Source organism: Schistocerca gregaria, chromosome 2 (genome assembly GCF_023897955.1).
Source record: "Schistocerca gregaria isolate iqSchGreg1 chromosome 2, iqSchGreg1.2, whole genome shotgun sequence".
In the NCBI taxonomy this organism is placed as follows: domain Eukaryota; kingdom Metazoa; phylum Arthropoda; class Insecta; order Orthoptera; family Acrididae; genus Schistocerca; species Schistocerca gregaria.
The window spans coordinates 470,489,901-470,561,989 of record NC_064921.1 but is presented as its reverse complement, the minus strand read 5'-3'; positions in this window follow the sequence as shown (position 1 = coordinate 470,561,989).

Genomic DNA, 72,089 nt, shown 5'->3' with positions numbered 1-72,089 from the left:
AAACAGTTGCGCAGTAATGCAAGGTTAACTAACCCCAGACAGCTCCCAGCTTTTAACCCGCTTTTATTGTCTATCAGCACCGCTTTCACATCAAATTAATGCAACAAGGTTACACTACCACGGATGAACAACGCAGAAAGTTTGCCGGCCGGATTGGCCGAGCGGTTCCAGGTGCTTCAGTCTGAAACCGCGCGACCGCTACGGTCGCAGGTTCGAATACTGCCTAGGATATGGATGTGTGTGATGTCCTTAGATTAGTTATGTTTTTGTAGTTCTAAGTTCTAGAGGACTGGTGACCTCAGATGTTAAGTCCCATAGTGCTCAGAGCCAACACAGCAAGTTTATCAATAACAATATCCTAAGATCAGTACACTGCATCGTTCGACGTTTACTGCTGTGTACCAACGTCTGCCTGAGATCGGGTCATTTAGCAGATTACCTGGAGAGGGATGAAGTCGCACAGGACAAACTCTGCAATTTGAGGAAGCAGTCTTGCTGCATATCTAGCAAGATCCTTCCATCAGCAGTAGTGTTTCTCACGAAAAATTGTTACATCAATTTCAGCTACAGCGCGTATAAAGCATGGAGACAGATGATCATCCTTCTGAGCATAGTTTTCACAATGGTACCTGGAACAGTATCAAATGTAACCTACATTTCCATCTTCTGTCCTATTTACGGGAGAAGCAAAGTTCAGGCGTGATGGGGTCTTCAATACGCTCAATTTGCTTGTTTGGAGTGAATATCCATGTGTCTCATTTACTCGCGCTCATCAAGTGCAGTTCTACTTGAATGTGTGGGCAGGTGTTATTGGTGGCTGTTTGATTGGGCCATATTTCTTATCTAGGCTATTAAATGGCAGGTATTAATACAATTCCCTCCCCTTAGCTATCAGAATTTCTGTATAACGCGCCTCTCGTTACATGACAGCCCATATCTGTCCAGCATGACGGCGCACCGGGACATTTCAGTCCTTCTATGGGTCGATTCTTGAATCGATTCTAGAAAAGTGGATTGGCAGAAGTGGTCCTGCACCATGGCCAACTCGACCCCGGATATGGCTGCTCTGGAGCGTTTCATGTGGAGAGAAACGCGCAATCTTGATTAAAAGGCCGCTCTTGAATCAGAAGAGGATGTGGCCGCACGCATAGCCGCAGCAGCAGGAGAAATTAATGACACTAAAGCAGTCTTTGACCGTATCATACTGAAAAAGATATGCCGGTGTAAGATTTTTTGTATAAGTGCAAATTTCACTAGGAGTGTTTTCATATATGTACCCATGGATAGCGATAGCTGAGAATAGTTTGTGTACAAGTACTACCGCTGTTAACGTCGATTAATCTTTTGACGACCAAAAGGACATAACATTTTCACGAGAATATGAATCACAAGAATGAAAACGACCAGTGGTTTCGTTGTACTAAACATGGAACCTACACATTGCATAACTACCACACTGCAATAGAAACACGGTTGAATGTTACCAATTGTTACTGTAAAAACGTAACAGCCGTTACCTCACACTCGTATTCGGGAGGACGACGGTTCAATCCCGAGTCCGGCCATCCTCATTTAGATTTTCCGTGATTTCCCTAAATCGCTCTAGGAAAATGCCGGGATGGTTCCCTTGAAAGGGCACTGCCGACTTCCTTCCCGTCCTTCCCTAATCCGATGAGACCGATGACCTCGCTGTCTGGTCTCCTACCACAAACAACCCAACCCCGTTACCTCACATCCTAAGTGGATAACATTAAACTGTAAAAATGTGTTGATAAAGTAACAGTGAACGGAGTGTACTATGAAACAAATCTCTCAATGTTTGATTTTTCCGCATGCGTGGAATTTGTTCCAGATTCACTTCTCGTTTTGAATCAAAAGTCAGAACTTCGGGCTATCATTTAGAAATAGACAATGAAGTTAAAAAATTAACATATAGAGACTCGGTATATTCCAGGATTACCTGCTGGAACTGCAGCCGTTTTGGATAACGCTTCATATCAAAACAAGCAATAAGTGGTTTCCGTAACTCTGACAATAGCCAGGTCGACAGTGCGCAAGGTACTGACGTATAGACCTCTAATAGTCGGACAGCACGTGACTTAAAGGAATATTCAGTTGCATGTCGCGAGCGACCGCTACGGTCGCAGGTTCGAATCCTGCCTCGAGCATTGAGTGTGTGATGTCCTTAGGTTAGTTAGGTTTAATTAGTTCTAAGTTCTAGGTGACTAATGACCTCAGAAGTTAAGTCGCATAGTGCTCAGAGCCATGAGTTGTATGCCATAACTACCTCCCTCTCTGCTTCTTGGAGGTGAACACAACGATGCTGTTAACGAGGCCAGGTCTTCAGTACACTTTTCCATGTCATAGTTCCTTTACTGTCGATTCATGGTTGACGCAATGTAACATTCGCCAGTGCACTTCAAATGATGGCCTTCACACAAACCGCCATCAGAGTGTAACACGAGTCAGTCTTAACATTTCTTTAGAACCACGTGTTCACGGTGAGTAGCTAGAAAGGTAGTGGCGTCGTTTACTAACATCGGGAGTTATTACCGCCGCGCTCAGTCATGTTATGCGAGTAGATTCTGGGTTTGTGTCTGTTCGTAGTATTTCTTTTATTGTTTGCTTTGTTTTCATGGCACACTGCGAAGGTTCCTCGAGAGCTTGAATATCTTTTCTATGCTTATTCTTCCACAAAAGAGGACAGATATGTGAAAAAATGCTTACACTATGCGTAAATAAGATAGTAAAGTGACGAAAATTTTCCTTTAACTAACCATTCTCAACAAGAGAAGTCCGCTCTGTAGAAGAAGAAAAGTTCGCTTGGTTTGACATTATTTGGTATTTAGAAAGAAAGGCAAAAAAAAAAAAAAAAAAAAATACAGCACATAAGGTATAAAGACCCTATGTCCGAAGTCCTAAATATTTTTTGATGTTTTTGTCTGTGAATACAGGTTGTTAGAGGCATACGTGCAATTATTTCTGTTGCTGACTGAAGACTGTGTACTGAACAACATTACGTCAGTATTAACTTCAGTTTCATACTAATAATTATAGATTACATGTAGTATGTTTTTAGGTTGCTTAGTACCTCCAACTACATTTCGCACAAGCAAGCCATTAATGTTTATTTTCCTCTAGGCAGCACGTCAGATATTGAAGTGTGGACAAATGGACACAAAGCGGGTGACCTATACTGATAGACGTAATCCACTTCGCGGCACAGTTACGACCGAGCAGGAAACATCATGGAGTAAATTATGTTCTGTGTTTGTGGGAAAGCCGGTCGGTGTGGCCGAGCGGTTCTAGGCGCTTCAGTCTGGAACCGCGGGACCAGTACGGTCGCAGGTTCGAATCCTGCCTCGGGCATGGATGTGTGTGATGCGCTTAGGTTAGTTAGGTTTAAGTAGTTCTAAGTTCTAGGGGACTGATGACTTCAGTTGTTAAGTCCCATAGTGCTCAGAGCCATTTCAACCATTTTGTTTGTGGGAAGACGTAGATGCAGAGAAAAAACAACGAACATTGGATGGGTACATATTAAGGTACCAATGACCACAGTATCTGTACCCATTTGAGTATACGTACTGCATATGGAACTGAAGACCTAGAAACAACGGAAATGCTTCATCTCCCCTGTTGTCCTCAGTGGAGCACACCCCACAATAGGCTACAGCAGTCCACTCGCCCCACCGCCGCCCCACACCGAACCCAGGGTTATTATGCAGTTCGGCCCCCAGTAGACCTCCCCCCTGGGAACGTCTCATACCAGACGAGTGTAACCCCAAATGTTTGTGTGATAGAGTAATTATTTAATTACGGTATACGCGTATGTGGAGACAGTGTTCACACAGCAATCGCCGACATAGTGTACTGAGGCGGAATAAGGGGAACCAGCCTGCATTCGCCGAGACAGATGGAAAACCGCCTTAAAAACCATCCACAACCTGGCAGGCATAGCGGACCTTTCGCCAATCGGCCGGGCGGATTAGTGTAGGGGACCGCCATGCCTTCCCACTCGGGAAGCAGCGCGTTAGACCGCCATCTGGACCCATACTGCTAACACTCTGTAATTCCTTCAAAACCAAATGTAGATGTCTTGAAATATATGGACGACACTTTTCCTATCAAAAAAATTTGCCATGGTGATAAGTCACAATACCACCCTCCTCCAATTCTCTCTTCCCCCTTCGCCTCTGCCATTATAACTATACTAATCCAATTCAATGGATTACTCTCCTCTCTCCCCTTGCATATCATTGTGTCTGTTGTTGTTTTTTGTCACCCACCCCTCCCAAGTTTCTTGTTTACCATTCTGCCTGTAGTGGTTTCTCGACTCCGCCCCCGTCCTAAGTCTTCTCCCACCACCTCACTCCCCTTCGGATCCACTCAGTTTCAACACACAATTAAAGCTTCACTCATATTTAGTTCGCTGCTTCCTCTCCTTCAAACCTCTCCTCCCCACATATACCCCGCTTCTAGCACTGCGTTTCCTACTCATCCATCTCACAATCTGACCTTTAGAGTTGGGAACCACCTCCCCCCTTGAATCACATCCCTCTCTCACAGTCACATTCTTCGCTTTCTTCTTTTTCATAATTTGATACGACTCTCACAAAGTAATATCGTTTCCTATTTCTTCTCCACTCCTCCGCACCCCCCCTCCCCTCCGCTGCTTCCCTCCCCCCAACCCATTTTTTCACTCCTGTTAATATATTTGTACTTTTTTATTAGTTCTGTCGTTTACTATGTCGTCAAATTCGTTTCATCAGATCTGTATTTTATTTGGTCTATTCCTTACAGATTTTGATTGCTTGTTAACTTCATGTTATTAATAACCTGACGTTTACATGTAAATTCAAAGATGACGATTCATAATGGCACTTTCATTATTAACTCTTTTTTGCGACAGTGTGGTCCCATGATTCACCAAGCTATATTACTTCTAACCCTCACACACATTAACTTTGTGCCCAATGCCACTACCTACCAAGAAGACAGTTTTTGATTTTGTGTTTCATCATTCTCTGCATCACGAGACACAAGGAAAATGAGCTCAGGGCATATTAGTTAAAATACACTACTCGCCATTAAAATTGCTACACCAAGAAGAACTGCAGATGAGAAACAGGTATTCATTGGGCAAATATATTATAGTAGAACTGACATATGATTACATTTTCACGCGATTTGGGTGCATAGATCCTGAGAAATCAGTACCCAGAACAACCACATATGACCTAATAACGGCCTTGATACACCTGGGCATGGGTCAAACAGAGCTTGGATGGTGTGTACAGGTACAGCTGTCCATGCAGCTTCAACACGATGTTGCTCGGCCACCATTGACCAGACGTTTTCAGTTAGTAAGAGATCTGGGGCATGTGCAGTCCAGGGCAGCAGTCGAACATTTTCTGTATTCAGGAAAGCCCATACAGGACATGCAACATGCGGTCGTGCATTATCATGCTGAAATGTAGGGTTTCGGAGGGACCGAATGAAGGGTAGAGCCTCGGGTCGTAACACATCTGAAATGTAACGTCCACTGTTCAAAGTGCCGTCACTGCGAAGAAGAGGTGACCGAGACGTGGAACCAATGGCACCCCATACCATCATGCCTGGTGATACGCCAGTATGGCGATGACTAATATACGCTTCCAATGCGCGTTCACGGCGTTGTCTCCAAACATGGATGCGACCATCATGATGCTGTAAACAGAACCTGGATTCATCCGAAAAAATGACGCTATGCCATTCGTGCACCCAGGTTCTTCGTTGAGTACACCATCGCAGGCGCTCCTGTATGTGATGCGGCGTCAAAGGTAGCCGCAGATATGGTCTCCGAGCTGATAGTCCATGCTGCTGCAAACGTCGAACTGTTCGTGCAGATGGTTGTTGTCTTGCAAACGCTCACATCTGTTGACTCAGGGATCGAGACGTGGCTGCACGATCCGTTACAGCCACGAGGATAAGATGCCTGTCATCTCGACTGCTAGTGATACGAGGCCGCTGGGATCCAGCACGGCGTTCCGTATTACCCGCCTGAACCAACCGATTCCATATTCTGCTACCAGTCATTGGATCTCGACCAACGCGAGCAGCAATGTCCCGATACGATAAACCGCAATCGCGATAGGCTGCAATCCGATATTTATCAATTTCAGTTTATCATTTAATTAACTTTTCATTAATGTATCCTTTATGAAATGTGTAGCTGACTTAAGTTATGCGTATCTGTAACGGAATTTTTTGTTGTCATGATCTATCTAATCTCAGACTGCTGGTGTCATGATGAACGAAGTCCGTCGATGCACTCCTGGAAATTGTTTTGGTCCTCCTTTCTTCTAGAGTTATTCCAGTTCTTCAAATTAAAATGGCTGAGCACTATGGGACTTGACTTCTTTGGTCATCAGTCCCCTAGAACTTAGAACTACTCGAACCTAACTAGCCTAAGGACCGTAGCAGCCGCGTGGTTCCGGACTGAAGCGCCTAGAACCGCTCGGCCAGCGAGCTCGGCTGTTCCGGATCTTTCTTTGATGTCCTCTATCCTACTTTTCCTTCGTTTTCCTCTACGACTTTGACATTCTGTTCTTCCAAACATTGCAGTTTTCTCTAGTTATATGCCCAACGTACCTCTGTTTCATCTGGAATATTTTGACTCCCTAAGTAGTTCAGGTTTTTTCCCAAGAGTGTTTTATTATTTTACGTTTTCGCTCCAAATACTCCGCAGGAGCCTTATCCAAGGTTAAACAGAATTGATTTTCTTTTGATCCACATTTTTCTTTGTCCACTGCTGACATCCCTACAGAACTGTGGGAAAGATCGAAGTGTGACTCATTTATATGTTGGTCAATAGTGACAGATTCCTTTAGCAACGTACGTAGCCACATTAGTTTCATTCCTGTTGCCAACTTATTGTTTTCCTTAAATTTAGTCTTTGCCCAGTTTGACACTTGCTTTTATTTTCTCCAGCGTCATTTAATGTCTTCTTCACTGCCTACTACAAGCGTTGTATCATCTTCACATATCAAGTTGTTGATCTAACTCCCCCCAAAGTTTATTCCAGTTTCTATAACTCTCATAAAAAAGAAACGGAGGCAGTATACTTCCATGTCTAAATCCTTTCCATATCCCGAAACATTCAGTGTATTTTTGCTGTAATTTTACTGTCGATTCATGGCTTTTGTACATGTTTCTGATTAGTTGTATAAGATGATCTGGTGGTCCCATTAAACTTAGAACTTTCCAAACTTTTAAGTTATTTACACAACGAAATACTTTGCAGAAGTGTCTAAAGTCTTGCTGATATTCTCTGTCTTTTCCACGTTTCGTATTACGGTTGTTGTTTGGTCCTTGTTGCTTCTATCTTTACGAACCCTACTTGTTCCCTTGGCAGTTTTCTGTCCATTTACGATTTTGGTTGGTTGGTTGGTTGTTTGGGGAAGGAGACCAGACAGCATGGTCATCGGTCTCATCGGTGTACGGAATAATGGGGAAGGGAGTCGGCCGTGCTCTTTCAGAGGAACCATCCCGGCATTTGCCTGCAGTGATTTAGGGAATTCACTTTACGATTTTGGTCATTTTTGGATGGCTTTTTACAGAATTTTGCTAGCGTGTAGTATCAAAGTTACGGTTCTGTAATTTTAGCTTTTCTTTGTTCCCTTTCTTCATGACAGCTATGCGAATATTATTTTCATCCTACAGGCCAGATGTAGAAAAATACCATTATTAATTCAGCTGTTATCTTTCCCACATTTTAACAGCTCTGTGCGGGAGGCCATCAAATCCTGTAGCTCTTTATCGATCAATTTCTTTTAGCGTCCTTCTAACTCAAGTCGCCAGGAAGAGTCCCACATCTGTCGCTGAAAGAACATGCGTGGGAACAACTCGGACCTCAAACAGACCCATTTACAGTATCTAGGATATCAAATAACATTTACAAAAGTTGGCGCCCAGTTTGCTGAGAACAGGATACAACGGCATTGTGACACCCTTCCGAAGCGAATATGTGCATGCATCCAGGCCAAAAGGGTTCAAAATTGTAGCGCTAATTACGCTCATCAGGGCAGATTTTCGTGAGGCAGTGATTTAAATAAAAAAGTGAGACGTACGTAATTGTATTAAGACTGTTTGCTGATTACCATTTCGTTCAGCTGTTCATTTGTGTTCTGATATATACACTGTCCATTCGCATTACTGTCAGCACCCTTCAACAACTTGAAGAAGGACATTTTGCAGAGCGGTCCAATGGGAGACGAGCAGGAAGAGAGTCAATGAGGTCTGGGAGTTACCGGCTGGGATGTGGAGCCAAGCCGATTCCTGTACCGTGTTTCTGGGATCCTTGCCAGGTGGGATTGACGGAGGACATCGAAAGGGTGCAAAAAAAGCGCAGCTCGTTTTGTATTATCACGTAATAGGGAAGAGAGTGTGGCAGATATGATACGCGAGTTGGGATGGAAGGCATTAAAGCAAAGATGTTTTTCGTCGCGTCGAGATCTATTTACGAAATTTCAGTCACCAACTTTCTCTTCCGGATGCGAAAATATTTTGTTGAGCCCAACCTACATAGGTAGGAATGATCATCAAAACAAAATAAGAGAAATCAGAGCTCAAACAGAAAGGTTTAGGTGTTCGTTTTTCCCGCTGCCTTGCCGCAGTGGATACACCGGTTCCCGTGAGATCACCGAAGTTAAGCACTGTTGGGTGTGGCCGGCACTTGGCTGAGTGACCATCCAGCCGCCATGCGCTGTTGCCATTTTTCGGGGTGCACTCAGCCTCGTGATGCCAATTGAGGAGCTACTCGACCGAATAGTAGCAGCTTCGGTCAAGAATACCATCATAACGACCGGGAGAGCGGTGTGCTGACCCCACGCCCCTCGTAGGATGACACGGCGGTCGGATGGTCCCGGTAGGCCACTCGTGGCCTGAAGCCGGAGTGCTGCTATACTTTTCCCGCGCGCTTTTCGGGAGTGGAATGGTAGAGAGATAGTATGATTGTGGTTCGATGAACCCTCTGCCAAGCACTTAAATGTGAATTGCAGAGTAATCATGTAGATGTAGATTTAGAGGAACCACAGCGCGAACAGCCCACCTGAGGTAGTCCCACAGATTCTCGATTGGGTTTAAATCCGGGAAGTTTTCCGGATATGGGAGTACAGTAAACTCATCGTGGAGCTCCTCGGACCACCACTTACACTGCGACCTTTGTGAAACGTTTCGCTGTCCTGGTTGCAAATGCCATCGTGCCGACGATAACATACTGCATACCTGTGTCTGCACACATGTGTTGATCCAGTGTGTCTTCCAGAATGACGATATCACCCAGGGAATACCACGACAACGTGCTCCAGACCCCAATGCTCCCTCCTCCAGCCTGGACCTTCCCGGTGATTGTTGTAACGTGTTTGTTTTGAGACGTTTCACGCAATACACGCCAACGGCATCTGTCCGACGGCTCATCAAACCCGATTTGTCTTAAAAGGTCATCTGTCGCCATCACTCAGTGGTCGTCCAGCTGCGGCACTGGTGGGCAAATTCCAGCCTTCGTCTCCGATGAACGGCAGTCTGCATGTATATATGAACCAGGCGCCTACTGCGAGGCCCATACGCAGTTACGCTCGCTGAACGATCGTTGAGGAGACACGATTGGCAACCTCTTGGTTCTTCTGGACGGTCAGTTTTTCAACATTTGCTCGTCTATTCGCCCGTACACATCTCCGCAGCCGTCGTTCACCCGTGTCATTTATGACCCCTTGTGCACCACAGTTGCCTCGATGTCAATTTCGGATAGGGCCAGGTTGCCGTGCACGGTATGCTTTAGCCACACCGGTAGGCCAGTCGTTCACAACTAAGACGTTTCGAAACTGCTTCCACTCTTGGCCTGAAAGCCAACGATCATGCCCTTGTGGACGTCACATATATCGCTCCGTTTCTATTTTACGACGACTACACTACCCCGTCCCACTTACCGACACGCCTTATACAGGGTGTTACAAAAAGGTACGGCCAAACTTTCAGGAAACATTCCTCACACACAAATAAAGAAAAAATGTTATGCGGACGTGTGCCCGGAAACGCTTAGATTCCATGTTAGAGCTCATTTTAGTTTCGTCAGTATGTACTGTACTTCCTCGATTCACCGCCATGATTTCATACGGGATACTCTACCTGTGCTGCAAGAACATGTGCCGTTACAAGTACGACACAACATGTGGTTCATGCGCGATGGAGCTCCTGCACATTTCAGTCGAAGTGTTCGTACGCTTCTCAACAACAGATTCGGTAGAGGCGGACCAACGCCATGGGCCTCCACGCTCTCCTGACCTCAACCCTCTTGACTTTCATTTATGGGCGCATTTGAAAGCTCTTGTCTACGAAACCCCGGTACCAAGTGTAGAGACTCTTCGTGCTCGTATTGTGGACGGCTGTGATACAATACGCCATTCTCCAGGGCTGCATCAACGCATCAGGGATTCCAAGCGACGGAGGGTGGATGCATGTATCCTCGCTAACGGAGGACATTTTGAACATTTCCTGTAACAAAGTGAAGTCACGCTGGTACGTTCTGTTGCTGTGTGCTTCCATTCCATGATTAATGTGATTTGAAGAGAAGTAATAAAATGAGCTCTAACATGGAAACTAAGCGTTTCAGGACACATGTCCTCATAACATATTTTCTTTCTTTGTGTGTGAGGAATGTTTCCTGAAAGTTTGGCCGTACCTTTTTGTAACACCCTGTATATCCTCCACTGCTTGTGCTACACCTGCCGTATGGTTATTGCACGTTGGCGTCGAACAAAGGCGATGGTTGTATTAATGTGACTGGAGCGTGTGGGTCTATATGAAACAATATGAATTTTACAATGTAGATACTAAAAGGTATCAGATAGATTATATAAAGGTAAGACAGAGATTTAGGAATCAGGTTTTAAATTGTAGGACATTTCCAGAGGCAGATGTGGACTCTGACCACAATCTATTGGTTATGACCTGTAGGTTAAAACTGAAGAAACTGCAAAAAGGTGGGAATTTAAGGACATGGGATCTGTATAAGCTGAAAGAACCAGAGGTTGTACAGAGTTTCAAGGAGAGCATAAGGGAACAATTGACAGGAATGGGGGAAAGAAACACAGTAGAAAAAGAATGGGTAGCTCTGAGGGATGAAGTAGTGAAGGCAGCAGAGGTTCAAGTAGGTAAAAAGACGAGGGCTAGTAGAAATCCTTGGGTAACAGAAGAAATATTGAATTTAATTTATGAAAGGAGAATATATAAAAATGCAGTAAATGAAGCAGGCAAAAAGGAATACAAACGTCTCAAAAATGAGACGGACAGGAAGTGCAAAATGGCTGAGCACGGATGGCTAGAGGACAAATGTAAGGATGTAGAAGCTTATCTCACTAGGGGTAAGATACATACTGCCTACAGGAAAATTAAAGAGACCTTTGGAGAGAAGAGAACCATGTGTATGAATATCAAGAGCTCAGATGGCAACCCAGTTCTAAGCAAAGTAGGGAAGGAGTATATAGAGGGTCTATACAAGGGCGATGTACTTGAGGACAATATTATTGAAAAGGAAGAGAATGTAGATGAAGATGAAATAGGAGATGTGATACTGCGTGAAGTTTGACAGAGCACTGAAAGACCTGAGTCGAAACAAGGCCCCCGAAGTGGACAACATTCCATTAGAACTAATGACGGCCTTGGGAGAGCCAGTCCTGACAAAACTCTACCATCTGGTGGGCAAGATGTATGAGACAGGCGAAATACCCTCAGACTTCAAGAAGAATATAATAATTCCAATCCCAAAGAAATCAAGTGTTGACAGATGTGAAAATTACCGAACTATCAGTTTAATAAGTCACAGCTGCAAAATACTAACACGAATTCTTTACAGGCGAATGGAAAAACTAGTAGAAGCCGACCTCGGGGAAGATCAGTTTGGATTCCGTAGAAATGTTGGAACACATGAGGCAATACAGACCCTACAACTTATCTTAGAAGCTAGATTGAGGAAGGGTAAACTTACGTTTCTAGCATTTGTAGACATAGAGAAAGCTTTTGACAATGTTGACTGGAATACTCTCTTTCAAATTCTAAAGGTGGCAGGGGTAAAATACAGGGAGAGAAAGGCTATTTACAATTTGTACAGAAACCAGATGGCAGTTATAAGAGGCGAGGGACATAAAAGGGAAGCAGTGGTTGGGAAGGGAATGAGACAGGGTGTAGTTGATCGGAATGGACAGTGTCTTGAAAGGAGGATATAAGATCAACATCAACAAAAGCAAAACGAGTATAATGGAATGTAGTCAAATTAAATCGGGTGATGCTGAGGGAATTAGATTAGGAAATGAGACACTTAAAGTAGTAAAGGAGTTTTGCTATTTGGGATGTAAATAACGGATGAATGGTCGAAGTAGAGAAGATATAAAATGTAGACTGGCAATGGCAAGGAAAGCGTTTCTGAAGAAGAGAAATTTGTTAACATAGAGTATAGATTTAAGTGTCAGGAAGTGATTTCTGAAAGTATTTGTATGGGGTGTAGCCATGTATGGAAGTGAAACATGGACGATAACTAGTTTGGACAAGAAGAGAATAGAAGCTTTCGAAATGTGGTGCTACAGAAGAATGCGCTGAAGATAAGGTGGATAGATCACATAACTAATGAGGAGGTATTGAATAGGATTGGGGAGAAGAGAAGTTTGTGGCACAACTTGACTAGAAGAAGGGATCGGTTGGTAGGACATGTTTTGAGGCATCAAGGGATCACAAATTTAGCATTGGAGGGCAGCGTGGAGGGTAAAAATCGTAGAGGGAGACCAATAGATGAATACACTAAGCAGATTCAGAAGGATGTAGGTTGCAGTAGGTACTGGGAAATGAAGAAGCTTGCACAGGATAGAGTAGCATGGAGAGCTGCATCAAACCAGTCTCAGGACTGAGGACAACAACAACAATAATAAACAATAATTAATGAAATAGTTCGTATAACAGTTGAACTAGGAGATGATTAATATAGGCTTCTATGTTACTTAAAGATATTGGAAATAATTTTTGATGTTTCTGCCCGTCACTCAAGTTGTAATAATACAGACACTACATATATACGGGACGAGACAGCTATGGGGGAAGGGGTTCCAAAATGCATCGATAAGGAGTAAATGCATCCACGTGCGGTGTATGCTGAGTTGTAGAGCCCACTGCGACGAATTTTCCGCAGAAGTAGCTTGTGATGACCTCGCCCCACAGGAAAAATAATTATCGAAATCTCAACTGTGAAGTCATTCTAGTTAGAAAACCACACTCTTAGTTATACTTCTCAATTGGTCACGATCCCACTTTGTCTATGAACTGAAAACTCCAATGTTCACGAGAAACTGCTCTGAAATTAACCTGAACCGACAAAATTGTGTATATATTCTCTGAAACTTCAAAGACATCTAAGACAATATCTGAAAGGGATCAGAAAAAGTGACAAAATTTCGTGAATCACACACAATACTGTTAACAATCGCATGAACACTGGGGGGGTTTCACCATACATCTACTTACTTTTCAGTATAACCAGTGTCTCTTAATACTACGACTCGTAGCAATACAATATCAAAAACTTTTATTACTGGGTAAACAGTCACTACGTGATTTGAGAGCTGACATTTATAATTTCCGCTCACGTCAAGAAAAGCACCAGTACGGGAATAGCAGCTTTTACGTTTTTGGTCAGAACGCAAGCAATTATGGCGGTCGCCGTAATTTTCGGGCGAAGCCATATTTCGTGTCAAAATACTCTTATTTGTCACTGTCATACATCTAGTCTGATAACAATACATAAAACTACATTAAATAACTACAATAATTTTGACATGCAAGGAGACTTAGTCCTAATGAGAGGAAGAAGTTTATATTTACTGGTGTTTCAACAATGACTAACAGGCAACTTTTAATTCACTGATTGTAATTTTATTTTCGTTAGCAGAAAGCAAACAAACTAAACAAAGAATTTAATTAAATAGAGTCTGTAATTCTTATACTTTTAATAGAGAAGGAATGTTTCTAGGTCAGGGGATAACGTTCGGCGAAATCCCTTAACTTTTTGTTGCATACTAAGCGTTGCGTTAGGCAGCACTATGGCGGCGGGTTACGACGATGAGAGCAGGATACAGACAGTTCCGCTGGTTAATCTTCTCCGGCGAAACGCAAATAAAGTTCCGGCACAGCTGTAACATTAACCCCGTGGTGATTAACAAACCACAAGACGTCAGTATACGAACGTTGTTGACATGCCCTCCCTTTCAAAGTACATGACGTAGACATCGCTCGTTTTTACACTTTATGCACTGTCGGTGACGCTATCGTCCATAATTACACGGTTCGTCACATTCATGTAGTCTTAGCCACAAGTACACAGTTCATAGAACTGTTCTTGTGTGTGAAGCACACCGTAAACAATGTCCACTCTGTTCTCGCTTTTCAAACTTCGACAAGGTCACTGAAAGCCATTTGTATTGCACAGTTAATTTGTCTTCACTTTCACGGCTTGATAGAATGTGATACACGACAGTTCCAGCACCCAAAATAAATACCAGCAAAGTTCATTCGCATAAAAGCACAGTTCGTGTCGGCCACAACAAAGTAATGTTAACGGCACTTTCACAGTCCGTTTTATTTGCTCTTAAAGTTCGCTGGCGATGGCATTACATACCGCAGTGGTAAAGAGAATTAACAATCTGTTAGTTCGGTATCACTGTCCATACAATTACGTATGCTTTTCATGGAACACGGTACTATTTTTCCCACGCACGCTTCACGGACACGCCATCCACCATCCCCTCTACTACGCATAACCTTTCGATTCTCGATATCACTATCGCTGTCCCCTGTCTATAGATGTTTTATCGTTATCGTAAATTACATAAACCTTTAGAAATGTTATTGATTGCATTTTTCACAATTAATAATATTCCAAAAGAGAACTTTACAAACTTTACCACAGGTACAAAGCAAGAAACATATTCATCCATTGGCAAACGAAATAATCACAATTATGTCTTTACATTTAAAAACAACAGTAGAATGTTACATAATCACAATTAGAAATGCCCATATGAACAAAAGAAAAAGAATAGAAATCTAAAGAAAATCACGAAAAAAATGTTATATGCTTAATTAGCAATGCCTTCACAAGCTGCATACATTCTTGAGAGAATTTTTGCATGTGGTGGAACTGGTCGTTCAGGAAAGGCAGAACGGTTTCTGTGGTTGCTAGGGGTAATACCTGTGGACCATGATCTCTACGGAAAATTGAAAGAGGAATTCTATAAGGAAACAGCAAAGACTCCAGAAAACACGAAATGCTGTTCAACATGGACTTGGGTTGTGACAAGTGCAGGTGAATTTCAACGTTCAGTTTTGTCTCCTCGCAATGTTCTATGGACTGCGTCAAACGCTCAACGTCAACACTTGATCTGACTATCATAAAAAAAAATAAACACGCGAACCGTACCTGAGTTAAGTGGTTGGTCTTAGCGCAAAAGTTTAAGAGACCTCTGTTGACGTTGTTATCTTGCTACTATCTTAGCAATTTCCACAAGTGTTTTATCGTGAGGCTCTTTTCGAACGTTCTTTACAATGCCACAGGAAAATATAAAGCTGCATTTAAAAAGAAAGTTCATAGTCCAGAAGTTACAAACGTTAAAAATTACTTGCATACATCAAATAAGTCACCACTTCGTCTACAATAAATTAGCGAAACCCGCACCTGGATGTATTTACTCGTTTTGGATACATTTAGGTGGCCTATCCTATCTTTGTCCTCCTGTGACATTAGTGTAGGCTATGAACAAGGTATTGAATATAAATGACGTAACAAAGTAACTCGTTTAGCCAGAGAGAGAGAGATTTCTAAGAGAAAATGTGCAAGTTTATACGCTAACAGGCTGATGTGGGAGAAAATATCATATTTATATCACCACGGCATATACAAAATTTACATGGGTTGGTGTCAAGTCAAGTGATGTGGAGGACTGAATCCTCCGGTCGCCCTATGGTTGAACATTCTGCGCAATCTGCATATCTTCGAACGAAAGTGGGGTAAGATTCAAAGGGGAAGGAGAGCTTCTGTAAAGTTTGGAAAGTAAGAGTCGAGGTACTGGCAGAAGTAAAGCTGTGAGGACGAGGCATGATCCGTGATTGGGTGTGTGTGTGTGTGTGTGTTTGAGGTTTACGGGCGCTAAACAGCGTGGTCATCAGCGCCCAAACGCATAGAAACAGGAACACAAGCGGCGAAGGGACGAAGACGGACGCCGAACAAGGAGAACGGCTAAAAGACACAGGCCTGACGCAGTTCCAAATGCGCACATACAGAGGCAAATCAAGAGGAGAAGAAACACACTAAAAAAGGAAAGGAAACACAAGGAAAAGAGAACAGATACCGAAGGGAAACAAGGAGGTAATCGTGACTGGCGGACCTCTTACCTAAAACCTGGGTGAGCCAGTCACCCAGCAGCACATTAAAACCTTCTCCCTAAAATCCGAGGCAACAGATTGGACAGGACACAAAACCGTAAGACCTTAACCACAGTCGCTGCGTCGTCTTGCAAAATAGAGGGCAAATCCGGTGGCAAGGAAACCACCGCCCTCTGGTCAGAGAATAAAAGACAGTCAAGTAAAATGTGGCGGACAGTAATCTGGACGCCACAAGCACTGCAGATTGGGGGGTCCTCCCGCCGGAGTAAAAAACCATGCGTGAAGGGACTGTGTCCAATGCGGAGTAGCTCAGTTGGTAGAGCACTTGCCCGCGAAAGACAAAAGTCCCTTGTTCGAGTCTCGGTCCGACACACAGTTTTAATCTGCCCGGAAGTTTCATATCAGCGCACACTCCGCTGCAGAGTGAAAATCTCATTCTGAAGTGGAAAGCTTAGAAAATTAAGAAATAGAATGAAACCAGTCTATTCGAAAGTGCACTTCCTTGCTCGTTTTTTAAATCAACATTCAGTACCGTTTTCTTCCACCCTGTGCATTGTAACATCCCTCGTTCCTCCTCGGATGCTGTCCACAAGGTGTTGGAGATGTTGCTGTTCAAGACTGTCCCGTTATGGGATCTTGACCACGCTGTGATCAGCCACCCCTCGAGGAAAATTCCTAGGAAGATGCACTTCAAGATACAAGTGGTCCCAAGAATGGGATATCGGATTAATTTCAACAGCTACTGCATGAAATTTCTTTCATTTCATCTGGAACGTTCTCCCTCGTCCTTTGCCTCGAAGGTACTGTAGCCAGGTTTCACGAGCTCTTAGCGCCAGGCGGTTCGCGAGACAAATCACGCGAAGTATTTTTCCGTTGGCTTCCTTCCGAACGATCGTTGGCGGATCTGGATAATGACTATGCTCTGCTATACGTATGCTACACAACTAAATAAGGGTCGCCAGCTTCGCTTAAACCGGCGAGACTAGGTTACATTAACAACCACTATATTTATGTCCTGAAGCCATCTAACTTCCTTCAAAAGTTCTCTAGTTCTATCGCTGGATTTGACGACAAACGCCGCAATCAGTCACTAAACCGTCACCAACCGGTCTCTCCCATCACTTCTGTAAACAACACAGGAACACAGTCTTAAGTCAGAGGGCATATGGACGTACAGGATAGCTTCGCACTTTAGATTTCTGTTGGAGCAAAACTCAATTTATTCTTCTAATAACTCTCGTCAAGCCCGCTTCATTCGTTACACAACGCCTCCAGCTGTCTAGTTGTTCCACACTCTGTTAGGAGGTCTCATCCTTAAAAGTCTATATACGGTCGCTAACATCAACACCCATCTCTAAAACCAACAATAGTTCAAGACGTTATCCAAACGCGCGAAAGGGAACGCACTTCCGAACATTTCTGAACTTCCCTTATCTGGAGAACAGCCTTATTGGTCCGAGTGTACGAATTCCCGTAATCCGCCTGCATACCATCGCCACACTAAAAAGGGTCCAAAATCGCCACCTGCGCTCTACTACTGCAACCGACCGACTCCTCGATTTCGAAGCTTCTCGTGGCCCTGCGACATTCTTTTCACATGCACTCGTTTCGGCCAAGTAGCGTCCAGAGCAGAGAGCAGGTACTGCGATTGGCCATTGTGTGCTAACGCTAGGTTAGTTCGAGATAACATGTTCGTTTGAGCAATTGCCTGACAGCGGCAGAAAACAGGCCGTACTGCGCATACGAAGTTACAATGACTTACGATGACGAAGATAGCCCCTTTCATGAGGGGTGGGGCATCACGTGGCCATGTGCAGCCCTGCGGCTTGTTGTTGAGAGGACATAGGAAGTTGTATGGCAAAATGGTTCAAATGGCTCTGAGCACTATGGGACTTAACATCGATGATCATCAGTCTCCTAGAACTTAGAACTAGTTAAACCTAACTAACGTAAGTACATCACACAACACCCAGTCATCACGAGACAGAGAAAATCCCAGACCCCGCTGGGAATCGAACCCGGGAACCCCGGCGCGGGAAGCGAGAACGCTACCGCACGACCAAGAGCTGCGGACTAGATGGTCTTACCTGGACCAATTGTTTTATCCTATCCTACCCAGATAATGAAGGCAAATAAGAAAGCGGTTCTAGGTGTAATATTCATTTCAAAGCTGGACTCTACAGCTCAATGTACCACAACATTTTGTAATGTGGTGACTTAAATACGGATTTCTTTTGCATTCGTTGTCTGGAATATTGTTATGTAGCATTTTCAATTAGGTTTACATCTACGCGGCACTGCTAAAAACAAGTAAGAACGAACACAAATTTCTTGGATAATAAAAGAAACAGTTCCTTGGTAACTTACACAAGAATAAAGGACAATAAATTATTTAATAACTACAATTAAGCATAGAATGGCATTCCATAAACTTAAGATGTAAGCAAGACAAATTAAGAAATAACGTGAAGCCTAGAGGAAGTACTGGACAAGTTTTTTGTGATAGAAATATATTATGTTTCACGGAAGGCAGATTTTTGAAATTCTGATAAAGCTGTCAATACTACTGAAACAAAATATTTGATTCAAAATTACTGGCCACATTTGCCTGTTTAGTCAGCTTCAAGTGAATATTTACGTATGTTCGTACGTATATAGTATTAAGAGATTAATGATTGATTTCTAATGACGCGGAAATAATATAAAATCAGAGAATTGATACTACTAACTTTCCATGATTATGGAAACGTATATTAATTCACTTGACGGTTCCCGGCCACAGAAATCTGTTTTGTTTTCATTTGACGTGGGAACTGTGAACGAAGACAGAACAGCAATATCACGAAACATATACACGAGTCACGTGGAGAATGACCTCCCGGTATAACTCAAGCTTGCTCTGCACAGTCGCGTATCTAGCAGCACCAGAAAATCTTTTCCGAGCGCCGTGTGGCCACATGCTGCTACTGCTCATACGGCAGCCAGCCATAGTTACGTAGCCAGAAGCTGGAGAAGTCACTGCTTATACGCAAATTCAGCTCTGCGCATGCGTACGTGGCCGCAGGTAACTGCTCAAACCAACCTACCGAATGCGTTCGACGCAGGCACCCTCTCAGTCCCCGTCGCTTGTGACTGGGTATCAGCTGTTGGAGTGGAGGCCAATGGACGGTTGCAACTAGTCGTTACTGATCAAAGGAAAGTCTTCTGACTGGCTCCATATTGTTTGACAATCCTGCTCCAAACAGATCAGCGCATTCATGCGCATAGCTTTTTGTGTGTTCAGTCTCGTAGCATTCTCGTTGAAGAAGATGAGTGCTAGGTTCTTGCTAGCATTTTGAAGGAACGGCACATCTCAATCTTGTGAACATTTAATACATCCTATTGTAATTTAATTCCATTGAAGGATTTTTCTACGAAAATGTGTTGCATATATAAAGCTTGGGATATGAAAGTCAAAAGGATCTCACTATCCTCTGTTAATCTCATTTTAAAAAATGAGTAATTATTCTCTTTCCCATACAAGGATTTTATCTCAGTTGCATTCATCATAATCGATGTTTTGGAAGCCGGCCGCGGTAGCCGAGCGGTTCTAGGCGCTTCAGTTCGGAACCGCGCGACTGCTCCGGTCGCAGGTTCGAATCATACCTCGGGCATGGATGTGTGTGATGTTCTTAGGTTAAGGTTTTCAGAAATTACTGCAACCAGTCGCCTTTTATGTAGATGTATTTTATTTAACCATGACCGGTTTCTAGCTGCCTAGCAACTCATCATCAGATGGTATATACATTCAGTGCTTTTTTGTACCCATTGTGTGGGTGGTTGAGTATCTGTGGCTAGACAGAAACGAGAACAAATAATCGCTACATGTGGTACAGTAACACGAAATATTTACAGCATAATTTATGTTTAACGTATAAGAGCAAATAATCACTACATGTGGTACAGTTACACGAAATATTTACAGTTTAATTTACGTTTTGAGGTGTTACAGATAAATCTTTCTGCGGGTTCTTAGGTTAGTTAGGTTTAAGTAGTTCTAAGTTTTAGGGGACTGATGACCTCAGATGTTAAGTCCAATAGTGCTCAGAGCCATTTGAACCATTTTTGATATTTTGGAAAGCCTGTGTAACTGTAACTCATTCTTTAAGCAATGAAACGCGGCATCACTTATGTATTTATTCACGCTTAGCACAACGCATTTCAAGAATTTCTCATTGTCAAGATTAAATATTTACATTAGTATTTTGAGTGTAGTGCGTTGCTACCTGTATTGTATTGTAGTCGCCTTTTTGAGGTTATAAGATAATGTGTCTCTTCCATTACGAAGAAAACCACACACATTCAAGCCATCAGTCATGCCGTTTGCGAAATTTCACATTATGTGTATATTTCTCTGCACAATGTAGAAGGCACAGTACGGTACCTTACAACCTAGAAAAGACGACACTGTGCAGTGCAAGAGACACAACTCATATACAGACAGCAGACAAAGCACATATATAAGTATTTGCACTTGTCAATGAGAATAACTACTCGAAACGTGTAGTGCTAAGCATGTACATACCGGGTGCACCCTTTCACTGCTTAAATCAGGAACATTTGAGCAACGCGAAGAGAGAAAGGTGGCAGCTAGCGCTACATGTGGTCGAACAACGAAACACGTGAAATATGCGTTCAATTAAACCAAAAAAGTTATGACAGTCAAAACTGTCTCGAAGCTCTGCATGTGCAGTAGAGACAGTTCGTAAACGGTTTCAGTTGGTAGTGATTTCTTTACAAGAACAAATTTGCTCATCTTACTACCGTGAAGTGTTGCTGTCTGTCGAAACTTTCTGGATTTGTTCCCCAGAGGATACGAGGAAACGTCAACCATTCTGTGGGAAACACACTCTCCTTTGAAGACCACCCAGTCGGGCATGGCCACCACACGGTAGCCGGATTAGCAGAACCCAGCCAGCCCTTCATCTTCCGGGCGGAGAACATCGCAATCCCACGGTTTCTGGCAAACTGACGCTGTCACTCACAGTAGCGACCGGCACTAGTGATAGGCTAAACTGCGAGTTTCCGGTATCAGTGAGTTCTGTGAATGCTACTTTCCAGTATCTAACTGTGATTTGTCGCAGTTAAGAATCACAGTTAAGGAATCCACGTTTTGTATACCTCCGCACTCTGCCACTACTATTCCTGCGATTTCTGCAACTTTTGCGATTTCTGCGATTTCTGTGAATCCTCAGGTTTTTGCGATTTATCATCATATGAAAAAGTTGCACTTGTTCACACAGAAAATTGCATCTCAACATAACAGTCACTAGTAAGTATGTTTTAGCATTTGTTCTTCCGTTGGCTTTACTTTTGTATTGTGAAAATATTAATTGTGTAATTGATGTGTAAGTAGCCATACAGTACCATAATAGTTCGTATTTAGGAAACGAATTCTAACGTATTGTTATGTTCACAGGTACTCGACCTACATTTTGGCACTTAGTAAAGCGATAATTCAAAAAATCATTGTCAACAAATCTGGAGAAACTGCCACTGAGTCTTTAAACGGTCTTCGTCATACGAGAGGTTAGTTTCTAAGTGTTTCGACGAACTTAATTACTTCAATGAGATCGTTCTTGCAAATGTGAAACATCCCCCGTTGACCCATTGAATGGCTTTCGTTACAGCAAATATTAATAATTCTACTCTGTCAGTTACATTGCTTGTAATTAGTGATAGCAAAAATATTTAATAAATCTTGTGTTTTGCAGACGCAGTTCCGATTACGATTACTGGTTGATGTACGTATCTATCCACACCAAGGCTCTGGAGAGAGAATTGTGAAGATTCAAGACAGCTCTTAGAGGATTTGCAGTTTAAAATTGCCATAATTATGAAATAAGTGTGCAGAATGAGTGACTGAATTGTGTTTAGTTGACGTTGTTATGCGATTTTAAAGGAATGATAAATTTTAAATACAGTGAGTGAATAATGAAAATCTCATTTTCCACATGTTAAGCCGTCCTATAGCCGTAAATTTTCCAGCATTTAATTACTGGACCAGTGACCTAGCCCGATGTCTAGAGTATGCATTTTGAGGCTGTTGGTATGAAAGAAGTACAGATCTTCCGGTTAAATCAGGAAAAGTTTAAGTCCATTACTTGAAGGTAATCCAGAAAGCAGGTGGTTGTAGTGTTGGCAAAAAGTTCTTGTGTGTGCAGTTGCCATATAGAACACCATGTGTATAATTTTTCTCCAGAGTTTTGAACTGTGTCGGGACAAAAGTGAGGTATTTATATGACTCAATAATAATGCTTTCATTTCATTACACTTATAAAGATGTCTGAGTTACGCTGTGTTAACATTGCAAATTCGTGTAGGCATGTGGAGAATTAACCACAACTGTCATATTGGAAACAGAATCAAACACATTTTTTAGTTTATTGCCTCTAAATGATATTTTCTGGAGAAAAAGGCCAAATTTGCTTCTTATCGATATAACACATTCAGAGCCACAGCTGTGTTTGACCAACCATAACTGGTGCTGAATGTGCATGTCGTCATATAATATGCACTTGCAGACACAGTACATCGATCTCGTGAGACACAAGGTTATTATAACAAAGTACGAACGTCGGTCAACAGATGACACTAGGGAAAGAATGTTAACTGCGGTTTTTAGTTGCTACTTGCGACTTGTAGTTGCGATTTGTCACAGAAATCGCAGGTGGACTCGATAGTGAATCGCAGAGAAAGAGCGCACTACGAACTTAAACCAACAAATGGCACTGTTAACTGCGCATTTTAGTCGCTACTTGCAGCTTCTCGCCTCGACTTGTCTTGTCACTGTAATCACAACAAGCAGTACGAAATTCGCAGAACAGATGGCTCACGGCGTTGAATGTGAAATGCTACTTGCGACTGCTAATTGTGACTGAAATCGCAGTTAGATTCTGTAAAGTTGTTATTGTCATATCTGAGACTTCTCAGTCACTGTGATTTCTGGCGGATACGCGATTTCCTGCCCACCACTAACCGGAACTCGCCGACAGACGTGGCGCGGGAATGATCTGTTACAGATTCCTGCCTCCTGGTGAGAAAGGTATTCACCACGTGGAATATCGTCTTGGAAGCTGAATCCATCGCCGAAACGTTGACTGAAGAGCTGGATATCGCAAGAGTCTTCAAATTACCGTCTACATGATGAGAAGGCGCCCGATTTCTGTACAAGAGCCGGTGTGCCTGACCCCCGGCGATCTTCGTGTTTCGTGTCTCACCTTGGCGCTAGACGTTCGAATGACACGGCTACAATGTACGCCAATTCGGCTATCAGATTACGCCGCCAACAGCGGTTCTCGGTCTAAAATGGTAAACTTGCAATGACACTTTGGGCACATTAGACCGAACAGTATACACAAACCACATGCTCCCCTTCACGATTAGACACACTGCGCTCTGTTCATCTGCGATGAGAATGCAGGTTTACTTTCGGCTCTGTCACACACTTGGCTTTCTGTAGCGAAGAAAAAAAAATGAAATGAGATTATGGCTTCGTAGGCCGGGGAAGTTCCGCAGCCAACTGCGAGTCCACAAGCGGAGAAAATCTCCAACCCGGCCGGGAATCGAACCCGGTGCATGGGAGGCAACCACGTTACCACGCACGTATGTGTAGTGATTTCTTGCTGACAGAAGAGTACTGAGAGAGAGGTCTCGAATAAAACAGAAGGAAAGAGGAACTATGCAAATCAGTAGGGTTGAGCAAAACTTTTTAGGACGTGTTATGTAACGATGCGCTGCACATCTCTTTTTACTTTCAAAAGAGCTCAACAAATCACTGTAAGATTGTGTACTATCTAATTGTTAAACAAGAGATTATGTCCGGCGTGGGCAAAGACCGCAAGCGGAATTGTTCGCAGACGAAAGACTAACTCATTCGTACATCTCTTGTATGAGATGAATGCAAGATACATTAAAATTACCGGCCTTTAATGACCACTGATCGCTGTGAGCAAAGACAAATTAACAACCAAACGCAATGCTCAATACGTTCTCCTCTTGTGAGTCTTGAACAGAGTATTCACTTTTACTAGCTGAACTTTATTACAGAATATATTTGACTTTCTTCTCTCTCATTCCTTGTCCCAAGCCCATTTTCTCCTGTAACCTTTTTCACGAAGTCAATGAAGTTAAGGAATTCTGCTACCTAGGCAGTAAAATAACCAATGACGGACGGAGCAAGGAAGACATCAAAAGCAGACTCGCTATGGCAAAAAAGACATTTCTGGCCAAGAGAAGTCTACTAATATCAAATACCGGCCTTAATTTGAGGAAGAAATTTCTGAGGATGTACGTCTGGAGTACAGCATTGTATGGTAATGAAACATGGACTGTGGTGAAACCGGAACAGAAGCATTTGAGATGTGGTGCTATAGACGAATGTTGAAAATTAGGTGGACTGATAAGGTAAGGAATGAGGAGGCTCTACGCAGAATGGGAGAGGAAAGGAATATGTGGGAAACACTGATAAGGAGAAGGGACAGGATGATAGGACATCTGCTAAGACATGAGGGAATGACTTCCATGGTACTAGAGGGAGCTGTAGAGGGCAAAAACTGTAGAGGAAGACAGAGATTGGAATACGTCAAGCAAACAATTGAGGACGTAGGTTGCAAGTGCTACTCTGAGATGAAGAGGTTAGCACAGGAAAGGAATTCGTGGCGGGCAGCATCAAACCAGTCAGTAGACTGATGACAAAAAAAAAAAAAAAAAAAAAAAATCTTTTCTTCCATCTTTTACTCCTCCCCCTACAACTGCATTCCAGTCCCAACATGAGTAACAGGGGCATTAATGCCCGAAGAGAGCATATTCCTTATTGAAATTCCGATATCGAACTTCATGCTGGGAGTCTCAGCTGTGTCAATCATGAATGTTATTCGTATATGCAACCCGGCTTTCAGTCTGTATCATCTTTCGTTATAAATATACCAACTCCGGGAAAGATCAGTCTGGATTCCGTAGAAATATTGGAACACGTGAGGCAATACTGACCCTACGACTTATCTTAGAAAATAGATTAAGGAATGGCAAACCGACGTTTCTAGCATTTGTAGACTTACAGAAAGCTTTTGACAGTGTTGACTGGAATACCCTCTTTCAAAATATGAAGGTGGCAGGGGTAAAATACAGGCAGCGAAAGGCTATTTACAATATGTACAGAAAACAGATGGCAGTTATAAGAGTTGATGGGCATGCAAGGAAAGTAGCGGTAGTAAAGGGAGTGAGGCAGGGTTGTAACCTCTCCCCAATGTTATTCAATCTTTATATTGAGCAAGCACTAAAGGAAACAAAAGAAAAATTTGGAGTAGGTATTAAAATTCATGGAGAAAAAATAATAACTTTGAGGTTTGCCGATGACATTGTAATTCTATCACAGACAGCAAAGGACTTGGAAGAGCAGTTGAAAGGAATAGACAGAGTCTTGAAAGGAGGATATAAGATGAGCATCAACAAAAGCAAAACGATGTTAATGGAACGTAGTCGAATTAAGTCGGGTTATGCTGAGGCGATTAGATTAGGAAATGAGACACTTAAAGTAGCAAAGGAGTTTTGCTATTTGGGGAGCAAAATAACTGATGATGGTCGAAGTAGAGAGGACATAGAATGTAAACTGGCAAAGGAAAGGAAAGCGTTTCTGAAAAAGGGAAATTTGTTAACATCGAGTGTAGATTTAAGTGTCAGGAAGCCGTTTCTGAAAGTATTTGTATGGAGTGTAGCCATGTAAAGAAGTGAAATATGGACGATAAGTAATTTGGACAAGAAGAGAATAGAAGCTTTCGAAATGTGGTGCTACAGAAGAATGTTGAAGATTAGATGGGTAGATCACATAACTAATGAGGAGGTATTGAATAGAACTGGGGAGAAGGGATCGGTTGGTAGGACACGTTCTGAGGCATCAAGGGATCACCAATTTAGTATTGGAGGGCAGCGTGGAGGGTAAAAATCGTAGAGGGAGACCAAGAGATAAATACACTAAACACATTCAGAAGGATGTAGGTTGCAGTAGGTACCTGGAGATAAAGAGGCTTGCACAGGATAGAATAGCATGGAGAGCTGCGTCAAACCAGTCTCAGGACTGAAGCCTACAACAACAACAACATACTACTCCACCTCTATTATGTACTTTGCTTCATGTCGCCCATCATTATCTGTGATTATCCCTGTCCTGTTGAACATTGTCTCTTTTCCTTGACAACTGTCAAGCGGTGTATGTGACTAATGTTTTGTTCACTGTGTTTACGTATCGTAACGTCATCGGTGATATAGACTTCTCGGGAGTGCATACACAGTTTGCTAGACACTTTAAGTGAATTGAACAAAAGGCACAGAAATAACTGCGATTACAGGCGGTCTTAGCTATCAATCCATTCAAGATAAGGAAAATAAACCGAACGATAAATGTAAACCTAACTACAATGTTTTTCTCCGTTCGAATGCAATAAAGCCCAGTTTTTAGGAAAATGGCCTCCGAAACGACTGTGTGAAGGACGAGCGAGGCTTTTTGGATGCTGTGTTATCAGGTAGGAGGCAAGTAGCAGGTGCCGGGGCTTCCAATTAGCGCGGCCGGCGTGTTTATGGGTGCCTCCAATTTGTAGCGGCTCCTTTACAGCGGCCTGTGAACTTTACGGCCGAGGCGAGTCCCGGCTCCCGCCGACGCGTCACAGCCGGTCGCAGCTCCCGCCGTGCACGTCCTCTGCCGTACAGGCTGGCACAGGAGTTACCTGAGATTTACACTATTTCTCTGGAAAGAATGGTACAAAATTCCCTTTACTACCTTACAGTACCTGTATTTATCCGTTCCGAGACAGCTGGAAGCTGTTTTTAACGTTTTCCTTCACCATATTAGACATGGTAATGTGTTATTTTTTTGGTTTCCCAAATTTTTATTCAACCCTTGTAGAGCATCCAAAAACGTGTTCAGCGTCCAGTTACATGATTATTTCGAAGTGATGCCACGTTACCCGACATAAAAGTGAGATTTGTCTCAAACGGTGACAGACCAACTGCAAGTGGCGCCGGTGTTTTGCAAGCTAAATCAAATGTTATGGTCCTCAGTTCGGTGATTACTTTCTGCAGCTCTCCATGCTAGGTTAACCTGTTCTCAAACCTCTTCACACATGAATAACTACTGCAACATGCATCTATTCGAACCTGTTTTGATGTAGACAGGTCTTAGCCTCCGTCTACGCTTATTAGCCTTTCCAAGATGCTGCTTCAGGTGGGTGTAAAAAATGTGTGAGCATCGGAAAATAGTGAACGTTTCATTAAGATTTGGCTCTGTCTGACTACCCCCTCTAGCAGATCTCAGGATCTCTTAATGATGATAAAATTTTTGAAATTTTTTGAAAACATTCTCAGCTATCTAAAAATTTGTTAAAATTAAAATTTAAAACAGTTTTGATCGCGTTCCAGCCTCTTCTAGTACAGTCAATCATTCACTACGCCGTTTTGATAATAAAGACACTCTGTCACCTTTAATACAATAATCGTTAACAACTATAGACAAGGTGTACGTGACAATGTCAGCCTTCATTAAATATTCGTGTATACTATGTACAACCTATCGAATGGTACCTAATTGCTGTTGTAAATCATGGCAAAGTATGTAGATGAGTGCTTGTAAGGTGCGAAATTACAGCCACTTTACACCTTCACACTATCCTCCACTACGAAATTGACAATTCCTTGACCCCTTAGGATGTGTCAATCAGCCAGTCCCTTCAAGGAGAGAACAAAAACACATATTAAGTAGTCAGTCTTGTTACCTAGATGAACTATAAGATACGACTAGTCTTTATTCGAACGAAAAAATATTTCTAGTGTCAAAAAGCTATTGTACTACTGGCATTAATTGTACTGGAAAATGGCAGCGAGTAGATTTCAATGTCCATCGTGGGCAGATGTAACAAAATGTCTGATTGGTTTATTATAATGGTCTATTTTTGCCTGTTTTGGATCTTATCATGGACAATTCTGCAACTTTTTTTTCATGATCCTTCGGTAGTTCGTAATTTTACGTTTATTATTCACTTAGGTGGTTGAGAATTTTATGGTAGTGAGAAAAAGTAGAGGGCTATAGATGTACAAACGAAACAACCTACTATACAGCTGCTGTTGTTCTGGCCATAGTCTGAAAATTGGTTTGGTACAACTCTCCTGCTAGAATTACTCGCCCGCTAGAATTTGTTGTGCAAGTGTGGCGTTCAATAAGTACTGAAACATCTTTTCTCGATCAAGTTCGGTTGATAAAAATATGGATTTTATTGAGCGACTTCGCGGAACGTTCCTTCTTAAGGTTCTGTAGTTTTAAGAAGTTCCGATAGATGGCATCGCTGTAAGTAGCTTGAAAAATGGTGTCTGCAACGGAGATCGTTCCAAGCAAAGAACTGTCACTGAGTTTTTTTTTTCTTTCTTTCTTGCGGAAAACTAAAGCAACTCAGATATTCGGAGGCGTTTGTAGAATATCAACGTAGACCTGCTAAAATATAGACTTTCACGGCCGGAAATGTCATGTCCATTATAATTATCCGGGCTGTTATGAATTCTGTGTCAATTCCCAACGTTTCGTCCCCGTCTGTGGGAGACATCTTCAAGGGGGCCTGTAGTTTGATGGAAGGTTCAACATACCCACTGGCTCGCTACTGACTCACAACGTGGACGTGGCAGGGAACAAAAGTACAGTGAGTGGTTGGGCACGCGTCTGTCATTACAGCAAAAAGATCGCGCAAGCCTATCTGATCCGTACACAGCTGCGACTCTTGTAATGTTGAAATGTGCGGAGACTCTCATTCTAGATGATCGACGGATCACGATCAGACTTATCGCTGCTCAACTGGATGTATCTGTTGGTAGTGCTCACCCTTGTCCACCAGTTGGGGAACACAAAGGCGTGTGCTCACTGGGTTCCTCGCCATCTAACAGAAGACCATAAAGAGTAACGAGCGATGGTCTGTGAGGAGCGGTCCAATGAAGGATGCACTTCCCGACATGCAGTACGTGGATCGCGGGGAGGTTATTAACGGAGCAACAAGTTGGCTTTGACGTCCACCATGCCGTCATACAGGTCCTCCCAGTAGGATGCGGTGACGTTGACACGGCCGAGATGGCCGAGTGGTTCTAGGCGCTACAGTCTGGAACCGCGCGACCGCTACGACGCAGGTTCGTATCCTATCTCGGGCATGGATGTGTGTCATTTCCTTAAGTTAGTTAGGTTTAAGAAGTCTAAGTTCTAGGGGACTGATGACCTCAGAAGTTAGGTCCCATATTGCTCAGAGCCATTTGGACCATTTGAACCGTAAAGTTGGGAAACAGTGTTACGTAGCCAGACGAGTGAGAAGTAATATGGTGTTCTAGATTCATGAATAAAACCAACCCACTTTCAGAAAAAAGTCTGCTTCATTACTTATAGATCGCCCCTCGTCCATTTGCGAAGGGACATCGAAAAGTAAGTTCCACATTTCGTTCCACATTAAGACCATTGCGTTACAGGAGTGACGTGTTCTGGGTTTCCTGCAAACACACTTCTGCTGCGGTACGGATAACAGGTGCAACACAGTGTGTGACTGAAATCGTGCGGCAACTGTAAATTGAAGAGCGCGTCACAGCATGACTGTTCTACATCTACATTCATACTCCGCAAGCCACCTGACGGGGTGTGGCGGAGGGTACCTTGAGTGCCTCTATCGGTTCTCCGTTCTATTCCAGTCTCGTATTGTTCGTGGAAAGAAGGATTGTCGGTATGCTTCTGTGTGGGCTCTAATCTCTCTGATTTTATCCTCATGGTGTCTTCGCGAGATTTACGTAGGAGGGAGCAATATACTGCTTGACTCCTCGGTGAAGGTATGTTCTCGAAACTTCAAGAAAAGGACGTACCGAGATACTGAGCGTCTCTCCTGCAGAGTCTTCCACTGGAGTTTATCTGTCATCTCCGTAACGCTTTCGCGGTTACTAAATGATCCTGTAACGAAGCGCGCTGCTCTCCGTTGGACCTTCTCTATCTCCTCTATCAACCCTATCTGGTACGGATCCCACACTGCTGAGCAGTATTCAAGAATGGGTGAACAAGCGTATTGTAACCTACTTCATTTGTTTTCGGATTGCATTTTCTTAGGATTCTTCCAATGAATCTCAGTCTGGCATCTGCTTTACCAACGATCAACTTTATACGATTATTCCATTTCAAATCACTCCTAATGCTTACTCCCAGATAATTTATGGAATTAACGGCTTCCAGTTGCTGACCTGCTATTTTGTAGCTAAATGATAAGGTAACTATCTTTCTATGTATTCGCAGCACATTACATTTGTCAACATTGAGATTCGATTGCCATTCCCTGCACCATGCGCCAATTCGTTGCAGATCTTCCTGCATTTCAGTATGAGTTTCCATTGTTACAACCTCTCGATATACCACAGCATCATTCGCAAAAAGCCTCAGTGAACTTCCGATGTCAACCACAAGGTAATTTATTTATATTGTGAATAGCAACGGTCCTACGACACTCCCCTGTGGCACACCTGAAACCACTCTTACTTCGGAAGACTTCTCTCCATTGAGAATGACATGTCGCGTTCTGTTATCTAGGAACTCGTCAATCCAATCACACAATTGGCCTGACAGTCCATATGCTCTTACTTTGTTCATTAAAGGACTGTAGGGAAAACGTCTAACTTACACGCAGATTCACTTTGAAATTCTTGAGCTACATGGACCAAGTGTAGTATCGCGTCAAGCAGTAAGAAATGTTGCCAACAATTTGACGAAGGCCACACGGATGTGGCCAATGCTTAACGTGAAGACGCAAAGGTCCAGGCATACTCGGGACAATGTCGCGGTAATCAAAACGTTTGCGACAGTAAGGACGTTCACACACCTACTCTCGAATGATTCCGTGACCAAAGAGCGGATTTCTATCGTCGATAAAATGAATAGTTGGTGCAACGTTCCAGATTTGTTTTACTGCGACTTGACGATAATGTTGGAAGCTAGTCATTATAGCCATTTTGTGGAAAACAGCAGTTGTATTGATATTAAAATAATTCACATTTATTTTTCCATCTGAAATGCACATTTTGAGTTATATTACATGTTTTGATCACTCAGGGTCTTCTTCGGATCTAAAACAAAATAAAAAGAAAATATTCTACCTAACATTTTTACAAAAGTAGAGAAAAAATTGTAAATAAATCTAGAATTTGCCTACGTAATTACGTCAGCAACCCGTCTTGTCCACTCAGAAACACATATCAGAGTAATGTGTTTTGCAAATGCGATCAGTGTTTTAAATATGTACACTCCTGGAAATGGAAAAAAGAACACATTGACACCGGTGTGTCAGACCCACCATATTTGCTCCGGACGCTGCGAGAGGGCTGTACAAGCAATGATCACACGCACGGCACAGCGGACACACCAGGAACCGTGGTTTTGGCCGTCGAATGGCGCTAGCTGCGCAGCATTTGTGCACCGCCGCCGTCAGTGTCAGCCAGTTTGCCGTGGCATACGGAGCTCCATCGCAGTCTTTAACATTGGTAGCATGCCGCGACAGCGTGGACGTGACCCGTATATGCAGTTGACGGACTTTGAGCGAGGGCGTATAGTGGGCATGCGGGAGGCCGGGTGGACGTACCGCCGAATTGCTCAACACGTGGGGCGTGAGGTCGCCACAGTACATCGAAGTTGTCGCCAGTGGTCGGCGGAAGGTGCACGTGCCCGTCGACCTGGGACCGGACCGCAGCGACGCACGGATGCACGCCAAGACCGTAGGATCCTACGCAGTGCCGTAGGGGACCGCACCGCCACTTCCCAGCAAATTAGGGACACTGTTGCTCCTGGGTATCGGCGAGGACCATTCGCAACCGTCTCCATGAAGCTGGGCTACGGTCCCGCACCCCGTTAGGCCGTCTTCCGCTCACGCCCCAACATCGTGCAGCCGGCCTCCAGTGGTGTCGTGACAGGCGTGAATGGAGGGACGAATGGAGACGTGTCGTCTTCAGCGATGAGAGTCGCTTCTCCCTTGGTGCCAATGATGGTCGTATGCGTGTTTGGCGCCGTGCAGGTGAGCGCCACAATCAGGACTGCATACGACCGAGGCACACAGGGCCAACACCCGTCATCATGGTGTGGGGAGCGATGGCCATACACCTCTGGTGATCGTCGAGGGGACACTGAATAGTGCACGGTACATCCAAACCGTCATCGAACCCATCGTTCTACCATTCCTAGACCGGCAAGGGAACTTGCTGTTCCAACAGGACAATGCACGTCCGCATGTATCCCGTGCCACCCAACATGCTCTAGAAGGTGTAAGTCAACTACCCTGGCCAGCAAGATCTCCGGATCTGTCCCCCATTGAGCATGTATGGGACTGGATGAAGCGTCGTCTCGCACGGTCTGCACGTCCAGCACGAACGCTGGTCCAACTGAAGCGCCAGGTGGAAATGGCATGGCAAGCCGTTCCACAGGACTACATCCAGCATCTCTACGATCGTCTCCATGGGAGAATAGCAGCCTGCATTGCTGCGAAAGGTGGATATACACTGTACTAGTGCCGACATTGTGCATGCTCTGTTGCCTGTGTCTATGTGCCTGTGGTTCTGTCAGTGTGATCATGTGATGTATCTGACCCCAGGAATGTGTCAATAAAGTTTCCCCTTCCTGGGACAATGAATTCACGGTGTTCTTATTTCAATTTCCAGGAGTGTATATGGTGGAGATAGGGAAGACGTTGGGAGGGGAAAGGGGAAATGGAGAGTGGTTCATTGGTTGATTTAGGGTGTTGGGGGGTGAAGGAGTCCTCAGCTCGTGGGCTTACGGTAGCGTTCTCGCTTCGCGCGCACGAGGTGCCGGGTTCGATTCCCGGCGGTGTCAAGGATTTTACCTGCCTCGAGATGACTGAGTGTTGTTGTGTAGTGTTCATCATCATCATCATCATTCATCCCCATTACGCTCGACGGAAGGCAATGGCAAACCACCTCCGCTACGACCTTGCCTAGTCGGCGGTGCGGGCCTCCCGCATCGTTCCCTACGCTCCTCGGAGTATGAGGTCTCATCATCATCAGGTTAAGGGAAGGAGGGTGGGGCTGATGAAGATGTCATGAACTGAAGAAGAGGTGTTTTGCAAAAACTGTAGAACGTGTAGTTACGTAAAAATTCTCATTGAAATTTTTATAGTGTAGTACAATGGGCATGTAAAATGTGAACGAGCATAAAGTATTAAGAATTAGTATAAGACCTTCTATTGTTAAACCCGTAGCATCCTTGCAACTATTTCTATTTCTTCCTCCATTGCCGCCATCGCTCCCTCCCTAGTTTTCAACCCTTGCTCCCAATCCGCCTCGCTCGATTTTATAATTTTAGAACATTGACCGCAGTTGCAAGACACAGTACTCAGTACTATGATATGTGATTCTGAGTAGACGAGTTGCCGACGCAACCTGTTAGATAAATTCTACATTTATGAGCAGTTACTTTCTCTACTTATTGTAAAATATTGGATGGTATGTATTTAGTTTTAATTTGTTTTAGGTCTGAAGATGACCATGAGAGAGCGAAAGATATAATCTGATTTGAAGTGTGCAACTGGGACGGGACAATAGATGGGAATCTTCCTAATGGAATGTTAGTGCCGTGTATCTCCGTCACTTTGAAACCTCTCGTGGTTCAACATGTGTTTGATCTCGTCAAACTTTGTGTCTGCCTCTACAACAAAAATGGTTCAAATGGCTCTGAGCACTATGGGACTTAACATCAGTGGTCATCAGTCCCCTAGAACTTAGAACTACGTAAACCTAACTAACCTAAGGACACCATACAACAGCCAGTCATAACGAGGCAGAGAAAATCAATGACCCCGCCGGGAATCAAACCCGGGAACGGGAAGTGAGAACGCTAACGTACGACCACGAGCTGCGAACCCTATACAACATTTTACCATTCACGCAATTATTCACTGCCAAATTAATTATTGGTTAACGCCTCAGGACGACTCCTACAACCGCCCCATTCTTATGAATGCCGTAATTTATTTCCTCCTTTATTAAATTCAGTAACCCTTCCGATCTACCTATCCACTCAACAATACATGCAAAAACTTAGATCTTTAAAATGGTCAAACACAGCAACATATAGTGTCTTGTGTGACTTGTGTAACGGCATTACATCTCGTTTTAGACCTACTCTAATTACAATTCGAATCAAAAGAGCGTTTGTTCTTGCTTGGTTATGTGTAATGTGATTTATGTGCTCCATCGACGAAGTGGATACTAATTCAATTGACTCCAACGTCCGTGTTGCGAGATCTTAGATCACCAGTACAGCAGTCTTTGTAAGTGAGAGCACAACACGGCAGCCAGTGTCTCCAGAAGGCATTGATATTAAGGTGCTCACTCTGTTTCGCAGAGTTCTATATGCAGGAGCTCGTAGCATAGGGCAGACACCTGCAGCACAGTACTGTACGGCGAGGCGGTCTCGCGGCTGAATGAAATATGTGTCGCAGTCGCCGGCGGGGAGGAGGACGTTGAAGTATTGCGTGGAGCCGTGGCTGCAGCCGGGAACAAACCGCGCTCTATCCCCCGCGCGGCCATTCATCATTTCCATAACAATAGGCTTGCTAATAGCTGTCACTAGTTGTGTTCCGTTATAACATCAGCGCAAGATAGATTAAAGTCGGCAGTGAGCTAGAGACGTGATTTCCCCTCCTCCGAGCCCCGAGCCGGCGACGGCGGCGAAGGCGACTCCGGCGACGGAGCTGTCTGACATCGCTGACCCAGGGGCTGGCACAGGTGAAGCAACGCTCCGTGCTATCTGACGTGAAGCTAGGTGTCATTTACAGCCCTCTTCGTAGATAACAGGTATGATATGTCAGTGAATACGTTTCCGCAATATCTTCAAATTTTCTTCGGAGAGTGACTAACAGCCTTCTGTATATCGGGCGCAATAATACTTCATCTACATCTACATTTACATGGCTACTCTGCAAATCACACTTACGTGCCTGTCAGAGGGTTCATCGAACCACCTTCTCACTAATTCTCTATTATTCCATTCTCCAATAGAACGTAGAAAAAACGAACACTTATATCTTTCCGTGCGAGGTCTGATTTCCCTTATTTTGTTATGTTAATAGTTTCTTCGTGACTAGGTCCGAATCAACAAAATATTTTAGATTCGGAGGAGAACGTTGGTGATTAAAATTTCGTGAGAAGACCCTACCGCAACGAGAAACGCCTTTGTTTTAATGATTTGCACTCCAAAACCTATATCATGTGCTTGGCACTCTCTCCCCTATTTCTCGTTAATACAAAATGTCCTGCCTTTCTTTGAATTTTCTCGATGTACTTCGATAAGCCCGTCCGGTACGTTTCCCACACTGCGAAGCAGTAAAGCAAAGGAGGATGGAAAGCGTAGTGTAGGTAGTCTCTTCAGTAGACCTGGTCCGTCTTCTAAGTGTTAGAACGCAGTCTTTGGTTCGCCCTTCCCACAACATTTTCTATTTGTTCTTTACAATTTAAGTTGCTCGTAATTGTAATTCCTAGGAATTTAGGTGAATTTAAGGCCTTTATCTCTGACAAATTTATGGTGTAAACGAATTTTAACGGGTTCCTTTTAGCGTTTATGTGGAGGACCTCACGCTTATTTCTGATCAATTTCCAGTTTTCGCACCATACAGATGTCTAATCTAAATCGCTTTGTAATCAGTTGTGATCTTCTGATGATTTTACTAGATGACAAACGACAACATCATCGGTAAACAGCCTAAGATAGTTCCTCAGATTGTCTCATAAATCGTTTATATAGATAAGGAATAGCAGAGGGCTTATAACACTACCTTCACATATTTCCTGGACAATATCTTTAAATCAGACGGAAAAAATCCCTAACACAGGGGCACTCTGTTCGTTGATTTCGTATGTTAGCCAGCAAAAATCTTTTCTGACTTACGTAATGACACAAAATGCCTGGCGTATAGCGAACTCAGGTTTCGGAGTAAGTTCAAAATATTTCTTATTGACAGCTCTTATTTCACAGAAATATCTTGCAGGGGAGTTATAACTTCTATTGCTCGAAACGGTAATATATTTACTTCTGCTACTCAATTATGGTGAGGCCGAGTAAGAGTACGCATCAGGTAACAGTTCGCAGTGGCATTTTCTCTACATTGGTAACACTGATCGACAATGAAAAACTATATCTAGTTGTTTCTTCTATAGGGGTGATACCACTTGTAATGTTGAAAGGCTCCACCAGATTTATTGTTTTAGCAGGTAAATGTGTTTTTGTTCCAGGTTATGGGATCTTTAAGTCGTTTATCGTAAGCAATAAGCACTATCTGTGAATGCACTATGAAGTAAAATTATTTGCCAAAAGAGTAACCCATCCGTAAGAAACAACCCACAGCACGCCGAACAGCGGAACCAAGCAGTGACAAACATTTGTGACACTTCTTTGAATTGTGTGGCGCTTCGATTAAGAGTACGCTGTAAGACCGGGGGAAAGACTACGAGCGTACTGTTAACACAGACCCCCACACCCTCCCTCCTTCATCGTTTCTAACGGTCACTAATCCAGGATGACCCATTAGGCAGAAAGATGAGAGTGCTTTGCTTCGAGCTGCATCTTCTAAGAGTACTCGCAATCCTCACAGCTGAGAAATCCTTCGAGTCAATGGGGATATTCCCCTCTAATCCGGATGTCTTTGCAGCAGAAGAATTTGCTCCATCAGACATTACTGAAGAAGGCAAAGGAGTTCAATAGGAGGCAAAGGGGTTATCAACAGAAGCAAATGCTGCTCGCTAGTGACAGATGATTTTTCAGCGCAGTCACCAGGAATATGACACAAATGAAGCTCAGGGTGCCAATGTACGACCAGGTGTGGGCCTATACAATATTTATCCACTGCCAAAATACGATCGACCCTCAAGAAGGAGCAAAGTGCCAAAAAAACTGAAATTTTCTCTGAGTCTCTGTACAAAAATGAGTTGTTAGGAAATCAAGCTAAACCAGACAAAACCATGAAGAGACCAGTAACGTACGTATCTCTAGGACTAATATGGACTAAATCGCGCCATTATCTTCAGGTACAACCTGGTCCAAATCCCAGGAGATATCCGATGTTTTGAATACCCCAAGGTGCGGTGAAGTCTACAAGGAGCCTATCACGGATGGCTGGATTAAGTGTGACAATTGCTCCCAATGGTGGCATGAAGAACGCGGAGGTTGCGAAGGACTTGGTGATTTCTTGGGGTTTATGTTAGTGCATACTCTTTGAGTAAATGTCACGTACTCTTACCAGAGGATGCGGCTAAGAGTACGAACGAATAATGTCTTACATATATTGATATTCAAGGTTTTTGTGAAACGTTACGCAACTGTAGTTGATATGTGTTGTTCCTTAATAAACAAGCAACAATATGTTTTCAGAAAAGTTTGTTTCACTCTTCTTGTCTATTACATATGCTCTTTCCCGACTTTCCCCTAAAGATTTTCCTCTGTTGGATACAGTAACACAAAAAATAGGTAACGTGTAATTATACATAGGAAACAGCCATGTTGACTGTATATGAATTTTGTTGATGTTCCTAGATACAAAACACTTTGTTTTTTCTTACTTAACACTGTTGTAACAATTTATCGTTGGCAGCGTTTTTGGTTCTGTAGCACTAGAATATTTTTGGCGAATATGAAAACTGAACAGATAACAACTGAGCCGATCTTTCTGATTAAGAATGACCTTTAATTTAAAGAGAGCGATACATTCGTAAACTAAAGCTTATTATCTCCCGTCGCTAGATTATTGGGTGACAGTCCATACTAATATTATAATTTTGAGGTAACTCTGTCTGTTACGCTTTCACGACTAAACCTCTGAACAAATTTTGATAAAATTTTGTGTGTAGATAGCTTGCACGCTGAGGAAGAACAAATGCCACTTAAGAATTTGTGTAGTACAATATATTTATTGATTTGAAGATTATAGCGAGAAATATGGAAGAATAATTACCATTTGAAACAGCTATTTAATCTTTGACTTCTGAATTTTATCGTATGTGTGAAAATTCTTTAACTGTTTGATATGTTTTACGCAATATGTTGCAACGAAATGGATACAATGTTTATACAATCTTCTACGTGGTTTTAGTCCATACTTCCATACTAATATCAATCACAAACCTGTCACATTTTAGCAGCTGAGCCTAATGAGTCTCTTATACCTTTTTTGTTGGATTCAAATTTACGTGAACTGATCGTGGTCATGCTGTTAGCGTTGTTATTTCAAGGCTACTTTACAAAGTGTGTAGAAGTTTATTGATTTGAAGAATATCACACAAATCGAGGAAAAATATTTACTCTTCGGAAAAGCTATTTACTCTTTCACTTCTGAACTTCATCATATTTGTGAAAATTATTTTATTGGTAAATATATTGAATGTAATATGATTCAACATAATTAATACAGTGCTCATTCAGTTCTCAACATGTTCAATCCATACTTCCGTAATAATAGCAGTATTTTTAATTGCTAAAGTAAAGCTTTCGGTAGCGTTCTCACCACTCTACCGCTGAACCGATTTGTATGGAGATAGCTTGAAGTCTGAGGAAGACTACAGACTACTTTAGAAAGTCCTGGAATGGTATCATTCAGGTAAAAATTCTCTACGCACGTCCGACGTTACCTGAATGACAGCATTCCAGGACGTTGGATTGGAACAGGCAGAAGATGAACTTCATCGCCTGTGGCCTCCCAGGTCTCCGGACCTGTTGAAGCTGTAAATTCGAGAACGAGAGACCAACTCTTCGTATTTCCCAGGAAATGAGCCATCGTTTTGGTATTTGTAGTGTAAGACATATTGCTCTCATTGAATGGTAAAAATTTGAACATTTCGCTTTCCAAGAACGTTGGGATTGTGTTTCTATCGTTGGTAGTTTGGAAGCAATTTATGTTTGAAATCTGTTCCTTCTTTTTGAATATATACTTCATAATGATTTCTGATTTAATCGTGACCTATGGTTCCAGACGAATATTACTTTTTCCTCTTCTTTTTGTGTTTCCTACTCTTCTTGTGTAAGATGTTTTAGGTATGAATTGTCTGTATGTAGTAGGGCTGCCAATGGCGTGCCAACCCGCGCATGAGCTGGCTACGTGAGACGCAAGTATCAGACGATTCATTTAGTTTTGCGATTCGGCATTTTTCGACCGGCATAATTCTCATCATTTCTGTAGATTCCTGGTGTCAGTGATGTTTACTCTTCGTGTTCTTCGCATTCAGGAAATTCACAGGCCCACAGGCCAATCTAGTGATCTATCGTCACAATCCGTTATGAATGAGTGGGGATGACAAAACAGAGGGATGAGAATTCTCGATCTCGAATATGCCGTCGAGTAATCGACGGGGACTGCAAATTTGCTATACAGTACTGGAAGAAATTAAAGATTTAGTTCACAACGAAAGAGGGAAAAGTTACAATTACCGACAAGAGAAATTCATTGTTTTGCACATCAAGAACCACTTTGTGCTAAATTTGCTGGCATGGAGCACTTGAAGAAACTGGTGGTCTGAATAGTAAAATTTATGAAGTTGCGTGCATCATTCTGCTGTCAGTTGTAACAGTTTTCGACGCAAATGAACTAAGATTGTGGAGCCTTTATATTTTACTGCAAAGTACGTTGGTTAAGTCTAGCGACATGCCCAGAGCGTACATTAGAACATCCAGAATTGATTGCATACCTTGCATTTTAAGTGGACTTCACAGCACACTGTACACAATAAGACACTGCAAGATGAGAAACAACTTATTTCTAATTTGGTCGGGATGTAATCGTATTTGAAACGAAAATCGCATTCTAGAGAGGAAAAATTCTGACAAAAAACGTAGTCCATTTCGCTAAGTTCATGGCGTTAATTAAAATGTGAAATTGAATGAATTAATTGTGGCCACTGAAATAATTACAAGGACAGTTTTCTAAACTTTTTGAGGACACTGTCAATTTTACATGTGTTTTAGAGCTGTTTCGCATCTGCTTGCCGTTTCAGTTGAAAGCGCCCCTGTGCAAGAACATATGTAACTGACTGATCTGCAGTGTGATTCCCGTTTTAAAGACAAATCCTTTTACGTTAAAACAGTCCAGGGCGTATACATCTTTATGTTAAAGTAGAGTTTCCATGTCTCCATAATGAGGTTGCAAAATTGCTACAGTATTACGATCAACATATGTGTGTGAAAGACCTTTTCCCGATTGTCAACATTGCGTCATACTGGGTACCCAACGCCCTCTACTTCTAGGTAACACTTGTCATAATGAGTTCTTGAATTAGTGTGAATGCGAAAAAAATTGTATTTTATTATAATTACTATTTGAATTCCCTATATTTTATATGTATATTTTTTAGCTTCACTCACTATTTTACATAAGGGCGATTAGTAGAGGGAATTGGCTATCCAGTATGACGTTCAGCGAGGTTAGCTGTATGCGTCTGCAAACGTCGGTCTCAGTAGGACCAATGCTTGCACATGCCTGAGTTCGATTGGAATACGTCTCGTTAAAACTACGTTCAGTCTAAATGACTACTTATAGCGATATGGAATTATGGGATCGCACTTGTGGAATACTGCGACACGGTGGTTGGTCAGGGTGCTGTTTCTATGTCTGATTCTTGTAATATTTGGATTTATAGCACTGATGATAGCTGCATTCAGATTTGAAATCTACATCTACAATGCAATGAAAAAGACATTACATTACGACCGATGCTGACCGTTTTCTAAACTGGATTACATCGCTTTCGTGGGGCACATCATTCACATGGAATCGAACATGATACACTATTGGTCATTAAAATTGCTACACCAAGAACAAATGAAGATGATGAACGGGTATTCATTGTACAAATATATTAGAACTGAAATGTGGTTACATTTTCACGTAGTTTGGGTGCATAGATCCTGAGAAATCATTACCCAGAACAATCACCTCTGGTCGTAATAACGGCCTTGATACGCCTGGGCGTTGAGTTAAACAGAGCTAGGATGGCGTGTACAGGTACAGCTGCCCATGCAGCTTCAACACGATACCACAGTTCATCAAGAGTAGTGACTGGCATATTGTGACGAACCAGTTGTTCGGCCACCATTGACCAGACGTTTTCAATTATTGAGAGATTTGGAGAATGTGCTGGCCAAGACAGCATTCGAACATTTTCTGTATCCAGAAAGGCCCGTACAGGACCTGCAACATGCGGTCGTTCATTATCCTGCTGAAATGTAGGGTTTTGCAGGGATCGTATGAAGGGTAGAGCCACGGGTCGTAACACATCTGAAGAAATGTAACGTGCCGTCAATGCGAACAAGAGGTGACCGAGACGTGTAACCAATTGCACCCCATACCACCACGCCGGATGATACGCCACTATGGCGATGACGAATACACGCTTCCAATGTGCGCTCACCGCGATGTCGCTAAACACGGATGTGACCATCATGGTGCTGTAAACAGAACCTGAATTCATCCGAAAAATGACGTTTCGCCATTCGTGTACCCAGGTTGAGTACACCATCGCAAGCGCTCGTGTCCGCGATGCAGCGTCAAGGGTAACCGCAGCCATGGTCTCAGAGCTGATAGTCCATGCTGCTGCAAACGTCGTCGAACTGTTCGTGTAGATGGTTGTTGTCTTGCAAACGTCCACAGGGATCGAGACGTGGCTGCAAGATCCGTGACAGCCATGCGGATAAGATGCCTGTCATCTCGACTGCTAATGATACGAGGCCGTTGGGGTCCAGCACGGCGCTCCGTATTACCCTCTTGAACCCATCGATCCCATATTCTGCTAACAGTCATAGGATCTCGACCAACGCAAGCAGCAATGTCGCGATACGATAAACCGCAATCGCGATACGCTACAATCCGAACTTTATCAAAGTCGGAAACGTGATGGTTCGCATTTCTCCTCCTAACTCGAGGCATCACAACGTTTCGCCAGGAAACGCCGGTCAGCTGCTGTTTGTGTATGAGAAATCGGTTGGAAATTTTCGTCATGTCGGCTCGTTGTAGGTGTCGCCACCGGCGCCAACCTTGTGTGAATGCTCTGAGAAGTTAATAATTTGGATGTCACAGCATTTTCCTCCTGTCGGTTAAATTTCGCGTCTGTAGGACGTCATCTTCGTGGTGTAGCTATTTTAATGGGCAGTAGTGTAACAGCAAGTAGAGTATGGTGAGATAAAATAGATTTCATTCAGTTGAAAATAGACGTCATAGCGTGAAATCTTTATGATTTCACCAGTTCCCGATCTGCACTACTAAACTTGTAATCGTATACTATATGGACTTTTGTTAATACACTGTCTTGCATTTATGCACATTTGTGTTGTTTTATCGTTGAATTTATTGCGGAGCCTCACACGGTTCCCTTATGGATGAAATATTCAGTGACTTACCGCTCGCTTGTTTGAGTACTTGTCAGGCTGTCTGTACGAGGTAAGAGAGCGTCGTTGGTTCGCAGGCTCATGCGAGGGGAGCGCATCTCGCGGCTGAAGTCGGGGCCCTGGGGGCATAGGGGGGCGGCTCTCCCTGACAGGCGCGCGCCTCCGATAAATGCGCTTTAATTGGCTATTCACGAGGCGTGAGGCACGGCCGGGCGACCGGCGAATTATGCGGCGCGACGGCCACACAGGCACACTGTTTATTCCAAACACCGGCCGGCGCTGCTTGCCGTCTGCGGGGGTCGATTTACTGCTTCTGACTCTTTGTGGCGGGAGAAGGAGACCAGTATCCGCTGTGAAGCTGGCGTGTAATACTCGCGGAATGAATCTTTCAATAAAGTATCGGGCGGACGCAAGGTCCGTCCGGCTCTTCGCATCGCGTAATACATCTCCTATTCATTCTGTCGGGAACACCTACAAGCTACAGTGCTTTACAACATTTCGCCTCACTGCCACAAACAATACTAAGGGGCACAAAGATTGGGTGATGCGCCCGACTGATCGCGCCTTACAATGCACCGTATTAAAAAGCGAAATCTCTTCTCCGGTGTCAGCCACTGTGCGGGTCCTTTGGCGTACAGCATCCGTGTGAACGCTTCGGGCTCCCATTCGTGTCCGCCGGCGGATGTCGTGTACACAAGTACAGTTCCAGTCTTCCCCTGTTCACTCATCCTACAACAGAATTGTAGCCATTGAAATTCTCCCTTTGTCTTCCTCTTTACTGTAGAAGGTGCAGCGCACAGGTACTGTGACGGGACACTGCAGCGAAGCTTTAGCGAGTGAAAAGCCAGCCTAAAGCAACTGTCAAGATGTTCACATGAAACAACAGAGGCGTTCTTACAGAAAGCTATTTCTGTTCCAGGTTAGTCTCACCGGTGTCACCTGAAAAGAAATCGAAAGTCAGCACGTTGCTTAAGGAGAAACTTCCATTCTCGTGGATCAGTGCACGTAACGCCAGTACATTTCTAAGGAGAAACTTCCATTCTCGTGCAGACTGTATGTGGACTACCATGAGAAATGGGAACTTCCGACCGTCTTTCTGAATCATGACTGATTCACGACATTGTACGTCTCGCTATTTGCACCCAAACAACGTTTTGTTGCCACCGGGGAAAACGATTTACATATAATGCACGTTTTGAATCTGATTCTGCTGCATCAGCAGTAAAAGTATTATTGTATTCGACCGTAACAACATTTGCTGGTAGCCTAAGGCCAAACTGATCAACTATGCCATTCGTCACAGTTATCCTTCTTTAATTCCACGTCATTAAAATTTAAAAATAATTTCAATGAGGAATCGGATAAGAATTTTGGTGACATACACTGAAAAACCTAATCATCTTTACATTCAATATGATCAATGAAAATGAATGCAAATTCCTGTATTTCAGTTTTCTCGTATCGCATTTAAGTCACAGAAATTTTATTTTCTCACTTACACATCATATTCTATCGTAATTCTGTACGCACGCAAGCACAGTTTCTTACAGATACTTTTTCATAGATTTTTTTGTGCATGTGTAGTACAATTCTGTACCATTATCTGCCTGCCCTGGAGGCTTCTAAGTGCCACCAGTGTTTAATTATGTGTTTAACGCTGCTTAATATTTAAGGTTTATGGTTATTTTCCATTTTCTTAAAAATTTTGCAAAATTAATTTTTAAATTTATCTTTTAAGCTTAAACAACATTGCGGCCTGCTGCCTTTAAAGGATCATGGTAATATATTAATTGTGGCCTTCAGCCATTGTTATTGCACCTTTCATATGTTTGTTCTATCTGCTTTGCTTTGAGCCTTTCCACTTAGCCGTGATAAGTTTTTTTTATTTTTTATTTGCATCTTTAATTGCATTTTTATCTTGTTGATGTTTAAGATGTCTTGTTTTTAAACATTGTGGCCTACTGCCTTCAAAAATCTTGAAATACAGGAATCTTAATTGTCGCCTTCGGCCATTTGTACTGCACCTTGCATATGTTTGTTCTATCTACTTTGCGGTGATGTTTCTTAATTGTTTTTTTCCTATTTTAATTGGATTTTTATCTTATTGGTTTGTTAATATTTCTTGTTTGGAGGCCTTAAGCCGTGAAAGAGTTGCATTCGGTAAAGGTCCGGTTGTGTGCCGCTTTGGCTGTAAAAGTGTTATTAGATTACAATAAATTACAATTAGAAGATGAAACTGACCCCAACCTATTTGGCCCTTTCCATAATCCAAATTACCTGTTCTGCCCAGCGAGCTTAGCGGGCGTTTCAATAGAACATTTGCTTAGTATCTACATCTAGATCAGTACTCTGCAAACAGCTATGAAGTACATGTTAGAGGGGTACTTCGCATTACATTACTTCTTACTGATTAGTTCAGATGCCTTAATATGTGCGACGCGGAGAAACGTGATTGTTTAAACACCCCTGTGCACTATTTAATTGGTGTAATTTTGTTCTCGCGGTATCTACTGGAGCGCTACCCGGGGAGTTGTAGTATGCTCATTGATTTACAATTCCTGGTTTTTGAAGCTTTGTAAGTAGTAACGGATAATTTGCGTCTATCTGCGTGTTTGCAAATTCAACATGTCCAGCGTTTCTGTGACTCTCTCCTAAGGATAAAAGAAACTTGAGACAATTCGTACTGCCCTCCTCTGTGTACCTTCAATATCCTCTGTAGGTCATATTAACAGAATCTTCCGTCGGTTCTTGGTGGAACAACATTATAATAATAAATGAAAAGCACCAGTTTGCTTTTGTTCTACAATATTATTTTTATTGCTAACCGGTTTTCGGCTTACAAGGCGATCTTCAGACATTTACTAAGTATTATCACCAAAGAATTTAAATGTTAGCAGACAACATTGGAAGAGAAGTAACACATCTAGAGTAAAGTAGAAACATACAGTGAGTAACATCTTTGCTATAAAATAGTAAAAACTGAACAGTACATAAAAACAATGGAGTTGACAGAAAAACCTTTAGCACAAAATAGGAATAGCATGCCTACATAACAGTTTCTATTAATAAACAAAACTAATAAAATAAGATAAAATTAGTACTAGGCAAGGCTGCATCAAGAGGTATGAAACATGAAGAGTGATACACAGCCAATTAAAAAAGAAGAGACAGTTGTCAATGTCAATACAGAATACACGAGGAACTTAAGCAATATCAATAAGATATACAGAAATTAGTAAATGCAGGGAAATTGAGGTGTTTGAGGTAACCTACAGTTTGAGAGTGTGGTGGTACTGCATTTTAACGTTAACATTATAATCAAAGCAGTGGCTGTATACCAGTTTACATTAAATAAATGAGCAAAGTAAAATATGAACAGTATTTCATGAGACAGCTACAAAGGGAGTTAAACATGGACAGTAATACAAGTACAAGTTAAAAGCAAACTCTTAACTATTGAAACTACAGAATATGTGGCATACAAAGACAACTGCAACAAATAAAACAACTTAATGACTACAGGAAAATGGGAATATGTAGGAAGAGAGAGTGTGGGAAGTAATGAACAACAAAGATGATTATATGAAGTTTAGGAGAGGGGAAGTGTTGAGTTGTGTCTGGTCATCTAGGATGAGATGTGGACTGTGAGCAAGATGTTTGTTAATTTCCAGGGCTTCCAGCAGGTTGAGTTTATGGACTTTGTTTGCTAAGTGAAGTACATGGGACCCTGGCTGGTATTTGTGACCCTCACTCAGTACATGCTCAGCAAATGCAGAGTCTGAATTCTGCAACCTCCAGCTGCGTTCTTGTTCAACCGGCCTAGCTGATATCTATCTGCCTGACTGACCAATGTAAAATTTGTCACAATCAGAACAGGTGATTTTGTATACCCCACTGTTGGCTAATAACTGGATCTTGTCTTTGCTATTAAAAACACACTGGGCTGTAGTGTTCCTGACATAGTAGGAAACCCTATACTTGCAGGAATTCAGTGCTTTGGCTAAAGTCTGTGACACCTGACCTAGAAATGGTAGAGTACACAATTTCTTGCAGACAGTGGATGGGGAAGCAGGTGGGGCATAGAGGAGGGGTATAATTTTCCGTTTTTGTTTCCTGTGCAAGATGTGGTCAACAAGAACTGGATTGTAGCCATTGGCTGAGGCAATAAATGTTATTGTATCTAACTCTGCTTTAAAATCATCTCTGGACATCCCCAAGTTCCTCGTGTATTCTTTACTTACATTGACAACTCTCTCTTCTTTTTTAATTGGTTGTGTATCACTCTCCATGTTTCATACCTCTTGATGCAGCCTTGTCTATTACTAACTTTATCTTATTTTATAAGTTTTGTTTATTAATAGAAACTGTTATGTAGGCACGCTATTCCTATTTGGTGCTAAAGGTTTTTCTGTCAACTCCATTGTTTTTATGTACTGTTCAGTTTTTACTATTTCATTGCAAAGATGTTACTCACTATATGTTTCTACTTTACTCTAGGTGTGTTACTTATCTTCCAATGTTGTCTGCTAACATTTATCTTCCTTGGTGATAATCCCCTGTAGGTCTTATTTGGTACAGGAGTCATACACCTGGGCAGTATTCTACCATGGGTGGCACAAGTATTTTGTAAGCAATCTTCATTGTACACTATTTTCATTTCTATAGTATTCTCCCAAATAATTGCAATCTGCCTGCTATCTACTTTATCTATGACAGAGCCAGTGTGGTCGTTCCATTTCAGTAACTTCAAATTGTTACATCCAGGTACTTCTAAATATTTCCATCAACTACCGTTTAGCTTTTAATTTTCAGTGTCGACCAATCCCATGTTGTGACTCGTTAATATTTTAGTCATAAGATACTACGTCACTTCATTTTGCGAAGTGCGATTTTTGACAACCTGAACATTTAAAGCAAATTCTTAATCTTTGTATTACTTTAAAATCTTATTAAAGTCCTACTGAATGTTTGTCCATCTTTCAGACAGTACTAAATTGCAAATAACTGCAACATACGGGAAAAGGCTGAGGTTTCAATTCATATTGTGTGCAAGGTCATTGATATCCCACAGGAACAGTAAGAGTTCCAACACAGTTCCCTCAACATGAACAGCAAGAGTCTCAACACACTTCCCCAGGACACACCTGAAAATACTTCTACCTTTATCGATGAATCTCCATCCATGATAACGCGCTTCGTCCACCGCACCAAGAGACCCTCAACCCAGTCGCAAATTTCGTCTGAAACACCATACAATTGTGCTTTCGACGAAAAGGGTGAGGATAGTACAGACTCAAATGCTTTTCAGAAATCGAGAAATTCTGCATTCCAAACTAATCTGATCGATGCCTTTCAGAATCACATCTGACAAAACTGCGAGTTGGGTTTCACATGATCGAGGGTTCTGATATCTATGCTGACTGGCACAGAGGTGATCGTTGAATGGAAGAGCTCATTCTGTTTGATATATCTCATCATTTTTGAGCTCAGAAAATGTTCTAAGATTCTGCAATAAATGGATGTCAAGGATACTAAACTGCAGTTGTGTGGATCACATCTACTACCCTTCTTGTAGACAGGTGTGACCTGTGCTTTCTTTCAATAGTGGGCACGGTTATTGGTTCGAGGAATCTGCAGTAGATTACATGTAAAAGATGGGCTAACTCAGCCGAAAATTATGAATAGAATCTGATGTGGATTCCATCGGGCCGTAGAGCTTAACTCAGTTTTAGCGATATAAGATGTTTCTCAATACCACTGACGTTAACATCCACGTAAATACTCTCTGCAGTAGTGTTTGTATCAAAGAGGGACAATATTCCTGAATTTTCCTTTGTAAAGAAACAAAAAAATGGTTCAAATGGCTCTGAGAACTATGGGACTTTTGAATGTTGAGTTCATCGTTTCTCCTTTAGCTTTACTACCCTCAATTTCAGTTCCTGCTTAGTCCATTAGTGTCTGGACATTACCTTTAATATCAGTAACGGCCTTTAGATATGCCTAGATTTTCTTTGCGTTCTGTGAGAGATTCTTCGATAATATTCTGCTGCGGCAGTCGGTTAATGCTTTCATACGTTGGAGCCAAACGTTTTTCATTTAGCATCTCCCTATGTATAGCCCTAGGCTTTGTCTTACAGGTATTGTGCTGTAATCTTTGACTCTAGAAGTTGCTTTGTAGTGAGTGTATACAAAGGAGGATCTCTCCCATCACGACTGTTCTATTACTTACATGTGTTTTTTTTAATAAAATAAAAAAAGGAAAATCCTTGAGCAACCGCCCTTCTGCACGATCCCTCCAGAGTTATATGTTTCAAATTCCTCGTTGTGAAATGGCACGAATACCTCTTCATCTATTTGATGAACGTTTAATTCCTTCTACTTGTTTTAGTTGTCCTTTCTTCTTTGGTAATCACTGTTATTACAAATGCTTAATGGTCACTAATACCAATGTGGACTTCCTCAAGGAGGTCAGGTCTATCTGTTGCCATTACGTCGGAAATATTTTCATCATGAGTAGGCTCCCGAATTATGTATTCTACGTAGTTCTCGGAGAAGGTGATTAATAATATTTTTCTGAGGGTCTTGTCATGCTCATTACTTACAAAATTCATTTTCTCATTTGATTGTCGGTTGACTGAAAGCTCCTCCGATACAGACAGTTTGATTGGGGAACATACGTACTAATGAACTTAGGGTGTCTCTAATACGGTAGTAAATTTAAGTCGACCCTTGGCACTTGCTCAAACAATCTCGCAAATGGCTTCAATTTATATCTGAATGGATCTGAGTGTCTTGTCTAGTGCAACAAATACACCACCACAATTTCCGGTTAGTCCAGCGTTTCGATGTACACTTATATTTTCTCCAAAAATCTCGCTTCTGTAAAATTCAGGTTTTAACCACCTTTCTGTGCCCAGAATTGTGTAAGCTGCGCTGCTTTTTAAAAGCGCCTGAAATTCTGACACTTTGCTGCAACTGATCCGGTAATTAATCACTAGGGTTTAATATTCTGGAGAACATTTCTTTAGGTCTTATACTGTCACTTCGGGATCTCTTGTAGCTATCATTGTCTGTTGTGGATATCTAAAAGAAGCCCATACACAGTCAGTTGCCTGGATAGTAGTCCCTGCTGTGAAGTGTACACCTGAATCTTATAGTTCTCAACTCTACGGCCGAAAACTTAGCTTATAAGACTATGGTTCAAGCCTTCAGGTCGACTTTTTAATAAGAATCTAAAAAAATCTAATTTGGTTCCCAGTGTCACTTCTTGTGACTTTTTATTGTTTCTACTTTTTCGTTTCTTTATTTATTCATTTACATGTTCATTCCCATATGAAATAGGAGAAATATATTTGAAAAGATAAACAACATGGAAATACTGCATAAATGAAACTGAGGCTATAAAATTAACATCTTGAAATTTACAATCAGATTGGACGTAAGTTACTTAACGACCAACAACAAAGAAATTTAATCAATTATTTCACATATGAAAGAAGTACTAATAATCTGCAGTCAACATTAATTTATACCACCTCCATATATTTTAACAGTGATATTTATTATTAGATTAAAATATTTTCCGTATAAAGCTGATATTCAGCTCCAGTTCATCCAGTTTTGTTTAAGAATTAACATAAAATGATGAAATGTAATGTAATGTAACAATACGATTTCAATAGCAGTAATAGGCTAAGTCTACTTTCACAATCTTTGATGCAACAGCTAACACTTTTTCTTTGTAGCAGTTGTGAAATATTGTTTTTTAGACGTGCAATGAAAAATTTGTGTGATGTGACATGTAAAGTGGATGTACATATTTTCGTGTTACACAAATTAAATCCACAATGTAAAACGGAACTAATCCAGCTGACAGTAATGGCATGACGCCCGGAATGCTTAACGTTTACAAAGGGAAGGCGACTGAAGCAAAAATTCGACTACACTTTTGTATTATGAAATCAGATGAGGCTGTAGAAAAGCGGTCAGTTATTGTAGACAAACTACTGACTAAAGCACAGCTTCATTCAGTACTCCACGGGATAACGAGAAATCCTGAATCTGGAGAACTTCGAGGTACCCTATCGAAATAAGAAGAACAAATGCGTATTTGCAGTTTTAGTGATATCGAGAACAGCTCTCAATGATATGCTGGTTTTATTAGAGGTTGATATGCTGTTTGCTTCTGAACACAAATACAGCGAGACGACAGTCATCAATGACGTAGAATTTCAAACAATCCGATGAAAACTGGACAAGAATTAGCGGAATAAGTGTATAAATTTATTTTCTTACTCCGCTATCTTTCTATTGAAGACCGCGGAAGACAAGTGACACCCTGTTTCGTCTTTCCCTGCCATAACATGAATTTTTCATTTTTTATTCTTCTTCTTGTTTTCTTGTTCCTATGTTCTCTTGGTCTACGTATTGGATAATTCTGAAACCTCTTAAATTCGTCTACCTTCATTCGAAGTACTTTATATTCCAAATCTCTTTTGAATTGATCCAAATTCTCATACGTCTTTACTTGTTTCCTCAGTCCACTATCGGTTGCTTATACGTTGTGATGTAGACGCATATATTATTATTTGCTTCCACTCGCTGCTGAAAGAAGCGCGTCACTTCGTAACTTCCATTGCCTACTTCTATAAATCCCCATTATTACTTTTCTGTCATGTTCCCGTCCCCAGCAGCAATAATTATTAATACTCTCTGGCATATTACATCTCTCCTTTCATATTCATTATCAGTCATTCTGAACAATATTGTCGTTTTGTCTTGAAAACTGTGCTAATTTCTTCTTTTCGCTGTAGAGGAGTCGGCTCTCTTGTCCTACTTCTTTCGTACTAATCTATACTCGACTTTTGTGTTATTAGCTCTCTCTACTATATATTTCAACATAGTATTATGCAGCCAACCGGTTGCACGTAGCTGGTGGGTACAGTGACCTAGGTTTAGGCACCTACTAGAGATATCATCAGAATGATATTTTGATAAATAGTAAAATTGCCTTACTAAAAAGCACTGGTCAGGATTTGTCTGACGTTGTTCCCAGCCGGGCACACATGGCAAAAGCTAGAACATTTTATTTCACTTTTTACTGTTCTAAATTCTGAACACTGCTTTTTAGCCATGTAATTTTACGATTTATCAAACTTTCGTTCTGATGAAGACACCCCTGGTAGGTGTCGAAACCTAGGTCAATGTACCTGCTAATTATGTGCAACCTGTTAGCTGCATAATCCTATGGTAAAACTAGTATACGGTTACTGAGTAACAGCCATGTTTACAACTGGTATGATAACTTTCTTTCATCATGATTATTCAACGAAATGAATTCACATTTTTTTAATTAATCAGTTCTCTTAATTATTGCGGGATTCGTCTTTAGCTGCTCTCCTTTGTATATTTCACGGAGTGGGGATAAAATATGTAGGAAATGGCGTTCTGATAAAAGGTGACATAGTAACATCAGAACTAGGGCGTCATTTGCACTCCGTAAATTGGAAACTTTAATAGTTCAAAATGGTTCTAATGGCTCTTAGTACTATGGGACTTAATATCTGAGGCCATCAGTCCCCTAGAACTACTTAAACCTAACCTAAGGACATTACACACATCCATGCCCGAAGCAGGATTCGAACCTGCGACCGTAGCAGTCGCGTGGTTCCAAACTGAAGCACCTAGAACCGCTCGGCCACACCGGCTGGCAAACTTTAATAGTACCATCACGCCTGAGTCAATCACGGTCGTTAGACAAGCCGTGTGAGATCACAAGACCTAAATACATCAAAAGTGAAAGTACCACTGGAATGAACGTAAGAAGCGACTGACGTTCTTGTGCCTGCAACTACACGTTTGAAGGAAGACAGTTTCTATACGACCGGCTGTGGACGTCCCTAAATCTTCGGTTCTGGTCCAGCAAATGAGACATGCGAGTGACGCGAGGTCAGACAAACACGCTTGATGAAATATTACGGCGGCTCCCGAGTCCTGCAGGACCGGTTGTCGGCAGAAAGGACACCACTTAGTCACGCTGCCGCCGAACACTCCCCTTTCCCACGAGCAAGCCGCTGGCCATGTCCGTCTCCAGATTAGGGGTTCACTCTGCAAACACACAGGCCGAGACCTGTTCCCGAGGGTCCAGACCGTTTAATGCTCCACGCGTGATTTATCACCTGTGAATCCTGTTTGCAAAATCTCTCTTTGTCGCCACGTTCAAACTTGCGTGTCCGCCGGGCCGCAGCTCTCCTCCCCACTGCGCGGCAGGCTTCAAATGATTTATAGACGTAGAATTGTCCGAAGCGTCATTACGTACTGTCTTGAGTTCTCCACAGTATTAAGTCTGCCTTCGTTTTCTCCTTGCCGGTTTTTTTTTGTTTTTTGTTTTTGTCTAAACGCTTCATTCTATGTTCCATGAAGTTTATTTATTTGTTTATTTATTTTTAAATTTATGAATTTTGTCAACTATGGGCCGCAAAGAACTTAAGGTTTATTCAATCCTCTTCCTCTTCCAGAACCACTTCATTCTTCTGCTTCTTTTTTTTCTATTCTCCTAGGAAATGATCGGTTTGGTTCTGCAGTTTGGTGATTTCTCCTAAATTGATGTTATACTGTTAACTCTGCTTGCGAACTCTCTTCTATTGATGACCATATGTGGCGTAAGTCCAACTTCCGCTGCATCGCTCTTCACCTGATCTATCTGTTTAGGTGCGACCTTTAACCCCATGATGTAGTTGAAGATTCTTTTGTTCAGTTTGCATTCATCTATATTTCGCGCGTGTCCGTAGACGTTGAACCTCCACTTCTTCATTGTGTTCGTCATCTTTCCAGTATACTTGCAGAGTACGTTTTTCCTGTACTTCCAAGTCCCATCGTATTTTTCTGTGCTCCGAGTATTTTCGTCAGAATCTTCCTTTCTTTGTTTTAGAGTTCTTGAAGCACACATTTTTATTTGAAATAAGGCACTGCGGAATGTACAATTCTTCACGCTGTTTTATCGGTTATAGTTCTAGTTTTTGCCTGATAGGATAACGCCCGTTTGATGTAGTTGTTCTGTGTTAGCTTGTAGGCCAGGTATTGTTTTCTGGCTCTACCTTTGTTTGCCTCCTTACCCTGTCCGTTGGGTTGGGTCCATTTCCTCGGGTATTTAAATTTATCCGCCGTTTTAATCTTCCCATGATTTACTTCCATGCATTTCGGTGCCTGTACACCGTATATACCGCCATTTCATAGGAGATTTGAAGAGCAGTTTTTTCTATGGTTGTATGAAGATTCTCAAACACATTTCGAGCGTCTTCTCGCTTGTCGGCTAACTCAGCAAAATCGTCGGCAAAAGATTTCCAGGTTCTGTTTTTCCCTCCCAGGGCGTATTCCTCTTGTTTCTTCCTCCCAAATTCAGAACCTGTTTCCAAGTTTTCACTATTTTCTCTTGCACGATACTGAAGAGGATTAGGGATAACCCATCTACTTGTCTGACCCCTGTCTTAATTTCAAGCAGCTCATTTATGTCACTTTGATTGATTTTGCACACTTGTAAAAATGTCGGAAGCATAGGAAAAACATAGTGCACTAGCGAAGTCTTTTAAGTGAGTAAAACAGCCGTGATACGAAAATGTGTTTTTCGGTTGTATCCTCGAAATTATACTTCACCTTACCAACTTACTTCATTGGAAAAGGTGCTGGTCACTCCCTTTAAACAGTCCCCCTCCGTAGCTCAGTGGTCAGGGTGTCTGGATGTTATGTGGAGGTCCCGACTTGGATTCACGGTACTGCCAGAGATTTTGCCTTGACGGGAGACTAGAACGGGATAGACTTATGATGCCCTCGGAGTACAAGTAAAACAATACGGTGAGCCTGAAACTCTTCCGCCAGAATGTACAGCAATTCATAGAGCTTATTGCACGTTTAAAATAATCTCATTCATTTTGTTAAACTTATTGTTGTTGTTGTCTTCAGTCCTGAGACTGGTTTGATGCAGCTCTCCATGCTACTCTATCCTGTGCAAACTTATGTAGCCATATTAATCATTTAACGTAATGAAACAGAAATCCAGTAATCAATATTTGGCAAAAACCCTTAGTTATTTAGCCCAGTATCCTTTTCGAACGTTTCTATACATGGTAAGAAAGTTACTTTACCCTAATACACAGTATACGGCAGGGTGGGCGATGTTAACTTGCCTATGAGAAATAATTTTTTGGGCGACGTATCTGTCCACGAATTGTAGTTGAAGAAGCTGTTCAGCAACCTAAATGTTTGCATCACCTTCCCAACTTCATAAGTTCATTGGAGAAAGTGTTGGTCACTCCCTTTAAACAGTCTCCCTCCGTAGTTTAGGGGTCAGCGTGCCTGGCTGCTATGTGGAGGTCCCGATTTCGATTCACGGTACTGCCAGAGATTTTTCCTTGATGGGAAACTAGAACGGGGGAGACTTATGATACAAATTGACGAGCTACTTGAGTGTAATGTAGCAGCTCCAACGTAAAGAAAGACAACAATGGCGGTGAGAGCGGAGCCCTGGCCTCAGGCGACTCCATACCGCTCGCAAACAACATCAGTGGAAGAGGATGGCACACCAGCCGGACAGTGCCGATTGGCCCGTCTGAGCCACAACACGGAAGCTTCTCTTCGATTAAAGACCTTATTGATAGCTTTGGACTCCTGTAGGTAGTGTAGAATTGCTGCCAGACAGTCATGTGACCCTGCACTACTGACAGCCTATTGTTGTGAGTGAACCAGGCGGTTGTATGAAGTCAACGCAATGAGACAGGCCGACTCGGAGACGTGCCAGAATAGCAAAAAGCAATAATCATGTTTGGACATGCTCATGACCACATCATGAACGAAGTCGTCCGACTTACTAGTGCATCAACGTGGACTGTTCAACGTCTCTATAAAGCACTTTGTACCTTTCGCAGCGATGTAACACGACTTAAGAACAGTAGCTGTAAAACTATCCTAACCGGAAGGGACTAGAGACGAATGTCGTGCTTTGTCAGGGACAATTGATTTCAATTTAGACAGCAATAGATGCTGTCAATGAATGCAGGTCCACATCGATCAGTTTCGTGAAGAGAATGCATACAGTCGAGTCGGGTACCTCACAAAAGGACATTCTTCACAGCATCCCTTAAAGCTTACAAAATAAAGGGGATAAAAGAAAAAAACAAACAGAAAGTGGACAATAGCTGTCTGTAGTGCTGCTCGACGAGTCGCCATATTTCCTCGTTTAAAACAATACAAGGCATCGAGTGCACCGACGGGCCATCCGAAGACTGTGTGAAGCCTGTAGTACGGGATGTGGGTATTTTTTGGTATTATGACTTCCGGCCATTCATTCGGGTTCCCGTGAATATGAGCCTGCACATTTACTGCAAAACATTCTCCAGACTAGAAGTGGTGTTAAACAGTATTAGCGTGATGACTCCTTGGGAGCAACCAGTCATTTGACCAGTGTTGCTACATTTCGCTGCTTCAGTTCGTCTCCGCACAATTATTCAACATTGACCTGCGGCGTATCACTAGCCTTTCTGTGACGCAACGATGTTGCGCGTTCAGGTAGGTCGTTTGTATAGTTATTCTAGTTCATCTCCTCTTTAAAATCTTGGGAAGTGTTTGTCATTTCTGGTATTGGAGATATCTGTATTTGTTGGTTAACAATGACAACACAGTGTCTTTTGAAAATCGATTTTTTTCCTTACCCAACACATTCATATATTTGCACAATCAACACTGAGGCTGTTGTTTTACTTGTCTGATCACACATGTTGTGGGATTCAGTGATATCCAAATGGTCTTCGGGTCTACAATCAAGCCTCTGGTCACGCCGTTATCTCTGAAGTTGTCTAACGACTATGCTTTCCCTCACATGTTGGTAACAAGCTTACTCTGACAGCAGAGATGTGTGATGGAAGATACACGTTAGTCTCCTCAGCGGAGGCTTGTAAAATTACGTGAAATAAATCTCGCAAAAAGGAACACAACCAGTGCAACGGGACTGCTTATAAAAGCTAGGTCAGTCATTTCAGGTACCGGGATTCACTCTTGGAGGGTTAAAGGAAGAACACTTAGCCAGATCAAATAATTTTTACCGCTAAGGTTGTCGTTGAACTATGAGGAAAATGCTCGTACGTTGGCAGAATAGACGTGTGGTAAATGAATCCAGTAAGTCTTCTTCGCTCCAGACCGAGTCACGACGAAAGAGGAAACTCACTAATGCAAGTACTCTAAGATGATCAGCGTGGTTTCGTTTGGGTTCCATGGAAACTGTCTCAGATACTCAGTAACCGGGGAATGACACTGACTGTTGCTGTTGCCGTCTTCAGGCCGCAGACTGGTTTTGTGCAGCTCTCCGTGCTACTCTATCCTCCGTGCTACCTCTATCCAGATGGTATAAACGTAGAAATTCTTTCATTAACCTATCTTCAAACCAAAGTCGTAGGGCGAGTGTTGCCTCGCGTGACTTACATTTCTCCTGAATCCAAACTGATTTTCACCGCGGTCGGTTTCTACTGGTATTTAGATTATTCTCGAAATAATTCGTGTTAGAGTTTTGCAACCATGACTTATTAAACTGATGGTTCGGTGATAGTCACTACTGTCAACACTTGCTTGCTTTGGAATTCTAATTATTACATTCTTCTTGAGGTCTGAGGGTGTTTACCCTGTCTCATACATCTTGCACACCAGATGGAATGCTTTAGTCATGGCTGGCCCTCCCAAGGTTGTGAGAGGTTCTGATAGGGTATCGTCTATTCCAGGAACCTTGTTTTAACTTCGGTCTGTCAGTGCTCTGTCAAATTCTTCTCGATGTGCCATATATCCCATCCAATCTTCATCTACGTCCACTCCCCTTCCAATAATATTACGTTCATCTCCTTTGTATAGCCCGTCTGTATACACCTTCGTCCGCAGCTCGTGGTCGTGCGGTAGCGTTCTCGCTTCCCGCGCCCGGACTCCCGGGTTCGATTCCCGGCGGGGTCAGGGATTTTCTCTATCTCGTGATGATTGGGTGTGGTGTGATGTTCTTAGGTTAGATAGGTTTAAGTAGTTCTAAGTTCCAGGGGACTGATGACCATAGATGTTAAGTCCTATAGTGCTCAGGGCCATACACCTTCCGTATTTTCGATTTCCGTTATTTGCTTAGGATTGTTTTTCCATTTGAGCTGTAGACATTAATACCGTCGCTTCTCTTTTTTACAAAGGCCTTTTTAATTTTCCTGTAAGCGCTATATATCTTTCCTCTAGCTATACAGAGTGGTCGGCAAGAGTCTGGAAGGCTTGTAAGTTTGCTGCAAGGTAGTCTTTGCTAAAAAATAACTTTTAGGAAAAAAAAATTCGATAGGTTGCACCGTTTCGGAGGTAATAAGCGTTGAATTTAGGCAATCATACCATTGCGCACTCGAATTCAAACAGCCCACCACGTACAATTAGGGTCCCTTGTTCTCCTGGTGAAGACGACAGCGCACGAGACAGCTCAGCCTTTGGCTATCGGGTTCGATCTTTATTACAGACCTATGTTCCATTTTGTATCACTCTCTTCTTTGGCCATAGGAACGTTAACGAAGTACACATTTGGCGTCAGCGTCTCTGGCGGGTTGCTTGAATCTGCTCACGCAACATCCCTATTGCATAACTTCAATGATAATTAACTCGAAAAAGGCGTAACGTGACAATTTTTTTTCCTATAAATTATTTCTCTGCACACTCTACCCTGTAACACATTTACAAACTTTTCAGACTGTTTCTGAACATTCTGTAAATTTGTTCTGTAGCTATTTCTTCTTATGCAATTTGCGCTTCCTGTCACTCTCAGTTTTAGACGTTTGTATCCCCTTTCGCCTGCTTTATTTGCTGCGTTTTTAAATTTGCTCCTTTCATCATTTAAAATCAATAATTCCTGTGATATCCAAGTGTATTTACGTGGCCCCATCTTTTTACCTATTTGAGCCTATGTTGCTTTCAGTATTTCATCTCTAAAAGCTAACCGTTCTTCTTCTACGGTATTCATTTCCACTGTTCCAGCACCCGCTGTCTAATGTTCCCTTTGAAACTCTCAATAAATACTAGTTCTTTCAACTTATCTATGCCCCATCTCCTTAATTTCCTACTTTTTTTGCAAATTTTTCAGTTTAAATCTGATGTTCGTAACTAATAAATTACCATCAGACTCCACATCTGTCCTTGGAAATGTCTTATAGAATAAATTTCCATTGCTTCATGCCTATGGCCACAAATTTTTTGTCATCAGACGAAAAAAATTTGTCACCATAGAGGTGAAATAAAAGAAATTTATTCCATATTCGGGTCACTATTCAATTCGCTACTATGTCGCCGCTTGTGAAAATATCTTATAGTTAAAAATCTGGTTCCAAAATCCCGTCTTACCAATTTATAATCAGTCTGAAACATTCTAGTGTCCCAGGTCCATCCCACGTATTCACCTTCTTGATTCTTAAACCCAGTGTTAGCGATGGATGTGGCCCGGAATCTCTGTGTGGGGCGGAATTTTCTTCGGTGACATGTCTCGCTTCGAACTGAACGCCGATGACCAGCGAAAACGTGTTTGGAGACGCTCCATACAGTGTGGGATACCAGTCTGACTGTCGCACGCCATACGGCCCGACAGCCAGGAGTGACGACCTGGGGTGCCAGGTCTTTTCATAGCAGGATCGCTTTTGTTGCCATCCGTGATATCCTTGCTGCCCAGTGGTACGTCGACAATATTCTACGTCTCCTTTCGTTGCCCTTCATGATAAGTCATTATGGTCTTAGATTTCAGCAAGATAATGCCCGCTTTCGAGAGTTTCTACTGCTTGTCTGCGTGATTGCGAAACACTACTTAGACCAGAAAGGTCGCCGGATCTCTCCCCAACTGAAAACGTTGTAAGGTTGATGGATTAAGTTGTTCTGAAAGCGGTCTCTGATATTCAAGATAATAAAAGAGGCTTAAAAGCTGTGAGCTATCTGGGGAAGTTACCCTTGCATTACTGAGCAACTGTTTCACCAGGCATCCAGTCTATCTTACCAAATTGCCAAACAGACTAACATTAATAATAATCTTTTAGTAGTCATCCTTTTAAGTTTGGACATTTATTTTAACATTGATCATTGTTCCGTTAAAATTTCAGCATATTAAACTTGATTCGTAACTAAACTGGTGCCTTATTTAGGATTGTGAAATGTGAGTTTGTAATCTTAAGGAACACATCAAATATGGAGCCAAGATTGTGAGACTGCATACAGCACTGCTTCCATAAAATAACACACGAAGAACGTTGAAGCATATGCAAGAGGAAATTAACCACAACCAAATGATTCAATTTTCACCCAAAGAAGTCACGTTCGTAGTGCAATCCTGTCCGTGACGAAATTACCACCCACTGGTGTACTAAATTCATATTAACACTCTGTGAAACCTTCCCGAAAAGAAGAGCTGAGGGCTACTTTAATCATCACAGTACATACTTCACGTGGTCAACTTGGTTTACACAAAGAGTGTAACTCCACAATAATTTTGATAATTAAAATAAATTACATCGAAACGCAATTTACAAAAGAAAAACCTTAAACTGGTTACTATCGTCTTACTATTAACCTGATGGGTCAAACAATTGTATAAGCACGTGGTACTGGACTCACAAAGTATACCCCACGTGGATTGAACATAAAGAAAAGTTGCTATATTGAAAAATATTGTCAAGACGAGACGTTATAATCTCACGCATATTCGCATTTACGATTGATGATCTTAATTAGAGTTACTGATCAACACGTGGTTCCACTTTACTCACAAAGTAGTGACAAAGCAACTACCGGAATATATTCTGAACTTCACACTCGAATTACACTGCGTTGCAATTTAAGACAACATTAGATATTTTAGAGCTAAACCTGAAATAAAGTTGATTAAATTTTCAGTTAGGCTGAACTTAAGAAATCCATTGTCCTACGGACTTAGCAGAGATGAGGTTAGCCGGAGATCTTACCATTTCAGACGCTCGCCGCGGACAGACTGTTGTGGGCCCCTACCGAGGGTGCCTCACAGGTAAAATCCGAAGTGACCAGAGAGGCAGCTTCCTATACCAACTTGACAAGGGACGGACAGGCCAATACTAACGATAGAAACCTCTTTGCTTCTAGAAAGCGTAGCTACCTGATCCGACGTTGGTCCCACTGTTCTCTAGCAGACAGGCTTGTCTGCTACCATCAAGCATGTGACATGAATTACATATAAATTGTGTTTTAAAGTGTAGTAGTGTGACAGATCGTTCTTGTTTATGTGTAAAAGTAACACGTTCCACTTCTCAGTCTCCTTCCAGATAGAGTCAGAAGCATCACAGAAAATTTAGAAGTGGAATGTATGCCGTGAATGGCAACAGATTTAAGAAATTAACATGAAAGGAATCCAACAGAGACCTTTCAACGTTTGGTGCACTATGACTAGCACCCCCCAACCATCTTGGGATTTTGATTATCTAACTTGACAACTGGCCAAAATTCTGCACGATATCCCTCAGGAGGCAGAGTCGCATCATACGCATTATTGACTTGATCAGCATGTGAAGATCTTTCTCTTGAATAAATCATGTTTTTTTCTGAAATTGCAATCATTTGTTTGTTTGTGCCTGTACATCAAATCTGTCGATTTCCGTCCCATTAGCATAGTTACTTCGTGGTGCGTCATGGTTTCTTTTTTCCTTCTTCTTAGAGTGTACCATATACAGCTTTTGACGAGTCAGTTTTCGAGTATCAAAATATGTGACATAAATTACCGTTATATTTGGACTTAGAAGCCTAAAATTTCTACTGCTTGAAGGAGCAATTGTTCTTAGTATGTGACATAAATTTGAACTTGATACGCCCAAACTGTTAGAGAGAAGAAGGGCCTCAACAGATAAACAGAAAACAGACAATCAGACAGATGGTAAAATAAATACAAAAAAGAAATGTTTCTCCGTGTTATATGATTAAAAATTTTTAAAAATCAGATTTCTCCCTTTACTTGTTCTGTGAAACCTTACTTCTTGCAAAATTCATGTTTCTAGATCAACAGGAAGTGCTGTATAGGTTTCGATGAGTGAGTTTTCAAGTATCAAAACACGTGACGTAAATGGCCGTATCTTTTGGTTGAATTGTCTTAGAAGCTGAAAATTTTTACAGCGGCAAAGGACCATAAACTTTAATATGAGGCATAAATCTGAACTTACTCCTTCCTGAGAAATAGTGTTCTTAGCAGTCGGACAGACGACAGACAGACAGATAACAGACAGTTTCAGACACTGAACCCTAAAAAGGAAGTTAATTGTGGTTTGCAAGGAACGGAGTTAAAAAACCCTAATTTGGTAAATACTTATTAGAGTTATCTAGAAAGCAGATCATTCACTTGGAGAAACGTATTAAGTAAATGAATGGCGATCTTACCTTTGTCGTAAGGCCTAGTAATTAGTGAATCTAGTCCTGCTCTCCAGAGAATGTGTTTCACCCTTGTTATGGTACTCGTATCAACAGAATGTATGAGGGCATGAGTAGCAATTTTATTATACGATGATATGAGGCGGTGAGTCGGGGAAGAGAGTGATTGCACCTCAATTACTATAAAAATAAATTGTACAGGGCCAAATGCTTCTCTGGATCGACAAGTGCGTAGGCCGTTTGTTGATTACGGACTCAGTAAGAACGTCACCTCTTAGAGTGTTCATAGAAGATTAATTCCAGTGAATAGCAACTGCATCAAAGAAATATTTAAGTGTTTTAGGCCTACAAACTAGACACACTTTTGCGTTTATTTAATTTAGTTCGCAGTGTAAAGAAGAACGGAATTTCACTTATTTATGTTACAATGTGGTGCAGAAATATTTTGTTATTCCATTCCGATCACTGAGAACCAGGCCGTAACCTCGCAAAGAAGATAGCCACTGTCAGTTTTTTCTGTGTAATAATATTTTGAAAGACAACACAAATTTCCTTGAGATGATTACGCTCGATGCTTGGTGTCTCAATTTTCTGTTGGTGCAGATGAGAATGACGTGGAGTATGTATTTCTTCCTCTAGCTGAGAGCTAATAAACTTAAATCCCAATTGTGGTCAGTAAATTCTATAGGAATCCAAATGTGGTTAAATCGTCGCAACTGAACTTCATGAACTGTTGTTGGCAAGTACCAATTTTAATTTCGAAAGTCAGTTATAGCCATATGAAGATTGTTACTCTATTCGTTGTAGTTGCTAAGATTGGAATGTGTGTGGTACCATCTCAGCCAATACGGTACCATTAAAAGTGGAAACCGATATTTTTACACTACGTAATACTTCTTTCATTGCTCTTCGTCCCTTTACAGACTCATAACATTTTGCTAACTCAATATGCAGAATAAACATTATTCCAAAGAGAAGCTTAACACTGGCACGACGCTGAAACTGAATCGATCATTTTAGAAACAGCGTAACTCCATAAATGCATATTTTTCAGAAAACATAAAAAACTATTTTTAAAAGGAAGTTCAATACGTGTCAAAAGTTACTTGGTCCTTTTTAAAGAGTGTACTTAGGTGAGCAAAACATGCAATATAATTTCCAGCTTATATTAGAACCAGCCAAAACAGTGAACAAAATGATTAGAGTTACGTTCTTTTTCTGAAATTAACGCAAATGCTTGTGAATATTTACCACTGAAGCGCCCTTTTGTAATCAGCTTATTATAATTTTACTTTCAAAAGCTGTGAAACATGTGAAAGCGATTTATACAGCAAACTTACAAAATGTATGGCATTTTTAATACATTGTCTTTAACATTACAATAATTTGAGATATGTAACATTTTTTTAAAATGATGCAACAAACATAATCATAATGTTATGCCTTGGCAATGCAAACGCAAGACTGAAAACAGTTACTTCAAGTTAACAATTATTTCCCAAAATTTCAGTGTGATTATTGATGTTCTTTAGGGATATGCTGAAAGATCTTCTTGGGGCCAGCATGTTTAGATTCAGTAATTGACAGTTGTCTGTTGTATGCACTTACTTGCGGTAAACAAGCTTCTGGCTTCCCAATTCCCTGCAGAATGAATGTACGTTCTACTGCTGTACTGATGAATAGAGATGCAAGTACTGCCTCTGGGTGCCGAGATGAATAATGCAAATGTCTTAATGTTGATATTTGGAATGCAGTCTCTTGAAAGATGTTCTCATTCCAGTGAATTTACTATCTTCTTATATAGAGAAGGCCACCAGCCATTTAAGTTAGTTACCACATACCCTTGAAGTTAATTACATCTTCAATTCCGACCGTAGTAAACATGAACTTCCCGGGGATTCTTGACTATGCTGTTCTCTCACATACTTCTTTTGGAAGATAAATTAGGTCGTACTTTGATAAAAGACTCTTCACAACACGAAAAACACGGTCATTGGGAAGACAAGAAATTCCTCTGAGAGGAAAGAATTGCTAGATTTAACCAAAACGACCTGTTTCTACAAGAGCCATTAAAAACCTTACTATGGTGTGATTTCTGTTTTGACCACCTCAGCTATCACTACAGAGGTGCAGTTGCTACACGTCCTTTCAAGTGCAGTTACCTATGAAACGCAGAAGGAAATAAGCTACTTTATTTGGTTCTTTGTTAACCTGGGATTCATCATAGGGGTAAAAATGACTTTCTCTTGATTTTGCATTATGAATTCCAAAAACATTGAGGGTTAACTGTCGACAATAAAACAGTCAAATGTTATAACAACCACATCCTCGATTTCTTTGCAAAGATTCGTTGAAGCTTTAAGACTACTACAAATATTTTTAGCTCTGCTCTTGAGGATATTTAATTCTGTTTCAGCAAACTTCTTTGTCTTCTCGTTAATTCTGACTTCGAATGTGGTCAGATGATTGAATGTCACTTGTGTCATACGTCTGTACGCGAGATTTCCACGCTCCTAAACTTCTCTAGATCCACTGTTTCCGATGTGATAGTGAAGTGGAAACGTGAAGGGACACCTACAGCACAAAAGCGTACAGGCCGACCTCGTCTGTTGACTGACGGAGGCTGCTGACAGTTGAAGTGGGTCGTAATGTGTAATAGGCAGATTAAATGAAACAATAAGTTTACTGTTACCAGTCACTGTTTCCACGACGCGTTTCGAAGGTTTAAACCTCCATCATCAGGTGGATATACATCGGTTAATATGGCATTTGTGTGTTTGTGTTGTGTTACGATTTCTTTGGAGGAAGTTGTGACACTGTCTAGTGGAGAAAACAAAACAGTATTTCAGAACTTGGTCTGTTTTGACAAAAATTGAACTTGTATCTAGCAGTAAACATAAATTAAGTAAGATAAAGTACCTCCAGTGGTCACAGGATCCTTTCACAGTCGTAACACATCACATGAACACTATCATATTGTATAAACAAATATGGCGTCGTAATCTATTAGGTGCATGGATCGTACAGCAAAAGAGAAAACGTTCTCACAAAGTCCAGAGAATATACGTCCTAACAACATTATTACAGAAAACTTTTTTGAAGGATTTGGAGGTGTTGAAAACATTTGTTGGAGTAAATACTTCAGGCAGTAAGTAAATACGATGTTGACAGCTTAAAATAGCATAAAGTTCATACTCATTTATACAATCAGGTGAGGTGTTAGAAACTTTAAGTACAATAATCATATTGGCTACAGTGATAAAATAAAATAAAATAAAATAATACACAATTGACAATTCTTATAGGGGTTCATAGGTAGATATGAAAGGCTGGAGGCAGAGGGGGAAGGAATATAAAGAGAACATGAGAGGGAGGGAGAGGGTGGAGAGAGAGATTGTATGACAGCAAACTTTACAAGGCAAAGGATCTTAAGATTATATCTGTTGCATGCATTAACTGTCTAAAGGTTGTGGTAATACATTGGTAAATGCTTAAAAAGTGCACATGGATGTGCATTTGTATCAGCAGTTGTATACATAGTTTCAAGTTGACAAGGGGTACAAGCTGTTGGTGTGATTGTATATCTGTAAATGAAGTCAATCTCCTGTACACTCAGGGCTGTTATGGTAACATAAATAAATATTAGTGGTAAATCTTAGGGTCTGTGTGTGTGTGTGTGTGTGTGTGTGTGTGCGTGCGTGTGTGTGTGTGTGTGTGTGCTTAGCAATTTTTAATGACGTAGGCAGTTGTTGAAAACAGTGATGATAGTACTGTAAATATTGTCATTTTTGTCATTTAAGATGCATTCAGGTTGTTTAGTTTGATGTTTGTATATTTGGAGTGTTTCAAGGATGTCTAGTTTTCTGCCTTTTGGTTAGATGTGTAGGATGCTGATACTTGTGTTGTTAACATGGTGTTTTGTTTCATGCAGGTGGGTGGCAATAGCTGATGTGTGGTATTTTTTGTTTTTTAGTGCTGCCATGTGTTCTTTGAACCTAATCTCAAATGATCTCCCTGTCTGGCCTATGTAGAAGCAGTCACAGTCTAAACATTTAATTTTGTATACGCCTGTGTGATGCAGAGGGTTTTGTGTGCTGATGTTGTGGGGTAATTTCTGTCCGATCCTGTTGTCTGTTGTGAAGGATATGCTTATGCCTTTTCGTTTGAAGACATTGGCTATCTGATAGGAAATCTTACCTAGAAAGGGGATTGTGTGGAAGATGATATTTTCTTTTTGTTTTTTGTGTTGTGATTTCTTTGCCATTATTTAGTGTTTTAGTGTGTCTACTATGGAGCTGTTATAACCATTTGCAATAGCTGTTTGTTTTATTATTTGAATTTCTTGATCACTTTTGTCTTCAGAGAGTGGTAGTTGGATAGCTCTATTGATCATGTACCGGAATGCTGCCATTTTGTGGGCTGTGGGGTGACAGGAGGAGTTGTGTATTGTAGTATGTGTTGTGGTAGGCTTCTGGTAAATTTCAAACTCATGTCTGTTATTCCTTATTCTAACTGTAAGGTCTAAGAAGTTTCTACTGTCATCTGTTTGGTGTTCAACTGTGAATTTTATGTTTCATGGGAGCTGTTGAATAACTGGTTCAACTCACTGATGTCATCTTTAGTGCCTTTGATTGAAATGATGGTGTCATCCACATATCTCTAGTAGTAGATGATATTTTTGAGGAGGTGGTGATCAGAATTCAGGATTTTGTCTTCTAAGTTACTTATAAATATTTCAGCTAGCAACCCAGAAAGATTCGAGCCCATTGCCAGGCCATCTGTTTGTATGTAGATTTTATGGTTGAATTTGAAGTAGTTGTGTGAAAGTGTGAATTCGAGCAGGTCCATTAGCTCAGTAATGTGAGTTGAAGGGATTTTTTTATGTTTTTGTAGGTTGGCACTGATTATCTGTAGTGTGGGATCTGTAACTTAGAAGACAAAATCCTGAATTCTGATCACCACCTCCTCAAAAATATCATCTACTACCACAGATATGTGGATGACACCATCATTTCAATCAAAGGCACTAAAGATGACATCAGTGAGTTGAACCAGTTATTCAACAGCTCCCATGAAACATAAAATTCACAGTTGAACACCAAACAGATGACAGTAGAAACTTCTTAGACCTTACAGTTAGAATAAGGAATAACAGACATGAGTTTGAAATTTACCAGAAGCCTACCACAACACATACTACAATACACAACTCCTCCTGTCACCCCACAGCCCACAAAATGGCAGCATTCCGGTACATGATCAATAGAGCTATCCAACTACCACTCTCTGAAGACAAAAGTGATCAAGAAATTCAAATAATAAAACAAACAGCTATTGCAAATGGTTATAACAGCTCCATAGTAGACACACTAAAACACTAAATAATGGCAAAGAAATCACAACACAAAAAACAAAAAGAAAATATCATCTTCCACACAATCCCCTTTCTAGGTAAGATTTCCTATCAGATAGCCAATGTCTTCAAACGAAAAGGCATAAGCATATCCTTCACAACAGACAACAGGATCGGACAGAAATTACCCCACAACATCAGCACACAAAACCCTCTGCATCACACAGGCGTATACAAAATTAAATGTTTAGACTGTGACTGCTTCTACATAGGCCAGACAGGGAGATCATTTGAGATTAGGTTCAAAGAACACATGGCAGCACTAAAAAACAAAAAATACCACACATCAGCTATTGCCACCCACCTGCATGAAACAAAACACCATGTTAACAACACAAGTATCAGCATCCTACACATCCAACCAAAAGGCAGAAAACTAGACATCCTTGAAACACTCCAAATATACAAACATCAAACTAAACAACCTGAATGCATCTTAAATGACAAAAATGACAATATTTACAGTACTATCATCACTGTTTTCAACAACTGCCTACGTCATTAAAAATTGCTAAGCACACACACACACACACGCACACACACACACACACACACACACACACAGACCCTAAGATTTACCACTAATATTTATTTATGTTACCATAACAGCCCTGAGTGTACAGGAGATTGACTTCATTTACAGATATACAATCACACCAACAGCTTGTACCCCTTGTCAACTTGAAACTATGTATACAACTGCTGATACAAATGCACATCCATGTGCACTTTTTAAGCATTTACCAATGTATTACCACAACCTTTAGACAGTTAATACATGCAACAGATATAATCTTAAGATCCTTTGCCTTGTAAAGTTTGCTGTCATACAATCTCTCTCTCCACCCTCTCCCTCCCTCTCATGTTCTCTTTATATTCCTTCCCCCTCTGCCTCCAGCCTTTCATATCTACCTATGAACCCCTATAAGAATTGTCAATTGTGTATTATTTTATTTTATTTTATTTTATCACTGTAGCCAATATGATTATTGTACTTAAAGTTTCTAACACCTCACCTGATTGTATAAATGAGTATGAACTTTATGCTATTTTAAGCTGTCAACATCGTATTTACTTACTGCCTGAAGTATTTACTCCAACAAATGTTTTCAACACCTCCAAATCCTTCAAAAAAGTTTTCTGTAATAATGTTGTTAGGACGTATATTCTCTGGACTTTGTGAGAACGTTTTCTCTTTTGCTGTACGATCCATGCACCTAATAGATTACGACGCCATATTTGTTTATACAATATGATAGTGTTCATGTGATGTGTTACGACTGTGAAAGGATCCTGTGACCACTGGAGGTACTTTATCTTACTTAATTTATGTTTACTGCTAGATACAAGTTCAATTTTTGTCAAAACAGACCAAGTTCTGAAATACTGTTTTGTTTTCTCCACTAGACAGTGTCACAACTTCCTCCAAAGAAATCGTAACACAACACAAACACACAAATGCCATATTAACCGATGTATATCCACCTGATGATGGAGGTTTAAACCTTCGAAACGCGTCGTGGAAACAAATAAACAGTGACTGGTAACAGTAAACTTATTGTTTCATTTAATGTCAATAACAGTCACGGTAAAGCCTAACCTAAAAATGTTCGCATTTAAAGTTAATAGGCTGATATCTGGTCAGACCACCACACAGGAATTCAAAACTTCATCAGAAGCCAGTGAAAGTACTATGACACGGTCGAGCGGCTGCTCATTAGTCACACATCACCTCATCTGCCAGGGTGTGTTGTGTCAACATTAAAATTCGGAGGCGGTGGTTTATAGTGAGGTCGTGTTTTTCATGGAGGGGGCTAGCACCCCTTGTTGTTTCGCATGGCACTATCTCGGCACTGGCCTACATTGATGTTTTAAGCACCTTCTTGCTTCCCACTGTTGAAGAGCAATACACGATAATAACATGCCTGTAATGGATTGGCCTTCGCAGAGTCCTCACCTGAATCCTATACAACATATTTGGGATCTTTTGCAACGCGGACTTCGTGCCAGGCCTCACCGACCGACATCGATACCTCTCCTCAGTGCAGCACTCCGTGAAGAATGGGCTGCCATTCCAAAAGAAATCTTCCAGCACCTGATTGAACCTATGCCGGTGTGAGTGGAAGCTGTCATCAAGGTTAAGGGTAGGCCAGCATCATATTGAATTCCAGCATTAACGATGGAGGGCGCTACGTCATTTTCAGCCAGGTGTCCGGATGCTTTTGATCAGGTAGTGTATTTAGTGTTTACGTCAGGATGTTTGTCAAACATCTGAAATATGATTTTTACATTTAATTTCGCAATAAGGTAATTTTTCACCTTGGAGGAACTATTGAGCATATTTACTTGGTTAAAGAGAAAAGTATCCTCAGTATGTTGATGAGCGAGCAACTTAATATCGGCAGGCTTTGAATTTGCTGTTGGGTTTTTTTTCTTCTTAAGTCTACTTTCGCCCTTAAGATCATGGAGAGCTATGAATGCCTTGTGTCATACTTCCTTCCTATCGTCACTGAGTATGATGAAGTACTTAAAACTGCGATTACGCATAATGGATAACAGATTTGAACACGTGCTCTTTTAATTACCTCACTCTTGTACTCAGCTTCATTCCTTACCCATCTTTCTTTTTGTGGTGTTTTCCATTATCACAGGGCTTAAAATAAAACTGATACGAACTTGCACTTGTAATCACGTAAGATAACCAAGACCAAGAATATTTTGTTCTGTCTAAATGGCAACCACCTCTTTAACAATGATAAATCTTATCACTAGAATAAACAGATCACACAGCACTGCCAACCGAATCAACAGTCCTGCCACGTTAAGATTAGAAACACCATAATTACAGGCGTTATGGTGTTTCTAAAACTAATACGAACTTCCCAGACACAAAAACATACAATTAGATGGAAATTACCTCTTTCCTGAACAGAACGCTGCGGCTACCCTTAGAAAAAGGCCTGGAAATAAATAACACGTATTGCATACAATGTCGAGTTACCTTATTTCTAAAATGGCCGATTCAATTCATTCTGTCATGGAACACCATTTTCTAATAACCTGTAAGTTGGACGATACACAGTGCAGGTTACAAATATGTATCTTATTGAGAATATTTGTGAAAATTATCTCACAATTTTTGATCTCTTCTTGTTAATTTCGCCATGTTTACACTAAAATCAACGTGCAGTTTTATTGACTGTTCCAGTCCAGATCTATTCCCCACTTCATATATTGCATTTTTTATGTAAAAGAAATCAAGTAAGTTACTGCGACATAAGTAAGAGATTCTCCTATAAAACAGGTGTACTTGGTAAAACATTTCTCTCACAACGGTAAGTAATTTTAGACTCACAGAGTCCATAATAAGCCACGGTACTTACGTGGAAGAAGGCAGATTATGCATTCTTGGCTTTCTCTCCATGAAACACTGTTATGTCGCTGAAAAAATGGCCGCGATACGCAGAGTATCATCTGCGATCATGTTTATACTGATATCTAATCGAACATTGCTAATTAAACGATTTATTTCATCGACTGAACAATAAAGCAAAGTAAGGAACGCTAACAATTTCGTCCTAATATATTTGTATTTTGGATGCTATCCTGTAAGTGATTTCCTCTTTTCCATTGTTATAATAAGAACGTTTTAAAATCAAGAGCAGCGACCAACAAAATGAATGGTCTGACAGTCCGTAATTTGGTCAAGTTATACAACTACAAATTATCACTTACATTATTCGTTTTTGTAATCGAAACATGGTGCAAACATATTACGACCCAATGTTTTTACGAAGAGTTTATACACTATCAGCTGCGTTACATTGCTCCAGTAAGAAGTTGGAGCGATTAAATAACTGTTTGTACGAGTAAATTAATCATTCGTAAGTTATTACAATGATCAGTGAGCTAAAGAATAGTATTGGTATCATACGTAAATTTACGGTCTGTTTACAAATAGCAACATCACGCAATACAGGACTGACGTGTTGGGTATTACAAGAGAAGACATTTCAGGAAGAATGTAAGTAATATAACACCGTCGAATTATAATACTGTCTCCATCACTAGTACTATTTTCATAGTTCAGTGTGGTCCAACTTTTACATAGAAATGATTAAAATTTTCACAGAACAATGAGTTTCTCACGAATCACATGCTGATTGCCTGCACGCACCTGTTTAGTGGCGAGGTGACCGAACAGGTGAGCCCCTGGCAAGTGGAGGGCCCGCACGACATCTTTACCGGCACACTCCATCTAAATGGCACGGTGCCTCCCGTCAGCATTTGACACGCCGCGAAGAGTGGAGAGCGGTACCACAATATGGTTTCTGGAGACGACTT